The sequence below is a fragment of the Equus caballus genome, chromosome 25, assembly GCF_041296265.1.
Source record: "Equus caballus isolate H_3958 breed thoroughbred chromosome 25, TB-T2T, whole genome shotgun sequence".
In the NCBI taxonomy this organism is placed as follows: Eukaryota; Metazoa; Chordata; class Mammalia; order Perissodactyla; family Equidae; genus Equus; species Equus caballus.
Genome location: NC_091708.1, coordinates 14,413,004 through 14,485,092, shown reverse-complemented (window position 1 = coordinate 14,485,092; position 72,089 = coordinate 14,413,004). Strand labels below are relative to the sequence as shown.

General features: G+C 43.3%; 1 long non-coding RNA gene across 1 annotated transcript; it reads left to right on the top strand.

Moving 5' to 3' along the window:
* The first annotated feature begins 29,332 nt into the window (after positions 1-29,332).
* Positions 29,333-56,729, top strand: LOC111770693 (uncharacterized). Its single transcript, XR_002804088.2, has 4 exons — positions 29,333-30,235; positions 31,557-31,677; positions 34,664-34,986; positions 50,146-56,729. It is a non-coding gene; the product is annotated as an uncharacterized lncRNA (long non-coding RNA).
* The last annotated feature ends 15,360 nt before the right edge of the window (positions 56,730-72,089 follow it).

Below are 72,089 nucleotides of genomic sequence, written 5' to 3'. Positions count from 1 at the left end.
ATTCAATTTAGCACTTTATTTTAAACTGCTCTGTTGGCCAACAGTTTCACATGTGCCTCTCATTTTCCCAGTTAGATTTTTGAGCTCATCATGGACAGGGTCCACATTTTCTATATCTTTTTCACACCACTCCCTCCCCAGTGGTGTGTGCCCACGACTAGGCACATGTAGACATTGTCTTGTTCAGACTGCTATAACACAAATACCATAGACTGGGTGACCTAAACAACGGAATTTACTTCTCACAGTTCTAGAGCCTGGGAAGTCCAAGATCAAGATGTCGGCCAATTCAGTTCCACATAAGGGCCTGCTTCCTTGTTTGCAGATGCTCTCCTTTTTGCTGTATCTTCACATGTTAGAGAGCAGAGAGAGGAAGCAAGTTTTCTCCTGTCTCTTCTTACAAGGGCACTAATCCATCGTGAGGGCTCCACCCTCATGACCTAATTACCTCCCACAGGCCTCATCCCCAAATACCATCACATTGGGGTTTAGAATTTCAATATATGAATGTGGGGGGAACGCAAACCTTCAGTCCGTAGCAAGGTGTTTAAGGCATGATTGATTGCTTTGCTCCCTCCCCACCATGGTTTATAAAGACTTCTATTTGCAAAATCAATTGAAGGAGCAGCAAGGATCATTTGATTATAAACTCCATGAAGGCAAGAACTGTGTATGCTCTATTTATCGCCACGTCTCCTGGGCATATCTCCAACAACTTGAATAGTTGCTGAATTGATTTGTTGGGTGACTTCTTTTGTCCAAACCTGATCTCACCTGAATATATCTCACATGAATCTTATGTGTAGAAAAGGAAAGCAAGGTATTTGTTGCTGGCAAGGTAGAGGCTTCTGGAGTTTGAGATGAGCCTGTTCTTTTCTTACCACTTCCTAAGCTTATCCCTCCTTGTCTCATCCCCAAATGAACAAAACAAAAGAGGCAAAGGGGAAGCCCTGGTTCTATGGCATTGTGGCAGAGTGTCGTCTTCCTTGAAGAAACCCCCAATGAAGTCATTTGGTCTTTTAGATATCTCTAATCGTTCGGAGTTTCCTATACCCCCTAAGAATTTTAAATCCTCTTATATCCTCCCAGTTTCCAGGGTCTAACATGAAAAATTCCAATGTATGTAAGTTTCATTTACCAGACAAGGTGAGATCAAATCCCTGTTAAGAATGTCCTAAATCTGGAGGAAGGATTCTAAAGCAATGAGAACAAAGAAAAGTCTTTATGTAAACATCTTGCCCTTCAACTCCAGGGGGAAAAAAGCAGGAACAGACTTTATAACCTTCCACTCTTGAGTTTTCATATTAGACACGCAGGTTTATTACAGGGAAATACGGGAATGTCCCTTTATCAACCACTCAGTCACCCAGGCTTCCATTTCTTCAGTAACCATTTCCCATCCAGTCTCAAGCAGTTCAAGAGAACTGCGAAGGTCTGGTGGCAGCTTCTCTCTCTGTTTATTTGGCTCAGTTTGCTTCCTAACAAGATTTTGTTGGGTCAGCTTGCCAAGCCTCCTTCAGCAAGGAGTACCTTATGGGTAGTTGGTCTTTTTAGGTCCTGCTCATGTAAGACTCAGCATGGGCACTGAGCTTTATTCTGAACAACTGTGATGAGGGTAGTGGTATTGGTTTCACTTCTGTAATAGGTACACTGAGAGGGGAATAGCAAGAGAAAGCAGGAAAATTGGTTGGGGTTGCTTCCCTTGGAAGGAGTTTGGCAGATGCTTGAGGCTTCATGGATTGTCTTTCCATCCATCCAGTCCAAGACCAACTGGAGGTTTGGGAGCAAAAGTGACAAGGCTGAGGATGGCAGGGGGCAGGAGGAGGGGCCAGGGAAGACTTTAGGCAGGGCTTCTTGAAATAGGCCTAGGAGTTATTCAGGGAAAGAGAGGGTTTCAGACAGGAAAACTAGAAACTGGAAGGGGCTATTCTTCTCTTTATTGGTAAGCAATCCCATTCCACTTTTTCTACTCGTTTAGGGGTGATTCATAGATAATTTCATTCCAGATCAAGGGACAAGGGCTCATTTATTAAAATGTTATATTTCTATCTGTTGATGTGTCACTGACTAGTCCTATGAGGATTTAAGGCAGCTGGTTTAAGTATCAAGGATGAGTAGAGAGCTCAAAAGCATGACCTCTGAGATACTTTTTGTCTTCAAATATCTGAAGGCCATAATGGAGAGGAGGAGTTAGCTTGACTCCCTGATACTTCAGAAGGCATCATGAGAACCAATAAGTGGAAGATGAATAGAGACAGATTTGGGCTCAATCAAAGAAACTATCTATAAATGAATCCATTCAAAGATGGCCTCACTGCCTCAGAGAACAGTGAGTTCCCCATCCTAGAAATGTTTGAGCAGAGTCTAGTGGCCGCTCACTAGGAATGTGGGGAGGGAATTCTCTGTAAAAAGTAACAATGTGTTCAACTCTGTCTCTGATCTCTAAGACAAAGTCTTAAGAAACGACGATGACAAGAGCAGGGGTAGATCTTCCACCTTTTAGAGCCTCAGTTTCCTTCCTTTCAAAATGAGAAGGCTGGGCCAGGTACCCTCGAATTTTGGGTGGACTCTGGCATTCTCTGCTAATGCTAACAATCCGTGTAATTTATCATTCAGTTTTGAGGTCACATTGCTAAGAGCACATCTAGGTGGTGTGTCAAGTTCTTTGAGTACCTTCATTCTTGTCCTTGGGAAGAAGGGAGGGAGAAAGTTCAATCTTGGTTCCTGTGACCTCATACACCATGAACCAAAGACCTGGGAGATTTTCTTGGCTTTCCATCCCAGCCTTGTTTATGTGCCCCACGCGGCCTCAGCGAAGCCCCGAGAGACACGGCTGCCCAGCGTGAGGGAGCTAAAGCCTCCCAGCAGTGGTTGAGGACTGGCTCCGTTGTAACAGTGCTGGGATTTCGACTCTGATCATTTGACGTGTTCCTGAATTAGGGTTTATAGGAACTCCTTTCCCCAGTCCTAGGATCGAGCGGTAGAAATGGATGAAACAGAAGGCACACCCTCTTATCTTAAAATCTCAGTGCTGGCAGATAACTAGAGCACAAATATGCTTATTAAGCTGATTTTTAAAAGGTCTTCCTATAGGAATCCCCCGAAAATCAACCGCAGGCAGACATGCAGGATGGGGGAACTATACATTCCTCATTTACTCATTCATTAATATTTCGGTGCTGACCGTGGGCCAGGCATTTAGGTAAGCACTGTATGAGTTTGCTCAGGCTGCCACAACAAAACACCACAGCCTGGGGGGCTGAGACCATTGATATTTATTTTTTCACAGTTCTGGAGACCAGAAGTCTGAGATCAAGCTGCCAGCAGAGTTGGCTTCTCCTGAGGCCTCTCTCTTTGGTGTGCAAACAGCCACCTTTTTGCTGTGTCCTCACGTGGTCACCCCTCAGTCTGTGTGCATTGTGTCATAATCTCCTCTTCTTATAAAAATACCAAGCGTATTGGATCAAGGCCCACCCGTATGACCTCATTTTACCTTAGTTACCTCTTTAAAGGCCGTATCTTCAAATATAGTCACATTCTGAGGTACTGGGGGTTAAAACTTCAACATATGAATTTTGGGGGACACAACTGAGCCCATAAGAAGCTCAAAATTGTGACTTAGTGTCAGATATTATATATTATATTATATATTATAATGAAAATGGGATTTCAGCTGACAGGGTGGTCAATATGATTTAACTGGCTGCCTAATGTTACAGCAACCTCAAGCTGTGTGACCAGAAATATGACATGGTATATGTTCTCTTAATCAGTTTCCACTTAATTCACTTATTGGCTTGCTGTGTTCTTTTGCTTGCTTCTGTAAATGACGCTGCTCAGTGCCCACAGCATGCTGCCTGCTGATGGCCAGTGGGCTAGTCCACAGTGTGTGCAGGCACTGGTGCTGCCCCCTCCAGGTGAGTCCATGCATCCTTGGTTTTACTCACAAATATGGCAATGCCAGTTATACTTGGTATTGTAATTACAAAATTTAATTATAAATTGTGTAAATCAATGAAATATGAGTGCAAAAGACAGTCATTTCTATGAGAACTAGGTTGAATGTTCTAGAAACACTCGATGATGGGGAGCCACTTAGAGAACCGGTGTCAGTGTGGATGTAGGACAAACATGGTCCAAATCCTGACTCTGCCCCTTTCTAGCTGGTATTTTGGGGCATCTCACTTTTCCCCTACAGAACAGTAACTTGATGGTTGAGAGCAAAGACCCAATAAAGTCTAAAAGACTAGAAGGATTCTGTACTCAGATGGCTTCACAAGTGTCTTTAAGTTCTTAGCTTAGCTTGGTCCTCAAACTGTAAGCTGTCTGAGGGCATAAAATAGATCCATTTTTCTCACAATACCTAATAAATAGCACAACCTGGCAGATTGTAGGTGCTCAATAAATACTTGCTTAATGAAGGACCTCTGTTAACATTTGGGTACGTTTCCTGCCAATGTTTTTGCTATGTGTAATATATATGTGTATGAATATATACATTATATATTTTTGAGTACATTACATGTATATTTTTGTTCTCTGCTTTTTTCCCACTTAACCTAATTACATACTAAACATTTTCCCAAGTCATTAGAAATTCTTGAGCAAGGAGGTTTTTGTTTTGGGATGACAGCTGGTACTCTGGGAATGGTACACAATGTATCAGCTGTGTCCTTAAGTTGAAGGTTCTAAGGCGTCTGGGGTGTGGCTAAGGGGATGTGGCTGCATCCACGAATGGCCTCCTCCACGGGCCTTGCTGCAGAAAGGAGATTGTAAGTGCTGCTTTATTGGCTGGACCAGCTGACAAAGGGCAGATTGGTTTATTCAGTCCTGAAGGCTCCTTAGAAAGGTCTCTGGCAGAGACCGGAAGACTAAATAATTCTGACTTCCTGAAGTGACTCTCTCCTGGTTACCTTCACAGAGGGGTTTATAGGCACCAGAGACTCAACGTGTCCAAACTCTCTTCTCCCCCCCTGTCACCCAGATCGTTTAAGAGCACCTCCACTCTCTCAGTCATTCCAGCTACACACTTTGGGCTCCTCTTTGACTTGTCCTTCTCTCTCCACATCGGATAAATCCTGCCAATGCCGTTTCTGGAGACTCTCTTGAGTCCTCCCTTCCCCCTTCTGCAATAGCCGTGACCCTGTCCCCCCTCAGACTTTCATCGCTCTCCCTGGGGCCGTTGCAGCCTCCTCCGAATAGGGCTTATTCCTTCCTGCCTCACCCACTTACGATTCATTCGTTACATTCTAGTGAATTTTTTCCTCCTCAGTGCACATTTAATCATATGGCATTTACATTTTTGCTCAAAATCCTTTGAGGGTTTCCTTTGCCGTAGAATAGAGTTCTCACTCTTTACTGTACCATTCAGGACATTTTACTCAACCTTTCTGGTATAAAATATTTTTTAAAAAATATATATTTTTAAAGATTACTGTCCTTATTACTGAAAGACAGCCGTGGGCCAAATCCTGGCCCTGCGCCTTTTGAGGTGGGAACTTTGAGCCCGTTACTTTGTCCCTACGGAGCTGTAAGTGGATAGTTGGGAGGAAGGACTCAGGAGCCCTCCACCTGGCTTCACCTCTTGCCGGTGGTCAGACCTTAGGTAAATGACTCAAACCCTCCAGAACTCAGGTTCTGCATCTCTCGAATGTGCTTTGCCCCTGTGTGGGTGAATTGTTGTGTGGATCAAATGAATCAATACATGGAAACTTCTTAGAACAGCACCCAATACATAGTAAGTGCTAGACAGGTGTTTGCTGCTATAAGACCCGGTTTCCACATCTGTAAAGTGGGGATGGTATTGCCCACTTCTTACCCAGGGGTATTTTGGAATTAAATGATACAGGAGCTCCTGTATGAAGGCACCTGGAATGACCTCTGGCACTGTTCTCTCCGTTCTCCAGACTTCAGTTTAGAATTCATTTCTGCCTCTTGAGAGCTTCTATAGCCCTTTGTTTATATCATTAATACAGCACCAATCACTCTATACTTTTACAATAAAATTACAATTTTGCATATATATTTTATATATATTCTCTCTCTGTATATAACACACATGTATACATACACACATACATACATGGATATATGTATGTATATATGTCTATATTCTAAACTGTTAGCTTCTTCCTGAGGGAGGGGCTGTGTGGTACTGATTTTCCTATTAGTAATCATGACTCAACCCCAGGCACGGGTGGGCGAGGCACGCTAGGTAGTGGTTATGAATGCAGCCTCTTGAGTCAGACAAAAGTGGGTCCAAACTTCAGCCCTGCCTCATGCTGGCTGCAGGGTCTTGGCCAGGCTACTTACCCTCTCTGTTGCCTTCCCTGTGGGGCTGGTTGAGGAATGGATGAAGTAATTGAACAGAAAGCACAGTGACTTGATCATAATACGAGCTCAATAAATGTGGTCTGATAATTTATAGGCATTTGTTAATTGTAGTTATTATCTTAGGAATGCATACGTTTCATTACTCGAATTCTTTTTTAAAAATCTGTGGTCGTTTTATTCCTTTAGGTTACGATATGGGTGGATGTGATCTATGAATTTGCTTTCAGTTACCGGCCTTTACTTTTTCCAGGAAGTTGGAAGGAGAGGTGAGGGCTAACACGAGCATCTCTGCAGTGAAAGGCAGGGCGAGAGGAACCTTCCCTATTCTCACTGATAGACACTGAAGAGAGGCCACCATGTGATAAAGGAACCACCTTTGCCATCATCTCCTTGTTGAAATTGAAGAAATGAAATGAGCGCTGACGGAGGTGGGTGATGTCACGCTGTCATCTGCCATCCCTGAAATACCACTTCCTCTTCGTGGGGGCATGAGGACCCAACGCAGAAACGCAGCTCGGTCATCCCATGAGGGGATGTCAGCTCTTCAGATGCTCCCTTTTAATGGAAGGGTGTCGTTGGCAAACACCCGGCTACCTGCTCTTCGGGGGGAAATGGACCTAAGATGCGGAAATAAATACGTAAGACCAGCATAAGCACTATTAAATTCCAGACAAGTTATCTAAAGGGCCCGACACATTACACGCTTCTTCCATCACCACCACACCCCCATACACTTCAATTCAACTCTACAAAAATAAATTCTGTGTGTCACACTTATGCTGGGCATCGTTCTAGATGCTGTGGGAAGTCACGGTGGGGCAAACGCCAAGATTTGTCTGATATAATAATGCCCTCAAGAAACTTTATGATTTAGTAGGAAGATAGAAGTATTCTAAAGTCATTGATAATCTATAAAATAATGCAAAATTAACTAGTAAAGACTAAGCAGAGAGCTGTGGGACACTGAGGGCAGAATCTCCCAGGTGAAGGGAATTAACAGTTTTTTAAGCAGCCAGCGTGTGGCACATGCTGTACTAAGAATTTTATATACCTTATATTATTTCTTCCGCAGAAAAATTAAATGAGGTATTATTAACTCTTTCACAATTGCTTGAGGTGACTCTCGGGGAGGTTAAGTACCTTGCCCACACCACACAGTTAGCATGAGTCAGAGGCTTGGCAGTTCCTTTTCTGCTACAGATAACAGGACGGGGCTTTTGATTGAGGCTGGAAAAAATTTCAAAAGGTGGCAAAAAGGCGGGTGGAGGGGACCTGAAGAGAAGGCTTTCACCCCAAGGAAAGGATGGCGTGTCGAGAGAGGACCTAATCACCATGTTAGAACCCCACCTGTCTCGGCTGGCCTGTTCACAGCGTCCGTTCCCTCACACAAATCACGCGTACTCTCTGTGAAACAGGCCTGTCTTACTTACAAAGAGATAGAGGGGCCTAAGACACAGACCTCTGACCTCACTCGCGTGGCAGGAGTCCAAATACATCCTGTGAAACGTGCAAATGATACATAGTGCAGCCAATGCCAGAATGTGTGCTGGTGTGTTATGAATCATGGTAATTTTACCTAAAAGAGAGCGATGGAGACTGAGAACCAGTGTCACGAAAAGTCACTGGATTGGAATTTGGAGGATCTGAGTTCTAGTCTTGACTCTGCCACTTCTTGACTTTGTGACTTTGGTCAAGTTGCATTCACTCTCTGAGCCTGAGTTTCTTCGTGGAAGGAGTGAAGGTTGTTTACATGATTCTGAACATCTTTCTTCCAGCTCAAAGCATACGCTGAAGAGCTTTGCTAAATTTACTTTGTTCTAGAAGGTTCTTTCTTCTCTCTCAAGTTTTCTCTTCCACATTTCCCTTAAGATGGCTGATGCTCCATCTTAGGGGCATTTATTGCAAACTCCCAACTTACTTCAGAGTGAGGGAGCAGAAGATGAGGAGTGGGAGGGGAACCGAGTGTAAGCTCTGTCTCTGAGGGGGAAGGTGCAGTTGGACACCAGCTCAAGGCAGTAAAAACGTCTTCCCTGGAGGTCAGCTGACTGTGGCTGGGAAACCCCAGCCTGGAAGATCTCTAAGGCCCCTTCAGCTCTGACCATCTGTGTCTCCTCAGATGGAAATGACACAGCGGGGCCTGCCTTATTCACCCAGCCACCAACTGTGTTTACAAAACACGGTGGATCGATTCTGGATAATTGGCCACTCCTCGTGAAAGAGAAGAGTCACCGTGCCATTGTGCTTCAGCCCAGTGGAGATGACAAAAGGTGGAAAACAGACGCATTTCGGCTCAGTTCAAGCACTTGAGTCATTTATTACCACTGAATTCCTAGTTCTTCCTTTCTGTGTCTATAATAAATGTCACTTTATTCTTGGATTGCTGAATACACAAACTAAATCATCTCTTTCTGGGTGCTGTGTTGGAAGGCTGGAAGCCTCAGGTTTTCACAGAGCATTTAGAAGCCTGGCAGTCTGGTCTGACCCCTAACACGAGCTCTGAGTCATCTTACACAAGCCTTTATCTCTTTTTACCTGTGTTTTCTCATTGGTAAGATGAAGAAGTTGGGTTTCATTCATTAGTTTTGATTAGCTTTTTCTTACCATTGAGCCCATATATTCAAACATTCTCACTCTCAAAAATGTACATTTATTAGGTAATAATTAATCTGTTTTTCCTAGTGCGCTCATTTATCATGGAGGGATATCATTTCTCATCAGAACTGCTGGTCGCAATGAAGTACCCAGTGTGGCCACACTGAGATGACATAATTCCAGATGTCAGAGAAGAAATTTGGCCTTTGACCTCACCTGGGGAGGCTCCCCACAGGAAAATTTGTGACTTATGAAAGGATGTTGAAAGGTTGAAAAGAGCTGGAGGAACCAAATTGCCAAAAGCATAAATAGGCCTGTTATAGATTCTTATTTTACCATTTGGTAGCTGTGTGACTTTAGGAAAATTAGTTAACCTCTCTGAACCTCATTATTCTCATTTATAAGATGGGAATAATCATTGAATTGTATCTTCCCTGCCTACCTCACAAGTTCTTTTCTAGCAGGGCCAGCCCAGTGGCACAGTGGTTAAGAGCGCATGTTCCGCTTTGGCGGCCCAGGGTTCGCTGGTTCGGATGCCGGGTACGGACATGGGACCACTTCGCAAGCCATGCTGTGGTAGGCAACCCACATATAAAGTGGAGGAAGATGAGCACGGATGTTAGCTCAAGGCCAGTCGTCCTCAGCAAAAAGAGGAGGACTGGCAGATGTTAGCTCAGGGATAGTCTTCCTAGGAAAAAAAAAGTTCTTTTCTAGGAGTTAAATTAAGTAACACATTTCAAAATTTGTTCAAAACTGCAAAACCCAGTATTATCGTTATTCCTAGTATTACAAATATGCCAATTCCAAATATTATTAGAGTTTGATTGCAACCAACAACTTTTTTTCCTCCCAAAGCCCCCCGGTACATAGTTGTATATTCTTTGTTGTGGGTCCTTCTAGTTGTGGCATGTGGTACGCTGCCTCAGCGTGGTTTGATGAGCGGTGCCATGTCCGCGCCCAGGATTTGAACCAATGAAACACTGGGCCACCTGCAGCGGAGCGTGCGAACTTAACCACTCAGCCACGGGGCCAGCCCCAACCAACAACTTTTCAGACTTAGATTCCACCATCCATCCTGTTAGATGTGTGACACGGTTGGCTTCATCTTTGTCATCTGTTTCTTTCCCTTGTTCACAATGTGGTTCTTTTTAAAAAATTGTGGTAAAATACACACCACACAAAATTTGCCATTTTAATCATTTTAAAGTGTACAATTCAGTGGCATTTAGTATATTCACAGTGTTGTAAAACCATCAACACTATCTCGTTCTAGAACATTTTCATCATCCGAAAGAAAACTCCATGTCCATTGAGCAGTTTCTCCCCATTCTGCCCTCCCCTCTGCCTCCATCCCTTGGCGACCACTAAACCACTTTCCGTCTGTGTAAGTTTGCCTATTCTGGACGTTTCGTATAAATGGAATCATACAGTGTGGAATCTTTTGTGTCTGGCTTCTTTCACTTAGAGTATTGTTTCTAGGCTCCACCCATGTTGTAGCATATGTCAGTGTCCATTTCTTTTTATAGCTGAATAATATTCCATCGTACGGATATACCACCGAAATAGTTTTTAACCTTTGGGTTATTGCCTTCTTTGAGACTCTGACTACACACACAAACACACTCTTCTCCCCACACAATTGCATATAATTTTGAGGCATAAGCAGATATCCCCAAGCCCATTAATGTACCCCTGATAAACCCCTTCTGCTCAAGTAAGAGTTTGTTCTCTGAATCCTTTTATTCATTCATAATGACTGATTGAGGGTGAGGCATGTTTCTATGCTCTGGGGAAAATAAAAGTGATAAAGGCAGACATGAATTTTCTGCACTCATGAGGAGACTTTCCAGAGGTGAGCGACAAGCACTGAACAAATAAATCTTGTGTGGTACATCAGGGTGTCTGAGAAGGCCATAGGTGCTATGGGAGAAACCAAGCTGGCCCAGAGGGAGACAGGAAGTGCTGAGAAAAAGGCATTGCAATTTTAAATAGAGCAGTCAGGGGAAACTTCACCGAGAAGGTGACCTTTGGACAAACATTTGACGGTGAGAGGAAGGAACCGTGGCTTTAGTCTTAGCTGTCAGACCTGAGCACGGTTGTAGATGACGCCTTAGCAGAGAGGCCGGACAACGTCCCTTTTTCCTGTTACAGGGGCAATTCCATCTTTAAATCATCAAATAAGAATTTATGTGGACATGGATGTTCACAAGTTTTCCTTCCAAAAAGCCTAAAGTTTACTATGTTTCATGGTCATTTAGAGCACAGACTTGAGCGTCAGACTCTATCTTTGCCGCGAATAATCTGCGCGCCTTTCCCCGAAGTCAATTACCTCTCTTCATAGCCTTTTCATTTGTAAAATGGTAATAACAATCCTATATCTCTTATCCTCTTTACAACAACTCTTTTCAATGAAATAAAGTAGCTAAAACACCTGGGACGCTTCCTGAAGTAGGTATTTTGCTCAATAAATGGTGGATAACTTTATTTGTTTACAGAACACTTGCTGATGGCTATTCTCTCCTGCAGTAAAATGCCTTTGCATGTTGCTTAACTGTGGAGAAGGAGGAAGTGTCCTGTGGCATGTGTTGTTTCAGTCAGAAAAAGGAGGAAGTGGGAGGGTGTCTTACGGGGCTTGAAGAGAAAGGCCCAACTATTTCAGCCCCAAGGATGCAAACTGTTCATATCTCCCTGCGCTGTCTCTATTTTAGGAATCTTTCTGGATTTTCCTGGGATGTGAGTTCTTTGTGTCTTGTTTTGGCCATAAAAGCAGAATCTCCCTACCGTGCTCCCTCCCTCAATTCTTCCAGGGTGCTGATTCAGAGAATCCTTCCCCGGACTCCTTTTCACTTCTCCCTCCCCATTCCTCATCCTGCTTCATTTTTCTTCATAGGACTCAATACAATTGTTTTTATCCCCAGTGCTTTGAACAATGCTTAGCACTAGCAGGCACTCAAGACAATATTTATCCAAAAGGCAAATTTATTGAAAGTCTCAGAAGTCATAAATTTTGTATTTCCTGCCCATTTGATGTAGGTGTGACTAGATGACTGACTTTGACCAATGAACTGTGTGAGTGGAAGTGACAATATATCACTCTGGGGCAGAAGCATAAAGAGACAGTGCATGTTCTGTTGCCTTCTCTTTCCATCTGTCAGGCAACTAGCAGTGTTTGAAATAGAGGCTACCTTGTCATCTTGGATCCCAGAGTGATTACAAAGAGTGTAGCCTCTCCTGATATCTTGTAATGGGTATGTAATGTGGACAAGAGACAACTTTTGTTGCTTTAACCCACAGAGCCTTGTGGGCTATTTGTTACTGCAGCATAACCTAGGTTATCCTGACTGATACAAGTACCAACCTTTTAATTTAGTCTTCCTGTTCTCACTCCCTGAGAGAGAGATCTGGGTATCATTTACCTTCAAATAAAAGATCCATGCTTAGAAAAAAATGGACGTGGCATTATAGTATCATGTTCGGTCACATCTGACTTATTCAAAGAAGTCTAGAGGACAACCATTGGCCAGATCCTATGTCACGGGCACTTCAGGCACTGGGGAATGAGATTAAGTTTCAGAAGTCATTTCCTTCAGGGAGCAGAGGTTTGTCCACATGCAACAACCCTCACTTAGCTCCAGACCCCATGCCATTTGCTGCTCCAGCTTCTGCTCCACTGACCAAGTCTATGCTGCCTCTGCTCAATTTACTTCTTTTATGTAATAAGATAGACAATTATCTTAATACTCACTTCCAGATTGTTTAAAGTTTTAGTGTAGTTGTGGGGGGTGAAAAACCCAAAGATTTGGCATCAAGGGATTTTGCTTTAAGTATCTACTTACTAGCTCTATGGTCTTGGGTAAATTGCTTAACTTTCCTGGGCCAAAGAATCCTAGTTATAAAATTGGGATGACAATGTAAGTCCATGATCTTTCCAACTCAAATTCTTGGAGAAGATGTGTTTTGGAATTCAGAACTTTTTGGATATTAGAAAGGTAATATGTTGCATGTGATGTATATAGAGCAAAAGAAAGCAGTAGGACCTGGGCAGCCCTCCAAAAGCAAGCACGTTAACATTTCTGCGGCAACATGTATTGATATTTAAGTAAATAGGATAAAGACTATGAAGAGGCTCATCTCAGCTCAAATCAGGCTTTGTAATCACATGAATTCCCCCCAAACTTTTGGTTTTTAGAGTTAAAAAAAAATTATGAATAATATGTTGTGGACCAGTACCTACTTTTTAGGTTGCCATAAGGAATCAATGAAATAGGGTGTATGAAAAGGATGTTGTATACCATGTCACCATCAAATGAGAATTATTATATCCTCACAGCACAAAGGCTTGGCAGTTCATTCAGCAGCATTCAACATAACATTCAACAATAACAACAACAACAATACTCAATTAGCGTCTACTGTGTGCTACATTGTTCGAGGTGCTGGCACTTAGGTCATTAATGGATCAAGGATGCATCTCTTCCATTTAGCCTCTTTCCCAGAGGATGCATGTGTTTCCAAGCAATGCTTTCCCAAATGTGTGCACACAGAGAGTCAGTCTTTTGATAGTTTCTTAGGCTTGTTAAGATACTTCATTATTTGGGGCTTTAAAAAATATGTCAAATCAATTAGATTTTCTACTTTCTAGAACAAGTTAGCCCTAGAAGGTCTTCTAGTGTGTCGCATTCTGAGCAGGGAAATCTGGCATTGAGGTGTAATTAACATTCTGGGTTGCCCCCAGTTTCTATGGAGATGAGTCTAGCCCCTGGGGGGAGGAGTGACGGATGTGTAATCTCCAAGATAAGTAACTGACAGGAAAGAAATTTTCCTTTCTCAAATGCATTAATTATTCACATTCATTATTCATCAAACACTGTGAGTTTCCATTTAGAAATTGGACCAAATAGAGAAATTCTCGCCTGTCCATCCCCTATAATCAAATTCTTCCAGGGTCTTCTGAGCATCTGAAGAGGTCTGCCGCTTGGTTTAGTTTCATGGCAAGTGTTTGTCTAATGTCACTGGGAGATGGAATGAAGATTAAACACCTTCTTGACTACAGTAGTAAAGACCACCTTTGGGGATTTCAATTTTCCCAGTCTCTGATATTTTACTATCGTATCCTCCTTCCAGAATGTAAGCTGGGTAAGAACCCAGACCGTGCCTGTCTTGTTCACTACCGTATTCCCAGCCCCTTGAACAGGGTATAGACAGTTGATAAGTACTTATTAAATGAGAGAGTGAATGAATGAGGTTTGGGTCTGGGCATGGCAGAACCCATCGGAGTAAATGCATATAGGAACTGTAATACGGGCGATCCAGCCCCAGCTCTCTGAGAGGGATTGCTGTCCACATCTTGCTCTCCCTGGTTAAACGATAATATACAATGAGGCACAGAGAGAAGGCAGTTGGGGCAAGACCCTTAGCCCATTCCAGGATAGGCACCACTTGGCACATCCTTTAAATCTTTTCCTATTGTGTACACTGCCTTTTAATCAATTTATCTGGACCTAGACTTGTTCATGCCCTGAAGCGTATCCCAGAACCACAGTCGGTCAAGAGCTACAGATTGCTTCACTGGGCCAGGCTGGGCAACCCCCACCCAGCGCCTTGTCCCAGTATCTAGCCTTGGCCCCAGGTCAATTCTCCAAGAATTTGTTTGCAAAAATCCAGTTCGCTAAAGGCTGATTTGTCCAATGACTAATTTTCCAAAAACAGGTTTTCTATGATCAGTTTATAAAATGGATAGCCATTGGTGTTCCACGGGATGGTTTCAAAAGCTCTCAGGTTTTTCAAAGGTGTCTTTTTGTTCCATATTACTGTTGGTTTCTTCACAGCGGTTTTGCTACAGCAGGTCAAGGTTTCCTGCTTTGTAGGTTTTCTGTTCTTTGCATCTGTGACTTTTAGGCAGGAGGGTTTTTTTGTGTGTGTATTTCAAATAGCGCATTGTGCATGTCTTAAATGTTAAAGATAGTGTAAAAGATGAAGCAGGCGTCTGCTGTCTGACAAACTCTAAATCTCCCTTACTTCCTAAAGACTTGTTGAGTGGTTCAAACAAATGAATATTTTGTTTGGGTTTTGAGCATTGGAGAAGTGCTTCAGGATCTGAGTCATCAAAACATAAAGCAATTCATAAAACGTAAGAAATTGAAAGGGCCAAGTGACTGAGGAGAAACAGTTGTAGGAAAGCTAAAAACTAACTGTGCTTCTTATCAGCACAGTCTCTCATTAACTAATTAATACAACATGTATCGAGTCCCATTTTAGGGCCAGGCTTTATTCTGGGTACTTGGAATAAAAGTGAAACGAAACAAAGGTCCTCCTTTAGAGACAGTCTGTTTCTGGGATCTCCTGGTAACATGTAGGACCCATACTGTTGACTCACTTGACTTTTTTTTTTTTTTAATTTGCCGTCATTCTTTTAGCCCATTCTACCTTCCACTTTAACAGGTATAACTTATGTGTCTTAACCATACTGGATTTGATCTTCATGGCCTATCTTAATTCTCATGAGAATGCCCTTTCTCATCCTATAAATGCCGACTACATTGTTAGACTTCAGTTTTAGTCCCTTGGCCTCTTCTGCCCTCTCTTGCCCTGGCAGCCCTGTCCCTTTGGGGGCTGCATGAATCTGAAAACCAGTGTTCAAGTCCTGCTCTTTCCCTTAACAACTGTGAATGCAGCAAGTCCTGTGGAAACTCAGAGTTTGCATCTGTTGAGTGAACTAATGAAGACAAACTCACAGTGTTATTGCAAGTATGATGGAGCCAAGAGGACTTTGTAAGCAATAAAGCATTAATGTGAGAGATTATCATAGATTAGTGCAAGTCAGTTCTAATGCACTCGATAAGGAAAACACCACAGGAACACAGAGGAGAAAGCTCTTGGGGAGACCAGCAAGGTTTTGCGAAGCAGATATGGCGAACTTGGCCTTGAGATTAGGGACTCTCTAGGTGAAGAAAAACATTCCAGGCAGAAGAAAAGGTGGACAAAGTCTCAAAGGCACCAAAAAGTTCTGTGTGTTCCGTGAATAATCAACAAGAGTGATTGGAGACTAGGTGGAAGTCATAGGTGTCCTTGAAGAGCTCTGTATGCCATATTAAAGAGTTCAAGCTTTATTTACAGAGCCACTGGAAAGTTTCATTCTACAAATCATTTCTTGTGTGAGCCAATATGTGCCCAGCACTGTTGTAAGCACTTGTGATAAATCGGAAGAATAATGAAAAGAACACACATATACCCAGTTTAAGAAATAGTTGAAGAAATGATCAATCTTTATGAAACTCTGCGTTCTCCTCCCCAGAGGAATCCTTCGACGTCCCCGAGAGTAACTCAAACTCTAAACTTTGTTTTTGTCATTCCCTTGTTTTCCATTACAGTTTTATTTATATGTGAGGAAACAGGCTCAATACATATTTCTTGGCTAGAAAAATGAAAACACGTGTCCCTGTGTGGGTGGTCTCTGGTGTCCTTTCTTTCAGATCTGCAGATTTGTCACTATCATTCCAATGCTCCTAACCAGTCTGTCATCCTCAGCTTTCTTGATTTACATACTGGTGTGAGCCTTTATCAAATAGTTGTATTTATTATCGAAACAACTTTATACGAATCACTCTCAGATCCGCTTTTCGTTAACATAGCAACTATTTATAATTTCTATCTCTTCTTCCCATCTTTACCCACATGTAAGTGGAGTTATTGTAATTGTAGACGTGTTGTGTTTTGTGCTTGAGATTTTTACTTCCTATTATTCTATAGTTTCTGTATTTCTAGATAGTCTTTGTGTTAATTATTTTTACAACTTCCCAATAGTCTATCAAGCAAATATATTTACAATTTGCTTTATCATAATTAAATTGCTGGATATTCAGGTTGCTTCCAATTTTAAACTATTGTAACATTGTTATAAAAGCCTTTTTACTTATAAGTTTTTTTCTTGTTTTGAATTATTTCCTTAGGATATATTTTCATGAATGAGATTACTCAGTCAAGGCATAATTAATTTTGTGGTTCTTGTTACCTGAGGGGCTTACTTTATATAAAAAAATTGTTTATTTTTCTCATTATAAAAGTGATTCACAGTCATTATAGAACATCTAGAAGATACAGAAACGTATAAAGAGAAAATCAAAAATCTCCTCTAGTCTTTTCTCACAAAGATAATCATCATTAACATTAAAAAAAATTTTTAATCCATCATTAACATTTTGGTACGTTTATTTCAATTTTCACAAAATTGAGATCACGTATCGTTTAGTGTCTAGCTCTTTAAATGTCATCATTGTTTTTTCCCATGTCACTATTTTTCCAGGTGATAATTTTTAGTGGTGTTGTGTGGATGGCTATCAATCCCTTCTTACTGGACTTTTTACTAGAATAAATAATGCTGTAAATGAATATCTTCATATAAACTTTCATGAGAATTCTGATTCTTTTCTTAGGACAAATGTTTGGAGGTAAAATGCTGGATGAAGGATACCGATATTGTCAGGTTTTGATCCATGCAGGAATCATGCATCTTGATCTATAACATTCCTTTTCCCCTCCATATTAGTTTCCTATTGCTTCTGTAACAAATTACCACAAATTTAGTGCCTTAAACAAATGCAAATTTAGTATCTCACAGTTCTAGAGATCAGAAGTCCAAAATGGGTTTCTCTGGGTTAAAATCAAAGTGTCAGCAGGGCTGCATTCCTTCCAGAAGTCCTGGAAAGAATCCATTTCCTTGCCTTTTCCAGCTTCTAGAATCTGCCTGCGTTCCTTGGCTCATGACCCCCTTCCTCCATTTTCAAAGCCAGCAACGTTGAGCGGAGTCCTCACACTGCCATCTCTCTGCCTTTCCCTTCCACTTTTAAAGACGCTTGTGATTACGTTGGGCCCACCTGGATAATCCCGGCTACTCTTCCCCATCTTAAAGTCAGCTGATTAGCAACCTTCATTCCACCTGCAACCTTAATGCCTCTCTGCCGTGTAACCTGATATATTCACAGGTTCTGGGGATGAGGACATGAGCATCGTCGGGACACCATTATCCGCCCACCACACATTCCTGTCTTTGGGTATTGGGATTCTACCTCCCGTTGCTTTGTTTTAGTCAGAACTCAGTTCACCAGGATTCAACAGAAAGCTCAAAGTTTTTTGGTCCTTAATTATGTGGAAGACACTTTATTGAATACAAAAGCCCTAAAAAACTTGCTCTCTGATGGAGGAAACAGATATGAACACAAGAACATTAGTACAAGGTAAAGACAAAAGAGTAATTCCAAGTAGCTCAAAGGAACACAGAGGAGAGCCGATTAGCTTTTACTCAGGAAGGCTTCCTGGAGGAAGAAGAGGCATTTGAACTGAAAATTTAATGATGGCTAGAATTTTTATAATTAGAGGTGGGGAATGGCACTTTAGACAGAAGGACCAGAACGACTAAAGGCACAGAGGTGAGAAATCAAAGAATGTGTTCAGGGATTGGTGATTAGTCTAAGAGAGTGTTGTCTGAAGGAACTGTCTGTGATGATGGAAATGTGCTGTTCAATATGGTAGCCTCCAGTCACATGTGGCCCTTGAGGACTTTAAATGTGGCTAGTGCAACTGAGGAATTGAATCTTTGATTTAATTTTGATCAGTTTAAATATAAAAAGTCACATGCGGCTAGAGGTTGTCATGTTGGACAATGAAGATCTAGAGTAGCCGGAGCACAGGATCTTTTGGGGATACGGTTTTTTGAAGACTGCCTCGGAAGATTTATTGAGGCCACATAATAGATAGCCTTGAAAACCATGTACTAGGTAATGGAGTCACTAAATATTTTGAGCTGGAGAGTGATGTGATCACAAGTATGTTGGCGTTAAGAGACTATTCTGATGGCCTTTTGGAGGATGGGAAGGATGGGAGGAAGTTTAAAGCCAGTTGATGCCAGGACTGATACATGGGTCCTACTAAGTTGTACGTAATACCTAGTCAGCGCTAACATTTTAGGGTGACTTTGTTTATCCCCATATTCTGGGCCTTGGTATGTAGATATCCAAGGGTATATGGAGAGGCTTTCCTGTTGGATTCTCTGCACTATTGGATACTTCCTATATCTTCTGTATGAAACTCCGTTATGATCTGGTTTAGAATTTTCCTGACATTTTCCTTCCTTTGCCTTCAAATTTTCACTTAAAGCAAGTGATTGTAAAGGCTGTGAGGGCACAGATCATGTTATTCACTGCTCTATTTCCAGCTCCTTGAAGAATACTGGGCACAGCTGAACTGCTCAGTAAGTATTGTGTAAAATAATGTCTTCTCAGGTTGATGAAGAATCTCGTGATTCTGATAGGACTCCCTTGTACCTTTCCAAAAGCCCGTGTCAACCACAGTCCCGAACACCGAATTCTCACAGCCTCTTATGTAGCCAAATGCTCACCTCCTGTAGCTGCTTGTCTTTCAAGGTCACACCTTTCAATTGGAAGAAGTGGGCCTTCTAGTCTTTCCGTTTTTATCCAGTGCTTCAAAGCGTCAAGAGACATGTCTTTTGGGTGCGTTGTGGATCCATGGATCTGTATGTGTAGGAGTTGGTGAGTTCAGGAGGCTGGTCATCTCTGTGATGTCTTGTGACGTCTTTGTGTTCCTCACATCCTGTCCATCCAAACTGCATCTTCGCTCCTCGACAGGGACAAGTCGACCTCGGTAACGGGACGCTTCCTCCAGGCAGCTACAAGTGATTTCTTTGCACTGCTGGTACCTGAGAATCCATATTTTTTCAGGCCGTTGACCACTCATTTTAGCATTGTTTTATGCAGTAGTCCCCCCTTTCTGTTTCCATGGTTTCAGTTACTCATGGTGAACCGCAGTCCGAAAATATTAAATGGAAAATTCCAAAATTAAACAATTCAAATCTTTTAAATTGCCAGCTACTTCAGTAGCGTTATGAAATCTCACATTGTCCCACTCCATCCAGCCCAGGATGTGAATCATCCCTTTGTCCAGCATATCCCTGCTGTATACACCACTCACAGGTTAGTCACTTAGCCATCTCAGTTACCAGATTGACTTGTGTTCGAGTAACTCTTATTTTACTTAATAATGGCCCCAAAGTGCAAGAGTAGTGATACTGGCCATTTGGATATGCCAGAGAGAAGCTATGAAGTGCTTCCTTTAAGTGAAAAGGTAAAAGTTGTCAACTTAATAAGGAAAGAAAAAGAATCCTATGCTGAGGTTGCTAAGACCTATGATAACTTTAATGACAGTATACTGTTACAATTGTTCTATTTTATTATTAGTTATTGTTGCTAATCTCTTACTGTGCCTAACTTATAAATTAACCTTTAACATAGGTATGTAGAAAAAAACAGTATATAAATAGGGTTCCGTACTGTCCCTGGTTTCAGGCATCCACTGGGGGGTCTTGGAACATATTCCCCATGGGTATAGTATACTGTATCCTAATACACTGTATTGCCATTTGATTGTTGCCTATCTATATACTTTGTTCTTGCTTCTCTCCTAACTGTAGTATAAGTTGCTTAAACACAGGTGTAGAAATAAGCAAAGACCACCCAAAGGAGAATAAGCAAAGTCTATTTATGCCGAGTTTTCTGGAGCAAGGGAGTCAGCCACCATCACTTGGGTTTGGAAGAGATTCAAAGGTAGGCAGGAGAGTGCGAAAGCTTTATAGTGGGAAAAAGGAAAGACTTCAAGTATGCCCTTTTGGAGCCTCTGGGCCTGGGGAAGCTGGAGGCAGGCTAACTAGAAGCCGGGCATTCTATGTGATTGATTAGGAGGACATATTTGGCTTTCTCTGGTTGGTCCTAAGTTGGAAGCCAGAACAACAATCAGGGAAGCCATCAGTTATAAATCACTTCCCAGCATTTGGGGCTGATTGCTACAGGAGTTGTTGTTTGGCTTCCTTGACCAGTTGCTGCTGTTAGTGTTGGCTTCCTGGACTGATGGCTGCAGGTTGGGGGTCGGAGCCCGATTTTCATATGCGGTCTGGCATCATTCGTTTGTGTATGCGGTCTCTCGCAGAGATCATGTCTTATGCCTCTATCACATCTGGACTTCCCTCATGCTTTTCTGGTCCTCCAGTGTTTATCACATGCACAGACACAAAACAGGTGCTTGGTAAACGTTTGGCCGAAGGATGTGGCAGTACATCAGGTAGAAATGAACACGGAGCTGTGAATGCCCGTTGCTGTTACTTTCTGGCTTGGGCAAGTCACTCAGTTCTATTCCAATATATTCCATTCCATTCACAGTTATAGTATCCTCGTGATACATCAGGCCCTAGGAAACACGCTGATGGAACAAAGAAGAGTGATACAAAATCTCTGCTCCCAAATAAACCTCAAAATATACCTCTCGAAACTAGGTTTTCATCTGTAAAACAGCAACAATATTTGCATCACATCGTGGTGAGGACAGGACCAGATAAAGTACACGAAAGCATGGAGTCAATTGTAAAGAACTATGAAATATGAGGAATTTTTGGTATTTTAAAGGGTTTAACAATTGAAAAGACAGGTAGCCCCAGGAGACGATGCATCTTGATAAATTTTCCTCCATTTTCTGTAAGTATAATTTATGATACGATAACCGCACCATTTACAGAGAACCTCCGCGTTTCTTTCTCTAGATGTTCACTGAGGGATCTGGGGTATAATTATACCTCTTTCTTTTTAGGGGGTGATACAGTTTCAAAATCCTGTTTAAAGGATTTCTAGTTGCCAAGCTGTCCTGTGAACTGGCCAATACGATTCCTTGAATCATCGCCCAGTGCGGACCCAATTTATATTTGGAATTTCATGCCATCTTGAAGGAACACCATCCAGTGCCAGGGTCTTCTCTGAGCTAATTGGGCTTTGGCAGTGATGTCATTCCATGGTGGGCGTTTGTCGAGACTATGGCAGTGATAACTCAAATCTCGTTTTCGGCAGCGGGTGCCCATGTGTGCAAAGAGGCTGCTCCCCTCCCTCACATGCAATTACTCCTCTTGCTGAAGTTTCACTTCTGATCCCTTTCTGAAGATGGGAGATCAGTAGGCTATTTATACTCCATGGCTAGAGCATTCCTCTCCTTCTAGCCTATGTACAACTATTTCTCCTCTTATTATGTGGCTTAAAATTAGGGAGAGCAATAATCAAACTTAAAGTTACAATAAGCAGGAAATAGTCATAGAATTATAGAGGGAAGTATCTCCTGAGGTTACAATTATAGGCACTGGAATCAAGCAGATCTGTTTGGAATGGCTGCCTAGCCACTTTTAGCTGTGTATGTTGGACAAGTGTTTTAACCTATATGAGCCTCAGTTTCCTCATCTGTAAAATGAGGGTAATACTGTCTTACCTAATGGAATTGTAGATTGGATGTAACCCAGATTATGGCTGTTCCTCTCTGTCTGCTGACTTTGTTGACTTTAGATTTTCTTTCTATCCTGCCAAATAATCTTCACGTCCCAGGAGCACTGGGGAATAAGGAAGAATTTTCTGGTGGTTTCCCAGGGGAGATGGAGAAGAAGGATTCATCGCACGTCCCACAGTGGGATTGTCACAGTCGCCAAGATCCCTCCTGAACACTGAGCTCAGCCCGTCTATTATTTCTGAACAATTCAGTTCTGCCCCAAACTTGCACACCATTGCCCAGTCCACAGTCATCTTGCTACTCAGCAGCTCCAAAGTCCAGCCATTAAGTGAACATCCGCCTGTCTGTCAGAAGGAATTTTAGCACCATCTGTTACTTCAGCATGCCTTTTGGGGTCTCCTCTTTCACTCCGTTGGTCTATCATAATGTGGCTTACAATCATATTCAAGTTTTCTCCCTAAGAGGTGTTCTAAGGAGGAATATAAAAACAACGTCCCCCATTTTTCTACATTAGTTTTGTATTATATAATACATATAAAACACGTAGCACAATGCCTGCACAGAGTGTATTCAGCAATCAGAAGTTCATTTTTTAGGCAAAGTGAAAGTAACGTAGTGAGACACAGCTCTGATAAATCTGGAACAATTGCTCTTGAGAATTTATGTCTTGTACTTGTCCTTTAATTATTAACATTCTGCTAGAAAAGATATTAGCAAGCCCTGAGCCAGAGACGCCCAGGGCATGAAAGACATCAAGGGTGTGTCACTTCAGGCTCAAACTCCCATCTGGAGACCTGGGCACATCCCTCACAGATGGCTCTGTAAGCCACCATTGTCTTTTCCTCCTTATACAGAGAAGTTAAATGTCTTCTCCGTGTTTACATCAGCTTCTAAATTCCACAGGTAGGGGCTGTAATGTAATTTTATTAAAGGAAATGAATACTTGACCGCCATTCTCTCTTCTCCAACGGGCAAGTTGCATCGACCCCCATCCCCCGCGATGTCCCACGGCCTCTCAGTGCCCCTCAGTGAGTAGTTCCTGACGTTCCTAGCTGGTTTAGTTGAGAAATCTCTGCTTTCTGGGTCATAGCAAGTCCATTTAGACTTCCTCTTACCACTGCGTGGTTTGTCAGCTGTTCTGCTGGCCTGGTGACTTTTTATCCATTTAACCACAGAGAATGTGCTCTGGGTCAGCCGCTCAGGCAAAGGCTGGGGAAAGAAAGGGGAGAAAACATTCTCAGATGAACCCAGCTCTAAGTCACAGGGAGTGCTGAGCTGTGGAACACGGCAGGAGCTGAGTGTTCAAAGAGGGGCAAGACGGGAGGTGTTCATTTTGCCTGGGGAGTGAGGAGCCAGGGAAAGGTGTCAAGTGCCCTGATGTTTGATGTGGGCCCAGGAAACATGCTGATGGCACAAAGAAGAGGGATAGGACTGGAATTTTCTAGGCCTCGAAGCAGATGATGACAGCCTTTCCAGACTTTTTGGGGGTGCCAGCCAGAATCAAAGTGAGAACTCCCGGAGGGAAAGGAAAGTCAAGGGGACAGAATTAAGGCCTTTCTTTACATGACTGTTCCCTCAAGTACTGCAGAGCTTTACACTTCCTTTAACAGTGAGGACCACTCCCTTATACATGATGGCTCTTTTCCTCTGTATACACAGGGGTTAAATGACTTGTCCAAGTAGGTAACGAACCCAGTGCCTATCACAAGGCCTAGCTCCTAGTTTGTGGCCGATAATCAATATTTATTGCACGAACCATGAATGAAGGAATAAGTGAATGAACAAACCCAGTTCTCCTGACTCCCACATGGAATGATTTCAGCGGCTTGGTACCATTATTGTTGTCTTTTGGTCGTACTTCTAGCTTATTCTTATCACCATCCACAGCAGCATCCCAACGGATGTACCCTGAGGCCTCTGTGAATCTTCAAATTCAGGAAAGCATCTATAACATAGAAACTTGTCTTAATACGAAAATTGTACACAGGGCAGGGAGTCCACCTAACAGTTTTTAAAATTGCTTTCTATTATTTCTGCCTCCAGCTCCAACACCTTTCAGTCTCTCGTGCCCGCAGTCACCACGAGCTTGTCCTGTGTCCTGAATCGCACTCCTCATATGCTTTCCGTGTGACCTTTCTTTGGTTCACAGGCCCAAAGTGCTTCCCCAGCCCAGGGTGGAGGTGTCAAGCTGCCTTCTGGTCCTTGCGTCTCACTTCATTTATTCTCGCATTCATTCAGCAAGTATTGATTGCGTACTTCTTAAGAATCGGATCCTGTGCTGAGATACAGGGGGGACAGGGAAACACACACAGTGTCACCTCATGGAGCTCACTGTCTAGTGGAAGAAACAATAAAAAATGAAAGTTACGTTACGCAATGGTTTGTATTACGTAATGGTAGTTTTGATAAGTGCCCCAAAGGGGAAGCATAGGGTGGGGAGGTTGTTGAGCAGCGGCATCTAATTTGTTTAGGAGAGTCAGGACCAGCTTCCCCGAGGGACTGCACTCAGGGGACTATGACATAGCTCAACAAAAAGATGGGGGAGGGCATCTGTGGCCGAGGGCACCGTGTGGGTAAAGGCCCTGAGGCAGGATAGAAATTGGCTTTCCCAAGGAGACTCAGAAAGGCCCATGTGGCTCTAGTGCTTGGCTCACAACAGCCCTGTGGTGGCTTCCTATTGCATTGAGAGCTCAATCCACGGTCCTTACTCTAGCAAACAAGACCCGCCGTGGTCAAGAACGTACTGCAGCTCAGATCCCATTTCCTCACCTTCCCGCCTCCCGCCAGCCTCACTTTGCTATTCCTCAAAGGTGGCAAACCCAGGTCCTTCTCTGGGCACCTGCATTTTTCCTCCCTTCTCCCTATGTCCCCCTCATACCAGATAGCTTCCCAGCTCACTCCCTCACTCCATTTGGGTTTGTGCTAAAATGATAATTTATCAAACGGGCCTTCTCTGATGGCTCTTCCTATAATGGTGAACCTCTCCTACTCTCTGTCCCGTCACTTTGCATATTCTTCGTCACCCCCTGGCATATCATTTTTGCTTGTTAGTGAACTGTGTTTCTCTGTTACCTTGTAAGGGTCATGAATAAAGGTACCATCTTGATTGCTGTATCCTCAGCGTCTAGTACGGTGTCTGACTCATGAACAAACATGGATTAGTAACAGCTGAAGGGGAGGAGTGCTACAAGCCCAGACCTGAGAGAAAGACAAGAGCCAGACCCTGTGATACATACATGCCCTTTCGTGACTGGGCATTGCTCATGCGTTTCCCTCTGCCTACAATGCTCTTCCCGCCCCCCCCCCCCCCCCCACCATCACCATCTCCACCACTGAAGACCCACTGACACAGCCCATTGCTTGAACTTCCTCATAGCATTTAGTTTCTTTCTCTTTGGATTCTGGTGCGTGGGGTATATGTTTTACTCCTGTCCTCAAATAGACAGCTCCTGAGGGGTAAGACCCTATTAGATGCATGCCTGTCCCCAGTCCCAGCACAGACCTTGACTCAGAGTAGGAAAGTCTTTGTCTCATTGCATGGCAGTGCAGCAATAATCCAGGAGAGCTAGTAATCCAGGTGAGGGATTATAGTAAGGTCAGGGAGCTGAGCCAAAGTCATGGTCGGATTTGGAGGAACACACACGAGGAGCATGAACTCAGAGCCTGGTGGCCTGGGCTTTGAATCTGGCTCTGTCAGTGGCTCATGCTCAACTTAACCCCTAAAAACCTCGGTTTTCTTACCTGTAAGTGGGGATAATAGGAATAGCTCTCTCAGGAACCGTTATGAGATTTACATTAATCGCTATATGGAAGTATTCCGAACAGTGCAAGGAGCACGTGGATACTATATACATGTGTTGTTTAAATACATAAATATGAAGCCCAGGATGTCGTCTTCAGGCAGGAGACCTGAAGTCCAGGGGTGGCCTGAGCTTGGCAGAGGGGCAGCATCTGGAGATGCGCTTGGGAATCTGGGCAGGACCTTCGGAGACGAGGAGCTCTTGGGAGCCAGAGCCCAGTCGCAGCCAGCGCTCCAGCCAGTCGTTGCACAGAAAGGGAGACTGAGTCCAGGAATCATCTCCCTCAAGCTCCCACCATGACAGAGGAATGCCGACAACTCAAGTGGCCCCCAGCCTAATGCTCCCCGTGCCATGTCCTCACAATTTATCAGTGGGAGCTGATAACTGGCTTCCAGATGCTGGTTTATTGTTTACTTTCTTGTTTATTTTCCTCCTTGTTTCTCAGAGCTGTTGAAGTAGCTTACAGGAAGCAATAGAAGGTAAACTGTGGATGAAAATCAAAATTAGGACTAGGAAACATAACCATTAAAATAAGAGGCCAGAATGGTGGTGAGGTAGGATAGGAAAGAGCGTTGAAGACAAACATAATATAAGGGTCTGCACAGTTGTTATTTTCATGGGCAAATTAAGTTTTGAGCTTCCTAATGGCCAAAGTGAAAAGAGGTACATGGTCAGTTATATAGAAGAGAAGATCAAAGTGTTTTCCTAGTTCTTAGCCTTAAAGAAGTTTCTCATTTGTGCCAGGCTCTTCATGATGACATTGAAAGCAAACTTTTTCTTCTAATGATCTCCATTCTTATACCCTGGAGTGGTCTTGGCTGATGAGCTGTCCAGATTGTTTCCCTGAGGTGGTTATAACTTCTGAATTTGCTTGCAAAATCTTAGATCCTCATTCTGACTCTGCTATGATTATGGGGTTCCCCTGATCAGCCAAGAACTAAATTTGTGATTCAGCCTTTCAGAATTTCATGGTTCTTAAAGACCATAAAGGTCATCAAGTCTAACATCCCCATCCCACTCACCTTCTGATGTTTGAACCTTCTCTGCAACAACTCCATCAAGTGGTCATCCAGATTTTCCTTGTATGCCTCCAGGGACAGAGAGCTCACTAGCTTTAAAGACATTTCATCCGTCCATTTTTTAATTCTATTGAGTTGACATCTGAATCCTGGCCATACTGATTGAAAGAGACATTTTGTCACTGAGGAAAGAAATCAAGTCAAATTGGCCAGCAGGAAGAAACTCTGGGAGTCCTGAGCTTCATTAAAAGTAGACTTTTGTTCGAATAAAGTGTTAAAATTAAAGCAGTATATCTCCGAGTGGGGCCAATTGGCATTAACTCACCATGGCATATGGTGTGCTTCCTTTTATATGCATGTTTAGCAGCTAGTGGGTACCAAACCTCACACAGCTCTCAATTGCTAGCACTAATGAAGGATCTGTTTGCTTTGGGGAATAAAGATGGTCTCACTGATTCACAGTTGTTTTTCCAGGAGTGATGAGCAGACCTCACTTCCTCATCCGCACTCTCTCGCTTGGTCCTTTCTCATCCCCACTACTCCCGCCCTTTTTCAGACCTCATTGTCTCTTGCCAGGACTGTTCATTTGCCTCTAACTAGCCTCGCTGCCTCAGTTCTGGCTTTCTCTCTGGTCCGAGAGCACACGGCCAGAGGGATCTTCATCAAGCACAGATCTGCCATATTACTCCCAGCTTGAAATCCTTCAGTGACTCCTGTTAGCCCCAGTGTGGAATCCAAGCTTCTTAGCATATAAGGTAGGCAGGGCAGCCTCGGAGTCACTTGTCACCATGGAGTGGGACAGAGCTAACTGTCCCTCATTCAGGGACAGTTGAGCCCCAAGGTAGTATAAAGCCTCTGGAACAACAGCTCACATTTGTATAACTTTGCAACACTCCCAGTCTATTCACTGGGAATTAATTTCAAAAATTAATTTCATCTCCAGTGAGCAGCAGAAGAAACAGAGAATCTCTCCATACTTTGGCTAGTAGGAGTACTCCTACTACGGATAGTAACCACAGTGAGGATTTTTATAGTACTTGTGCACCAGGTTCTGTTTCTCAGCACTTTATTACTTCACTTAATCCTCACGAGAAGATGATGGTACTTGCGTGACCCCGAGGGTGAGCATCTCCCTCACCTCACCCTAGTCCCGGCCCTGGCTGGACTCCTGTGACAATGACTGGAGCAGGCTTTGGGGGCACCTCATTGTGGGGAAACCTCAGATGGACAGAGTGGTCCGAGCAGAGGTCCGGCCTCAGCCTCGCTGCTGGCGGAAGGATCGGAAGGACCAGCCAGAGTTTTGTAGTCGGGGTCAGAGAGCCAGGAGGCCATCCCACAGCAGGCAGCGCGGCGGAGAGAAGGCCACAGGGCTGGCGTGTGTTTCCCAGCTGTACGCGCCCCTGGTGGGAGACCACACGCGGGTTTCTGGACCTCACTTTCCTCCTCTGCGCAATCAGAGTGTTAACAATCCCTCCGTCTCCTTCCAGGTTCAGTGTGACGATGGCAGCGAAGGTGTCAGATGGACAGTGAAGCGAAGTGCCTGCGCAGCACGAGGTGGGGAGAAGGTATCCGAGTGGGTACGGGAGCCTGGGGTCAGGCCTGTCCCGACCACTGACGCGCTCAGGAAGCATAGCACACAACTTCCCCTTTCTGGGGCAGACTTCATATCTCATTAAAGCGGATGAAACAGCTCAGCTTGACAGAGGCAGCTGGGCTTCATGTCACACTGAGAACAGCTCGCATCCCACCGCCAAGCCCGTGGGCAGCCCGCAGCCAACAGCTGCACAGCCTTCCAGTTGGGCCCCGGCTCTGCCCTTTGGGTCACTTTTTCCAGCTCAGTCACAATGAAATGTCTCCTTCTTCCATATAAACCTGGGGCTGTGCCCCCGCCCGCCTCTCCCATCACCCACACTTCCCCCAGGTCCTAAAACAAGCCACTTCCTCAAGACTGGAGGCCCACCTTAGCAAGTGTGAGAGCTACGCTGATAACTAACTAGGAGGCTAATTGAAAATATTTTGGAGTTTGCCTGCTAGATCTGTCAAATCAAGTAAAAAATCATTCTTATCTACCCTAACCAGCAGTTATGCAAATCTGCCAATGGCATTAATTAAAGGACTTCCTTACTTCTCAGAGCATTTATCATAAATGAGGAACAGGAACTTTCAGGGGCCTATTTCCTTCTCTCCAGCAGCCATAGCCCCATCTGGATTAATGCTACATGGGCAGAGTCTTACCCTGCAAGGCGGGGGATTTGACTCCTTGTGAGCAGACATTTGAGTTCTGTATTTGTGGGGCACTGTGTGTTTACCAGGTGTCAGGTCAGATGGGCTAGGCTGTCCTCCACGTGAACCTTCAGATTTCTCACATCATTCCTTGAGCTTTCAACCTTGACCCTTTGTGGTGGGCAGAGTGGATGCGCACGGAGCAATTTTACATCCATTATCCTTTTTGACTTTCAGAACAGCTCTGTGATGTTGGTCTTTATCCCTGCGCTGCAGATGAGAAAGTTTGGACTGCCTTGCTGTAAAACAGAGTTGACCAAAATTTTTGTAAATATTTTTTACAGTAAATATTTTAGGCTTTGTGGGCTGTAAGGTCTCTGTCACAACTCTCCACTCTGCCATTGTAGCAAGAAAGCAGATATAGACACTGAATAAACAAATAGACATGACTGTGTTCCCATAAAACTTTCTTTACAAAAACGGGTGGTGGGCCATAGTTTTCTGACCGCTGCTGTAAAGCACTGAGATTGTTGGGGGAAAAAGATATGTTTGATAAATAGAAAACTTTAATGAGGGGATTCGTTATAAGCTCAATAAATATTACTGAGCATTCACTCTGTGTCCGGCACTGAAAGGAAAACAGATAAATCCAAGAGCTCATAGTATGTTGGGGGAAATATCTACATGAATTCACATCACTGTCGTGTAAGGCCCAGAGTGCTCAGGGCCATTAGAGGAGGCAAATGGGACTCAGAATCCAGAACATCTGGAACATGAAGGAGCTATCCGGAGGAGGTTACGTGTTAGCTGGACTTTGAAGAACAACTACGATGGAACACGAAGCCTTGACCGTGGGGCCGGGGAAGACGTACTTGTTGGAAGGTCAGCATGATCCATCGTGTTTCCCCTCCTCATCCTGCTCCTCCAATCAATAGAGACCAGGTATGTTCGCAGTTAGTGCCCAGGCGAGAGCCCTTGTAGGACAGATGTGGTGGTGCAGCGCCACTGAGGGCCCGGGCTCAGGATGGTGCTCAAGGCCTGTGGAAAGAGCAAGCCCAAATTAGGGCATGTGAGGGCCCGTTGGAGTCAGACAGGTAGTTATGGGCAGCAGAGAAAGAGAAGTTGGGGTGAAGGGCATCCCACGGCACTGAGTCACGGGGAGAGGCTGCAGCTGCGTAGAACATTAGATTGTAAGTCATAATGTTGTGGCTGCACCCCCTGACTCTGGGTCTGGGCCAGGAGGAGTTCCCCACACTGGTTACAATAGGGATGACGTCACTTTGGGCTAGTGCCTGTGATGTTTTGAGATCACGAGGCACGTTCACAACTATTATCTGTTCATCTTCACAACGAATCCTGTGAGGTTAGTCCCATCATCCCCATCTTACAGGTGGAAAGACTGACCCTCAGCATAACGCACTGCTGTGCCAAGAATTTGAAGCTAGATCTGTGGGACCTTGAAGCCAGCGCTTTTCTCACTGTTGTGTACTGCCCCGTAGCACATGTGGCAGTTGTTAGAGATGGAGAGTAAGAGAATAAGAAGATATAGGTCACAATCCTAATCAGGAAAAGCCACTATGGTGGACTTAGGGCTCAGAAGAGAGCTTTCAGAGGGGATCAGATTCCACCTGATGAAACTCTGGGTTCCCATGAAACATGTTCTTGTTCTTGCTGAGTTGACCGAGGGACTAAGTCATTCAACTCCAGGACATCTCCTTAAACTCTCAGAGCATGTCCCCACACATGTGACTGCCAGCTGGCGGGCTTGGGAATGCTTCTGGGCTCTGCCCCTTTGGCTTCTAGCTTTTGCTCTTGGCCTGGTCTCTCTGCTTCTGGCTCTTTCCAGCCAGCACCTTTGGATTATTTCTTTGAACGGTTTCTCAGGGTTCAACTCTCAGAGCATACCCAGCCAGGCCTGAGTGTTTATCCAGAGGACCTCACGCCCAGACCTCACATTCGTGACGAGCCCCAATGTCTGCTTTTAAATCTCATCTCCAGTCGGGGTTGTGCACAGTCTCAGCCAGGCCCTGCCAAGCCTGGGAGAAGACTCATCCTGCAGCTGAAAATTGTGTCTCCTTATGAGACGAGAGCCCTGATAGTATAATAAATAAGTTGATAATTTCTATGATTGTCTTTGAAGAGTAAACAAATATACATTGCATTGTGCGTGTGGTTTAAAAGCGAAAAATTTTAAAAAGCAAATATTTCAGAGCTACTACAGTTTATTTGGCCCTGTTTTTGCGTTTCTTTCTTTTTCTGTAAGGTACTGACAGCCTCAAATGTGGAAATGTCCGGGATTTCTCCTGAGCCCTGAAGAGCCCTGGTGTCCCAACACCCCAGGAATTGGACAGAGAATTCTACAGTTGCCTTCGGTCTAGATCGTGGTGAGCCGAACAGCTCTCTGGTCAGTCTCCCGAGTTAGAACCCTCCTCAGTCAGTGCTTCTGCCCACACTGCCGCTGCCTTCATCTGGTCTTCTCCATCTTTCTCTTGGACTGTTATTTAAACATTCTGGAACGTGCTCCTTCTGTTACCAGTTTCTTCCCATGCACTCCATTTTCCATACTGCTCTTAGAGTGAGCTCTATAAAAAGCAGGTCTAATCATGCCCTCCTTGGCTAAAAAACTTTGGTACCTTGGGTTTACTCCCAGCTTAGTTGGGGTGAGGGTCTTTGTGGCTCTCATCGCCCATGGTGACTTCTCTTACATTGGAATGCCCATGGAGGACAGCCCTGCCGTCCCAGAGAATAGAGGCAACTAAGGCCAATCCCTTCCCAGTGTTCCCCTCCCCACCCTGCCCTGCCAGCCTTCACCAGATCCATCAGCGGGACAATGGTGTCATTATATGAAGTTCTTTCCTAGATCTAGGAACGGATGCACCGTATCAAAATACAAAATCCGGATGCTTACCTGTTGTTCTTTTCGGCCGCGCAAGGAAGGGCCTTGGGTCCTCCTAAAGCTGTCAGCCCTGCTGCCGGTGGGTTCCTCTCTCTGAGCCCCCTTTCCTCACACAGTTGCCTCCTCAGTTCCTCAGTGTGGTGTCCTCACTGCCCATCTTTGCCCAAGATCTCTCTGCTTTTACAAACTTCAGTGTCACTCAGGTTTCAGCGGGCCCCAAAGTGACAGGTGCGGGTGGCTCTTGTCCCCTGGGTGATTATGAGTCCACAGTTCCAGTTCAGATTCCCTCCATGGAGGGTGGTGGCTGATTTCTTTACGTGGTCACCTCACAGGCAGATGCGCCTCACCCAGGCTGCAGGGAGCTTTTCGATTTGTCTTTAAAATGAGTCGACCCCATTTTGAGTCCTATAGGGGAAAGGATTTTCCCTCCCATTAGCATATTTTGGCCTTGCCCCTTTTAGAAACCCAGGTGTCCTCACAATTGTGTCTGGCTTTCCTCGTGAAGAAGCCAGGCTAGCTGTAAGGGGCTGCTTTCTCCGCTGCCCAGGATGAAGAGTGTGGCTGAGAGCCACATCTGCTCGAAAGGGGAATGGAGGGTTCAGGGGTGCACCCAGCAAAACATCGTGAACGCCTGCCAGGATGAGCTGCTGGCCATCTGTATTAGTTTCCTGGGGCTGCTGTGACAAATGACCACAAACTTCGTGGCTTGAAAGAACAGAAATATGTTCTGTCACAGTCTTGGAGGCCAGAAGTCTGAAATCAAGGTCGGCAGGGCCCTGCTCCCTCTGAAGGCTCTCGAGGAGAATCCTTCCTTGCCCCTTCTAGCTTCCGGTGGCTCCAGGTGTTCCTCGGCTGTGTAGGCATCCGCTCCAGTCTCTGCCTCCGTCTGCACGTGGCTTTCTCCTTTGTGTCTTTCCCTTCTCTCCCGTCTCGAATCTCCGTCTGCCTTTCTCTCACAAGGATGCCTGCCACAGTAATCCAGGATGAACTCATCTCAAGATCCCTGACTTAATTACATCAGCAAAGACCCCTTTTCCAAACAAGGTACAGTCACAGGTTCTAGGTGTTAGAACATGGACATGTCATTTGGGAGGCCACCACTCACCCGCTGACCATCCCAATTCTTTTCACAGTTGTGCCTCTGCGTAGTTCTCTTCCCTCTGCCTTTGGTATCCTTCACCATCTTCCCACGTGTCCACCATCCTCACGTTTTCCTTGTTCTGCAAACTCTTTTTATCCTTAAATACGAGCTCAAACATCCCCTTGTGCGTAAAGCCTTCCCTGACTCCAAGAGGCACTGTCACACGTTCCTTCCCCTGCGACCCGCACCACAGGGCTCACCTGCCTGAAAGCACTTGCCAGCCTGCGTCTGGGAAACGAAGCTGGACAGGCGAATACTGAGCCAGGCAGGGGAGAGCCGTCCCACCGAAGTCGCTCCTCTCAAGGTGATCAGTGACTTCCATTTTGCCGAATCCACCGGTCGCTTCTTTTTTTTTTTACTAAACTGCCTAGCAACATTTGATACTATTAATTGCTCCCTCCTTCTCGATCACTTTCTTCTCCTGGCTCATTATGTGGCACTGTCCTTGTTCTCTTCCCACGTCACTGCCCACGCTTTCACTGTCGTTAGCTGGTCTCTCCTCTACTGCTAAGCCTCTGGACATCAGGTGCCCGAGGGCTCTGCTCTTTCCCCCAGGAGTTCCATGGCTTCAAGCAGCAGGCATGTATTCCCATGACACTTAAGTTTATATGTTTAGCCCACTTTCTGTTTACCTCTGGATTTGTGTATCCAGCTACTGACCTGGTGTTTTCACTTAAATGTCTAGTAGGCACTTTACCTGTAACATATTCAAAGCAGAACACTTGTTTTTTTCCCCAGCTTTGTTCCCTTCATTGCCCTCACTCCAGTGGCACCTCCATCCACTCAGTTGCTCAAGCCCAAAACCCGGCATCACCCTTGATTATGTTTTCCTATTTCCGCACGTCAAATCCGGCAGAAAGGACTGCGAGCTCTACCTCCTAAACAGGTCTTGAGCCTACAGATTTATTTCCTTTTCTCCCCCTACCATCCCAGCTTCTGCCTCACTCCTCTTGCCTCAGCTCCCCTCACTTTCCCTCTACCTGCTATCTTCCTGCCTCCTGGAATGTAGAAACTACTCAAAGGCAACAGCACAGGCAAAGAAGCCCACCTGTCGGAATCAGGGAAGAAGGCTTCCAGCTCACTGCTAGGCTCTAACTCACCACACGTCCTGCAAGACCTCCTTCCTTTGTCTGGAATGATCGCTTAGATCTTGGCACAGCCAATTTCCTTCTTGTCTCTAAGGCCTTGGTTCCAATGTGACTCGTCATCTAAAGTATCCCCCTACCCAAGTCACTTTCTATCCTAAGACCCATTTTCCTATCTTTCTGTTAATCAGTTATCTGAAATAATCCTGTTTGTTTATGTGATTAATAATATTGTCTCCTCTCTCTAGACAGACGCAGATACTCACCTGCTTTGATCACTGACTGTGCCCAGAAAAGCGCCTGGCTCCTAATGCAACTGAATATGTATTTGTGGAATAAATGAGTGTATATTTTAGAAAAATCACTCTGGTAACAATTTGGAAAATAGACTTGAAGGGAAGAAATCCGTGCTTTTAGAAAGTTCTCTCTGGCTAGATGGTGCAGTGTGGATTGGACACAGAAACCCCACAGTCTCTTGGAACACCAAACCCTGCAGGCTGTTCGATGAGGTGAATTCCACATGATTATAGCCTAGAAGTGGCTTGGAAGCTTTCTTCACTGAGTCCGACAGGTGAGTTTCTTTTTTGGTGCTGTTGCCTTTAAGTTGAGAAGTTAAAATGTGGCCAAAATAGATTTCTGTATTTGGGTTGCTGACACCCCAAGTGTGTGAAAGTGGAATTAGATACTTTTCTTGTGGCAGCTGCTGACCCAAAAATCATGGACAATTGCTACAGGGACAGTCATTCTCTGAGAGTGTCATCTGGCAGCAAAGAAGCAGGGGACTGAGCCTGCCGTGGGGCACACTCCGCTCCTCGAGTCAGAGGTCCTTTTGGCTGGCCTAGTGGTGGACAATGTGGGGACAATTCTTTTCTTTCCACCTCTTCATTGTTGTACAAAAGAACACACAGATCTTCCCAGAAAAGGGGTTAGCCAGGCTCCGTAACTCTAGGATTCTTCTTTCTCTCTTTGTCCCAGAGCCTGAGTTCTCTTGCATTCTTTTCAAAGCACAGTGCAAATAGAAAGGATGCTTAGAAAAGTGGATAAAGAGAAAACAGAATAGAAATCTCCCAAACCTGCCAAATTCTTCCCCTGAATCCCATGGTATACAGAATTTATATTGAGTAAAAATATATCTTTTTCAGGACAAATAAAAACCATCCTGCAGGCAATTATCCTCTCTCCTCCTTCTTCTTTTTTTGGGGGTAGATTTTATGGAGTGATTTGAATTCTTAGGACCTCTCTTTCATTGTGCAGACTGAGAAATTGTTACCCTCACAATCAGGAGAGCTGAGTGATCTGAGTGGGCAAACCAGACTCAAGGAGCTGCCACAGTCCACATGGAAGCTGAGCTTCACCAGTCTGCGTGGACAGTCTCCTTTCTAAAAGGCATATGATGTTCTATGTGGCAGCATGACATGGTAGAAAAGCGTGGAATTAGAAGGCAGGAAATCTGGACTCCTTGGGTGACCTTGGGCAAGTTATTTAGATTTTCTGAGTCTGGGCCTACCTATTATGAAATGGGAGTCATAATACATCCCTCCCCTATGTACAATGCTATTTTAAAAAAATAAATGTATATGTGAGCAGGCCTAGGAAACTGGGAAGACCCCTGTGCATCGTAGTCATTATTTTCTAGTTTGTCAAATCAAAATCTTAATCTAGAATGGATAAATCTATTCACAGCGAATGTTCATTCATTAGACAGACTGATTGATGATGAGTTGGGATTCTGGATTCAGACCAGGAGACAGAAATAAACTTACTCTTGATATTTTAGAGCCTCTCCAATTTAATATGGTTTACTTGGCACATTCAGCATAGAACTTGAGTATAAGGGCTAAAATTCCGGCTATTGAGATTTAGTGAGAAAAGATGGTTTTATCCATTCAACATTTACTCAATAAATATTTCTCGGTGTAGGTAAAGTGTTTAAAACAGTGCTTGGCATCTGTCAAGTGCTCAAAAAATTCCCACTGGTATTGTCGTCGTTGCTATTTGCTGGGTCCTGGGCTGGCCTTTGGGTTTGAAAATATGCAAAGCCATAGTTTCTGCCCTTTGGAGCTCTGAGTCTAGCGGGGGAGATATTTGTGAGTTGACAGTTACAAGAATGAAGCAATTGGGGAACAGTCAGAGACTGACTTGAGTCAGTCTGTCTGTATTTGAAATGCTGCTCCATTATTTATTAGCCGAGTGAACTTGGGCAAGTGACTTAAGCTTTCAGACTTTATTTTCCTCATCTGTAAAATGGGAGCATAATAGCACTGATTTTAAGGGATTGCTGAATGAGTAAATTAGATAATTATTCATTCATTTGTTTATTAAATACTTATTGAGTATTGTGACTGGCAGCATAAGGGCCGCCCAGAGGCATCCATAGCCTAATCCCCAGAACATTTGAATATGTTAGGTTACAAGGCAAAGGGAATTAAGGTTGCAGATGCAATTAAGTTTGCTAATCAGCTGACCTTAAAATAGGAAGATTATCCCAGAGTAATGGGATGGGCCCACTGTGATCGCAAGGGTTCTTAGTAGTAGAAGGGTGCGAGTCACAGCTTTGAAGATAGTCTGCTGCTGACGTTGAAGATGGAGAAACGAGGTCATTTGCAAGATGCCTCTAAAAACTGGAAAAAATGGGCAAATGTATTTTCCCCTACAGCCTCCAGAAGGAATATAGCTGATTTTAGCCTTGATTTTAGCCCAGTGAGATCCATTTCAAACTTCTGACCTCCAGAGCTGCAGGATAATAAATTTGTGTTGTTTAAGCCACTAAGTCTGTGGTAATTTATCACAGCCACAACAGGAAATGGATACAAATGTATACCCTGTGCCGCCGGCCTCTGTTCTGGGTGCTGGGGCTGAGCAGTTGGACACACATGCAGACATACATTCTCTGTTCTTTTGGAGCTTACATGCTAGAACAATAAATAAATGGACAAATAAATATGTGTCAGAGGCTGGTATGTGCTATGAAGAAAAATGAAAGCAGGGTGAGGGAGCTGGAGAATAAAGGTGGGATTATTTTGCAGGGGAGTGATCAGAGGGCCCTTGGAATGAGATGGTATTCGAACAGAAACCTGGATTAAATGAAGATGACCCATGTGGACATCTAAGGGGAAGACCAGCCTTGGGTGAGGCAGCTCCTTTTCGAAGCCCTTTCCCAAAGATGGGTGCAACTATGAGCCTCCAGCAGCCAGAAGTCCCAGCAGCTGGGGGAACGAATGCCTCAGACCTGAAGGGATCTGGTTAATGCGTCAATCATCCACTCCAGGGGGCTGTGACAATAGTCCGGCCAACAGGTGATGATAATTTGTACAGGGCTGGTTGCAGGGGAGAAGGTGAGAAATAATCATTTTAAAGTAGGGCTAACAGGATCTGCGAATGGATTTGCCAGAATGAAAAGAGAGATGTCAAGGCTGACTCCAAGCAAGCGGAATGAGGTTGCCACTTACTGAAATGGGGAAGACTGGACAAGGGGCCAATTTGGGGGAGAGCAATCAAGAGTTTAGCTTTAGATAGACTAAATCTGAGATGCTTTAACTTCTCCAAGCAAGGAGATGTTGAGTTCAGAGGAGCGATCAGGCTGGAGCTGTAACTTTGGGAGAAAGCTGTGGAACTGACCTCAGTCCATTTAGGGAGTGGATCTGGGCGAGGAAGAGGTCCAAGACTGAGTTCTGGGACAGTCCATCGGTGAAGGATTGGAAAGATGAGAGAACGCTCCCACAAAAGCATGGAGCCTGGCATGTGGTAAGTGCCTCGTATAGGGTAGCTACTGCTGTGGTCTGAATTGTGTCTCCCCCCAAATTCCTATGTTGAAGCCCTAACAACCAACGTGACTGCATTTGGAGATGGGGCTTCTGGGAGGTAATTGAGGTTAAATGAAGTCAAGGGTAGGGCCCTGATCTGATAGTATTTGTGGCCTTATAAGAAGAGGAAGAGATCTCTCTCTCTCCATCATGTAAGGACACAGTGAGAAGGCAGCCATCAGCAAGCCAGGAAAAGGGTTCTCACCAGGAACTGTGGGAAAATACATTTCTGTTGGTTAAGCCAGCCAGGCTGCGGTATCATGTTATGGCAGCCTGAGCTGACTAAGACACGAGCCATGGAAGTTTGGCAAAAGGCGGAGGTGAGTAAGCAGAATAAGAGCCTCCTAAAGATGTCTACATCCGAATTCCCAGAACCTTTGATTGTGTTGTTTGTATACTGAGTGAAGATTAAGGTAGCAGATGGAGTCAGATGGCTAAACTGCTTGGCTTAAGATAAGAAGACTGGCCATAATCATGCGGGTGGTGCTAACGAAGTCACCACGTTCCTCCGAGTGTGGAAGAGGAAGACAGAATAGCTGGAATCAGAGTGAGATTTGAAGATGGTGGAATGGCCACGAGCCAAGGAAGAATCGTGGTCACTAGAAACTGCAATAGGAGAGGAATGAATTCTTTCCTGGAACCTACAGAAGGAATCCAGCCCCACAGACATCTCGATTTTGACACATTGAGATTCCTTTCAGGCTTCTAACATCCTGAACCCTAGGATCACAATTTTGTTTCTTCTAAACCCTTAGCGTGGTAATTTGTTACAGCAGCGATAGGAACGCGGTACAGACATTTATCTAAGAAAATTTTTTTGGAGGAAACTGAGAAAAAAAGGCAGAAGTGACTTAAGCTAGAAAGCACTCGGAGAGCTGGGGGGACACACTCTGTCCCCAGCTTTCTCATTGACCCACGTTCATCCAGGTCTCTCTTTGGGCCTCAGTTTCCTCTTCTGTAAACTGAGGGCTCCTTTCGTTTCTAACACTCTACACACTAGGATTTAGAAATATAATTGTTAAAAATATGTATCACTGCATTCATGTGAATCAAAAAATATTTTTTAATTTTATTTTTTATTGTGGTGAAGTATACATACCCTAAAATTTACCACTTTAAACACCATCCATCTCCAGACTCATTCATCTTCCCAGCCGAAACCCATTAAACAATAATTTAATCCTCGCAGCCCCTGGCAACCACCATCCTACTGTCTGTGTCTATGAATCTGACCACTCCAGGTAACTCATAAGTGGAACCATACAGTATTTGTCCTTTTGTGGCTGGCTTCTTTCACTTCGCATAATGTCTTCGAGGTTCATCCACGTTGTAGCCCGTGTCAGGATTTCATTCCTTTTTAAGGCTGAATAATTTAGTCATGTGGATTTGGAATCACAAGACCTGTGTCCCAGTTCCAACTCTTCTACATGTGAGCTCATATGACCTCTAGTGTGCCCTCTGCTTCTCATTTCCTCATCCTTAAATAGTGAAAATAGTACCTACCTTATAGACACATTGGGCGGAGAATTTGATGTAATGGATGTGAAACCTCTTTGGAAAGCCTGTGATGCCATGGCTAATTTTAGCTGTGAGAGGCCAATAGGTTGGCTGCCGGGGGTTGATTCTTTTCTCTTGGCCACTCTAATGACATCTTTCCAAGCAATTCCTTGGCCCAGCTGCAGAGCTGATCCAATTCACTTATCATGGCAGTCAAATAAATGGACTCGGTTGTTTTCCTGTCAGCTTCTTGATGTGTCGGATCAGCGCAGCTGAAGATAAGGAGCCTGTGTCTCTGACCCAGACACTTTGGACCCAGGAGGCTCCATTGTATGCCAGGGAAAGTACAACCCTGAGGGCTGGAGAAAACCCTGCTCCCCTTGGCTTTTCAGTACGTTCTAAAGCAACATCAGGCTCCCTGTTTCTAGGCCTGACTCGGTAAGGTCATTCTACCCTGGAGGGGGTGGAAGGATGGATTAGTGGGAAGTGATGTGAGGCAGCGTGGCTTGGGAGTCTGGAGACCTGAGGGCCAGACCGAATCTCCTTATGGACTTGCTGTGTGACCTTGAGCAAGGCGCTTCCCCTCTCTGGGTTGTTTGATTACCCTCCTCTGTGTGCTAAGGGGTGGGACTTGACCTCCAAGGCAGTTTCTGGCTCTGGCCTTCTGTGAATTATGAATTATTTATGAGTTACCATCCCACATTCTGTAAATGACTCTGGATCTTTCCTTCATCCCGCTCTTCATATGCTTTACTTGTCCCCAAGAGCTAGCTGCTCGCTTCAAGTTCAGACTTCACCCGATCCTTTCGCCCAGCACTGGACCTACCTGTCCGCTCCTCCCTCTTCACTTTGATTCCTTTCTGGTCCAATGTTCCGCCATCTAGAGGAGCTGGCTCTGGAGACAGCTGCTTTCCTAAGGCACGTTCAAAGATGCGGGCAGATCGGGGCTTCAGCTCTCACTTCACTGGCCTTTTAGGAGAGGAGCAACGATGCAACCTTAGAAGAACGGCCCTCTCCCAATAGGGTCTAGACTCAGAGGGGAGATCGGCTCAAAAAGTGGATGGGGGCCCAGATTATGTAGGTTTCCAAAGAGAAGCTAAGAGGTTGGATTCTCTCCAATGGCCGCAGGGAGCCGCTGAGGGATTCTGAGCTGTCTCTTCAAGAGATCAGGCAGGCAGCTTTTGGAAGACTGGATTCAAGTGGGGAGAAAGCAGAGGCAGGCAGGAGAGTGAATCTAGGGTCCAGGTGAGAGAGATCAAGAAGAGTGGCAGTAGAGATGGACAGGAAGAGACTGGTCTGAGAGGTTCTAGAAGAATCAGCTGGACTTGGGCCCCAGGGCATCATGGATGGGACAGAGGGAGGAGCTGAGAAGGACACTGACATTTCTAGCTTGAAAGGTTGAGGCACAGTTTTGTCTGCCATTCTCCTCCAGCTCACTCTGTGGCAGCCATGCCCAGATCTGCTCCTGCCTCATGGCTTTGGCATTGTGCGTGTCTGCGCCCAATTTCAGCTCAGATGTCACCTCTTTCAGGAGGCTTCTTTGAGCACCCAGTCTAACGTGGTCTCTCCGTCCTGCTCATCTCCACCTCAGGGCTTTATTCACCTCATTCTTTCTCTCTGGCCAAAATGAGCTCATTCCTCTATTTGCTTACTTCCGCTAGAATTGAAGTTCCACGCGGGTAGGGGTCTTATCTGTCTCATTCGTGAGAGTGTCCCTGGCACCTAGAACAGGGCTTGGCTCATAGCAGGTGCTTAGTAATTATAAATTTAATGAACTGGAAGGAAGGAAGGAGAAAGACTGAAGTCGGAAGTGGCAGATTATTTCCACCGATGGCTGCAGCAAGATCTCCCATCCTTCGTGCCTTTTGCCACGAGTCTCCTCTCAGCAGGCGGAGTCGGCTTCCTCTCTCTCGAACCTGTGCTGGCCCTGTGACTTGCTTTGACCTGCAGAATGCAGCTGAAGTGACACCCCATGGCTTCCGAGTCTAGGCTTTAAGAAGCTTTGTGGCTTCCGTTTCACACTCTTGCAATCCTTCTTCTCAGAAGAGTGTCTTGAGACCCTCACGCCACGAGAAAGCCCGAGGCCCTGTGGGGGGAAGCAGCATACTCCAGTTCCCAGCCCCGTTGGAGCCAAGCCCCCAGCAGATCCACCAGCTGAACACAGCCGCACGAGTGATCCCAGGCGACAGGAGCCACCCAGCCAAGCCACAGAGTTGTGAGAAACAACAAATTGTTGTTTTAAACCACTAAGTTTCTTTCTCCACTTTAGGCTTTGAGTTTAAGGAACTGGTGGGCATCCAGATGGAGATAGACAGCAGGAATTGAATATAATTTAATTAAATACAAGGAATCGAATATATTCACATAAATATACACACATATACATATATGTATATATGTATATGTATTTACGTATGTATGTGTGCATATATACACGTATATGTATGTATGCACGTATTCTGACACAAATGGGTTTGATGACCTGTGAATTATATGTCTTTATATGATTAAGGAAAATATATAATTATATGATTAAGGAAAAAAGTTCTCTCATTCCTTGATTGGATTGTAAAGAAAATTTTGACAACGGTGTGTTTTCTTAGTCTTACTCTGAAAATTTTTCAAATGTGTGAATGGGGGCAGTTATAGTTGGATAAAGGAAGGGTTCCCCATCCAGCACAGTCTGAGAAGCATTCAGGACCCTCCTTGCCCGAAGTTTCTGCCCCACTGGGTTCTGCCCCCTGACGCCACACTTCTGCCCTTACTGTTACTCCTTCGGCTGAGAGTTAGCCGACGCAGAAGCGTCAATCCAGGCCACCCGAGGAGCGACAAACACGCATCTTGTGCTTTTCACCGTACAAAGCAATGGTCCATCATCGTCTCATTTATTCCTCACAGCAGCTCTGTGGCTTAGGTTTTCATTGTTTTGAAAATGGGGAACCAGGATCAAACTGAAAGTTATGCAATGTGTAGGAGCAGAGCGAGGACGAAGCCGGCAGACTCTGAACTCCTGGGTCAGCCTGCTTTCAGCACCCACACTCATTCCAGTACAACAGTCTATGAACTTCTTAGAAACTCTTTCCCTAACAAAGAGAACAACCTTGGTCTTGAAAGCCATTCATTGTCTCTCACAAGAGACACAGAGATATCATCTTTGGGCAAGGTCTTCACCTATCTTGTAATTTTTTTTTTTTTTAAGATTGTGTTCTTTTCCTTTTTCTCCCCAAAGCCCCCTGGTACATAGTTGTATATTCTTTGTTGTGAGTCCTTCTAGTTGTGGCATGTGGGACGCCGCCTCAGCGTGGTTTGATGAGCAGCGCCATGTCCGCGCCCAGGATTCGAACCAACGAAACACCGGGCCGCCTGCAGCGGAGCGCGCGAACTTAACCACTCGGCCACGGGGCCAGCCCCTATCTTGTAATTTAAGAAAAACTTTCATGCTAATTTCCTCCCCCTCTTAGTGTTAGCCCTGGCTCCTGGGGAAGGAAAGGAAGTGCTTTCACACTTTATAGACAACCTTGGCTTCGATCACATCATTTGCTCCATTTTTTTCTCCTATGAAATATGAAAAAACAGATGTAAAGTCTTCTCTGTTTCTCTTTAGAGGAAGAAGATAATAGTTGTTTTGCACATTTTAATTTAGCATATTTAAAAAGATTGAGTTGATTTTTTTAAATTGCAAGATTTATCTTGGATAAAAAATTAATGTGGGATGAGCTAAGAATACTTCTTTTGAGTATTGGGAGACAAGGGCAAGGCTCTGGAGATCTGTTTGCAAACCTGCAGCAGCACCCGTGGTCTCCCGACACCAGGCAGACGCTGCCTGAGACCCTGGCCCATTCTGGCCTCACAAGCACATGGGCCACAGCTAGAACATTTGGGGGAGGGGGGTGGGCTGTAGGGGGGCATCTTCTAACCAGGCCTCTCAGCAATTGTCTATTACAGAATGAAAAGCCACACCTGACCCTCCTTTACTCCCATTGGTCTCCCACTCATTTCTTGATTAATCTAAGCTTCTTCACACTATTGGCTTCCCCACCCCTCCCACTGTTCCCCTTGGTGCCTGCTTCATGGTGACCACTCCCCATTCACTTTCCTCATTTGCTGAGATCTGGATTGCCCAGCGTGGACTTCCCCAGTGGGTGCTACTCATCCTTCCACTTTCTAAGCACCGTGGAGCTGGGAAAGAGATTTATATTCTCCTGGATCTTCTCTCATGTTTACAGACATTACTCTTTCACCCTAGCTAAAATTACAATTTATTTGGAGTTTCATTCTATTTGGCTATATAACCCGTTATCTCTTTTGTCTCACTGCCATCTACCAGGCTCCCAGTTGTTCATTTATTAAAGACTTTGGCACCAGATTCATGATCTTTCTCTCCATCTCAACTCTTGACATCATCATCCTAGGAGATTTCAATGACAAGAATTTAATCATCTGACCTCCTGGTCTCATAATTCTGGAACTCCTTATTTCTGAAGACCATCACTTTGCCTCAATTTCAGTCACATACTCAAGGGCCATCTCCTGGAAGAGCTTCCCCTTGAAGTCTTCAACTCCTCTCTAGTGGCTTCCTCTAGGCTTGTGGTCCCTCCATTTTCTCTCCATCAGTTGGCCTACTCCTGGCCTTTATTTCTTCTTTTCTCTCTTTGGAGACCATGATTGGTCACTTTTTCCTTCTCAGCAACTCTCTGAACATTTACCACTCTCCCCGAGTTCCATATACAACTCCCACCACCTTACATTCCTAGAAGAAGATCATGTCTCTTACTTCCCTGAGAAAATTGATCCCTGTGGTATGACGTCTCTCAACTTTCAGCAGCTTACCATCCATTGTCTCCTATTTCCTCAGCCTCAGAGGACATGTATCCTTGATTCTCCTTTCTCCTCCTGACCTTGTTCTATGAGTCATCGCCTTTCTTTCCGTCTATGAAATTCTTCCTCAGGATATAAAAATGGTCAAGTTTTTCCCATCCTAAAAAAGCAAGACAAAATGTAACTGCCTTTACCCCACGTTCACCTCTAACTAGGCAGTAGCTTATCCAGACACCGCAAAGGAGTTGCCTATAGTCACTGCCTCCAGTATTTGATATTAACTATTCTTTTCCTTCTTGAAACTCTGGATTTTCTTGCATCCGAGATACTCATCCTTCTGATTTTCATAGTAGCTGGAAATTCTATCCCTGGTCTTTGTAAGCTTCTCTCCCTCTTATATATTGGAAGTCACAGGAGTTGCCCACTATTTCACACTCTCCCTAAGTGAGCTCTTCCACCGCCACGATGTCTAGTAACACCTATAAGTCATTAACCCCAAATTATCTCTCTTTCAGCCATACTTCCCCTGAGTTAGGAATTCAACTACCTTCTAGACAGCTCTAGCTGACCCCTCAAACATAATATGTCCCCAAACCAGCTCATCTTTCTCCAAGAACAGCTCCTGATGAATTCTGCAATGCAATCATCCTTGCTTAGGCACCAGGCTGAATCTTGGAAGTCATCCTCAACTTCCCTTTCTCCTTTGCAAGCCACATCATATCAACGGTCAAGTCCTGCCAAGTTAAGTCAAGCTTCGCCTCTCTCTTTCTCCTGGATTGCTGCCGTGCCTTCATGCAGAGCTCCCTGCTTCCATTCCTATTCACTTCTGGTCTATCCTCATACCATACTCAGCACAATCTAATGAAATATAATTCTGACCAGGCCAAGCCCATGCTTAAAGCATTAGAATAATTCTCTGGTATCTCTAGGAACATCTCAGGCCTCTTCCCAGAAAAGAGCTTCCATGATCTAACATCTACAGATATCTTCAGCCTCATCGATTAGCCCTCCCTGCCTGATCCTTTCTTCTTCAGTAACACTTAACTGCACAGAGTCCACAGCTGACACCACCCAACCCTGCAGGCCTCGGTGCCTTTGCTCACATTCTTCCTTTGCCTGGAATTCCTCACCATTTTCTACCTATCATTTGCCTGGCTGAATCCCGCTCATTCTTTAAGACTCAGCTCTCCAGTCCTCCCCGAGTCCCTTGTCTGATGTATGAACCTTTCTTCAGAGCTTCCATAACACCCTGTGGTTACCTCCATCAAATCGCTTTATGCTGTCTTCTCTGTCCTTCCACTACATTGTAAGCTTCCTGAGGTCTCATTCAACATTCTGTCCCTCTTGCCCAGACCAGTGCCAGCTATCTAGAAGGTGCTTAGAAAAGCTTTAGATTTGGAATTAAGAACCAGGGTTCAAGTCCTTTCTCTTCCAGGCGTTATCCCTGTGACATAACAAAGTCAACTGCCCCATCTGAGCCATGCTTCCTCATCTATAATGATTCTATTTACCTTTCAAGGAAAGATTGAAGATCAAACGAAGTAACCTAAATAATCTTTGTAAGCTGCAAAGGAATATGAAAATGTTTTATTACATAGGATATGCAGAAAGACGTAGAGGAAAAGAGATCTATCACAACATTATGGATCCTGTACAAATTTAGTGAGACTTCATATTCATTCAAAAATCTACATAAGCATTTTTATACCAGTGTAGTAGTCTGCAAGTTCAGTGAGAGAATTATCTCTGTTTTAAAAACCTAGTCAATGTGCCCAGAGGCAGTAGAATTGGACTTGTGAAAATAATCAGCTGATATTACTTAATAGCTGTGACAAGAGCACTAATTTAGCTTCTGCATTAGCAGCACATGAATCTCCAGAGAAATTTAAAGAATTTAAAACATTGCATCTTCTTTCCTCTGTTCCTTCAGACTACCCCTTCTCCCCAGCTCTTCCAACTGGCACATTTTACACACTTCTCAATTATGTGTAAAAATCAGGCCATGGAGCATAGTGGTTAAGTTTGGTGTGCTCCACTGTGGTGGCCCGGGTCACAGGTTCGGATCCTGGGCATGGACCTATACCACTCGTCAGTCATGTTGTGGTGGCAACCCACAAATAAATGGAGGAAGATTGGCACAGATGTTAGCACAGGGCAAATCTTCCTCACCAAAATAAAAACTCAGGCCATGGAGAAGGGACAATTCAGATTAGATTTCACAAGCCATCCTGATTTACCTTAAGTGAATACATGTCACTTATCCAATTCTTTTTCTATTGCTTGGCAAGAGAGGAGGAAAAACACTTCCACTCTGCAAGAGCAACTCGCAATTCAAATAAATGGGAATTAGAAATAAATGACCAAGTAATCACTGAATGTGATCTGCTCTAACAAGGCAAATCTGTATGCAAAATTAGAGCGGGAAGACTCCTAGTTCAGGGTTGTACAACAAAAATATTCAAGGAACTAGAAAAGCATAAGGCAGGAGGAACATAAACATTTCCCCTCGATGGGGAAGACGGGGGTGTGCCAGTGCTCCCAGAACAGGGGAAGTCACATGGAGGACAGGCAGAAGCCAGCACCTGGGATCTGGGGCAGTGACCTGGCTCTGCCACCTACTGATCAGATGACCTTTGGCGGGTTATTGTATCTGTTCAGACTTCAGTTTCATCATATGTCACGTGGGGTCAATCACAAGACATATCTCATAGAGAGGTGGGGCCGGGGGAGAACCTGGCCTATATCCAATGAATAGTAGAAATTGTTTATTTAAAGTTAAATTTGTTTAAAGAAAAGTGAAAATGCAGGAGAATAAGGAAAGATTGGAAAGATATGTTGGGGCCAGATTTTGCAGCTCTTGAATTCCAGGCTACAAAGTTTAGATTTTGTTTAGATAATGGGGAACGTACGAAGGTTTTGAGCAGGAGTGTGACACAAAGATGTGATTTTGGGAGATGGACCTGGAAGCAGTGTATGGAGAGAGCATGAAGGGAAATATCAGGGGGCAGAAGAACCAGTTAGGAAGTTGCCGTCTTCATCCAGTGAGACCTGACCCAGGGCAGCGGTCACGGGGCTGAAGAAGAAGGCTGCTATGGGATAGAACTGGCAAGCGGGAGTTGTCAGAGGGCTCCTGTGTGTCACGCCTTTGGACTGGGAGACAGTGGTGTTCTTTATTTCAGAAACAGGAAGCATAAGTAGGTAAGTGGGTTTGAGAGGGTCTATAATTTAGTGTTGGCTCCAGGTGTTTCAGGTGCTGGTAAGCTACCAAGGTAGAAAGAGCCAATAGTCATTCAGATCTAGCACCCTGCCTATGATCAATATTTTGATATAATTTGTTGGACTATAGGTTCCTATTTCAAAAGAATCTATGTCTGAGTTTTTAAAGATGCGATCAGTTGGGATGTAGGATTCACCAACAGAAACACCCTCCATAGCAAACCTGGCTGGCATGCATCTCTGCCATTAAGTGACTCCTTAGGAATTCCCAGTCCATGGCGTTCTGCTCAGGTTAATTACATTTGCTTGCTGCTGGAAAGATGTTTGAATCCAGGCAAGATCCCATGCAAACTCCCCTATTTTTTCTTCCTAGATAGTCTGTGTTTTACTCCCCACCCAAACTGGCTGAAAACATGAGCAAATTTGACCCTAGTACAACCATGTTGAACAGTCTGTTCCTTGACTCTGCTTATCAAAGAGCTCAGCCTGGCTGCAGAGGCTCAGCCTCCCCAGGGAAAGCCAAGCTGAGACCTCGTGTCGCATCCACCTTATCTGTGTTGTACTATTCTGTCCTTCTTTAAACTCTCCATCTGTTGTCCTGATACTGAGATGAGGCTTAATGGTCTGTAGTCCCCAAGTTCCCAGTGGTGCCTCTGAGAAAGATTGGGCCCGCATTAGCAACTTTCCAATTTTTGGCAACAGTGCCTTTTGTAACCCCACTTCTCTGTTGACCATTTCGCATTTCACATCCATCCAAACTCCAGACAAGGGAGTAAGAGCCCACTGCCCTTACTGGTCATATCCAGCTCCCAAGGATATATTTTTGTGAAAGTGGCTTTACTGTATTCATCAATTTATTTTACTATTATTATTTTTTACAGGGAAAGAGTTACCCCGAGCTAACATCTGTTGCCAGTCTTCGTCTTTTTTATCCCTCCCCAAAGCCCCAGTGCATGGATGTATATCCTTGTTGTAAGTCCTTCTGGTTCTCCTATGTGAGCTACCACCACAGCATGGCAACTGACAGACGGGTGGTGTGGCTCCAAGACCAGGAAACGAACCCGGGCCCCAAGTGAGAGTGCTGAGCTTTAACCACTGGGTCATCAGGGCTGGCTCCATCAATTTATTTTAAAATGTGTATTTGGATTTATTGTGTGCAAAGCTTTGAACTAGACAGCGCTGGAAGTCTCCTCAAGATGAAAGAGACATACAGTTTTCCAATGAGGCTAGGAGCCGGTGGGAAGATTGACATGTACACAAATGAGACAAGGGAGGTCGGGGGAGGGGCATGAGGAGGAGGACGGTAGAAAGCTAAGCATGAGTTAAAGCTGCAACTTACCAGCTACAGGACTTAGATTTTGTATTGAAGATGGGGTGCTTATAAATCCTTTCTCTGTGGAATTGCTGATGGTACAGCCCAACAAGGCTCTGGGAACAGGTGGAGGGCCCGTTTGAATGCCATCTCTGAGGCCTGTTAAGTAGAGAGTCCTTTTTGGCTGGAAGAGTGGCCCAGAGGTCTGGATGAAGGGGTTATTTTGTTTAAGTGAAAACTGAGCAACCACATAGAAAAGTAGCTGCAGTACCGTAATCTTTGATGACACACCGTCATCCCTCATTATCTGCCGTTTTGCTTCCCACGGTTTCAGTTACCCTTGTCAACAGCAGTCTGAAAATATTAAATGAAAAATTCCAGAAATAAGCAATTTATAAGTTTTAAATTGTTTGCTGTTCCAAGCAGAGTGATGGAATCTTGAGTGGTCCTGCTCCGTCCCACCTGGGACGCGAATCATCCCTTTGTCGAGCAGATAAAGGCTGTAGACACTACCTGCCCGTTAGTCACTTAGCAGCCGTCTCAGTTATCAGATCCACTGTCGTGGTATCTCAGTGCTTGTGTTCCAGTCACCCTTAGTTTACTTAATAATGGCCCCAAGGCGCAAGAGGAGTGATGCTGGAAATTCGGATACGCCAAAGAGAAGCCGTGAAGTGCTTCCTTTAAGTGGAAAGGTAAAAGTTCTCCACTAATAAGGCAAGAAAAAAAATCATATGCTGAGGTTGCTAAGATCTACAGTAACGTTTATGACAGTTGTTGCAATTATTCTATTTTATTATTAGTTATTGTTGTTAATCTCTTACTGTACCTAATTTATAAATTCAACTTTATCATAAGTATGTATACAGAGGGGAAAAACATAGCATATACAGGGTTCGGTTCTGTCGTGGTTTCAGGCGTCCACTAGGGGTCTTGGAATTTATCCCCCGGGTAACAGGGACTACCGTATAAAGAAGATCAAAATAGTGTGCTGCTTAAGTAATTATGTTTTTGGTTTAAATCTAGAACTCAAGTAAGGTTTCTGCTAATTCGTTAGTTAATTAATTGTTTTGTACTTTGTTTTCAGACTCAGGATCTCATGAATGCAGCCTCTACTGGAAGACGTTGCACAAACGCAATGTTCCTTGGGTGCTGAATGTATGTGAATTTATGGCGCATGTAGTTTGCATTTTCCTATTAAACGGGGAACATGTAAACAGGGCAGGTCTTCACTCAAAACATTATGAGACTTGCTCCAGTTTCTCCCTAACCAGAGGGTAATTTTCTGGAAGTCAGGGCCACCTTGTGTCTCCAGAGACCAGAGGAGAGCTGAACTGAAGAGTCTGAGACAGAGCTGCAGCAAAGCCTCAGGAGCTTCCTCAGTTCTGTGCTTTTATTAGAGAGCGGAACAGCGACCACCGTGTGGGCGGAGCAGGTCAGCTGGGACTACATCCAAAGGAACGGCTCTGCTGCTCAAGACGTTACCAGAATCCTAAGGTGCTGAGGGGAGGTTTCAGCGTGGCTAAAATTCGGAAATTGCTGAGTTCATGCAGAAGAATGAAGACTCAAGTCCACAGGTCCAGGGCTAGCAAGAGACGAAACCAGGGGTAGGGTCAATGGCTTCATAGCTGTGAGACCACTGATACGTGCTCTTCCTTTGAAGGACGTCTTCAGCCTCAGCTGCTTTTATCTTTTAGGTTTCTATGGCGCATCTCATTGTCCTGATCCTGAAAACGGGGATTTGGGCACTTAATGGGAGTTTCATGCAGTGAAAACATTTCTGAGTCCTCTAAGCAGAGGCACACCTTTGTTAATGTCCATGTCCTCAGTTAAGCCAGGGCCGGTTCCTCTAGTGGGACTGGAGGTTCAGTAATGGGGACAATATCCACAGCAACCCTGGAATACTGTATTCCACAGGTGGCAGTGGGGGTTATGGGAGAAATGTCTTCTTAGGAAGAGTTTTTCCTCTCCAGGACAGGGCCAGAAAATGAGGCCTCCAATTAATTAAGTTTAAGGATTCTAATTTAACATTTGGGGGACACTGGTTCTTAAACATGGAATGGGACAAAGCACCGCAACAGTACAAGAAGCCTGTGCTCATCATGGAGCGTTGACAGCATTAGATATTACTTTGGTCCAGGACCCAGGAAAACATAAATTCTGTCATGCTCAGTCTCTTCTTTTCCTTATTATGTATTTACAAAGATATATGTTTACACAGAACAAAGGCAAATTCACATTTTATTGTTAGCTGGGGTTGAGACCCAATCCAATGCAGAGAACGTTGGCTGCCGGGCTGGAGCACTTTCCTCCCCGTTTAGAACGCAAGAGCTTCAGTCAAGGGTCAATCCAACATGCTGGTTAACCCAAGGGCAAAGATAAGCAGAGAGAAAGAGACTCTTCCACGTGCCACGCTGGCCTAAACGCCTGGACTGTTGCTGTTAAATTGATCCGTTTTTTATTTTATGTTTCACACCTTTTGTGTCCTGAGTAAAAAATCTTTGCCTACTTTAAGGTCTCTAAGATTTTCTCTTATGTTTTCCTCCAGGAGTTTGGTAGTTTCGGTTTTATGTTTTGTCCTAGGATCTATTTCAGGTTAGTTTTTGGTATGAGGTGAGGTAAGGGTTGAGGTCCATCTTTTCCCATTTGATATCCAGTCTTTCCTGCAACATGTGTTGAGGACTGTCCTTTCCTCACTGGATTACCTTGGCACCTTTGTTGAAAATCTGTGTGTGAACTATCTAATCTGTTCCATTGATCCGTTTGTCTATCCTTACACCAATATCACACTGTCTGAATTACTATAGTTTTGAGTCTTGAAGTCAGGTAAGGTAAATCCTCTAGCTTTGTGCTTCTTTTTCAAAATTGTTTTGGATAATCTAGATCATTTGCAGTTCTATATACATTTTAGAATCAGTGTGTCAATTTCTCCAAAAAAATGACTGCTAAGGTTTTGATGGGGGGACACTGAATCTATAAATCAATCTGGAGAGAACTGATACCTTGCAATTCATGAACATACATTTCTCTCTCAATTTGTTTAGGTCTTCTCAATTTGTTACAGCAACATTTTGTAGTTTTCACTGTACAGGTTTTGCATATATGTGTTAAATGTATTTAAGGGTCTCTTTTCTTCAGTTACTGTAATTGGTATTGTTTGAGTTCTAGTTTTTCACTGATATCTATAAAAATACAATTGAATTTATATGTTTATTTTGTACCCTGTCACCTTGCTAAATTCACTTACTAATTCTAGAAGTTTTTTGTAGATTTCTTAGGATTTTCTGCATACATAATTATGTTTACTTCGCATCACTTTTAAAAGCAGTGATATTGCCTTCTTGAAAGAGTGGCCCAATTCCTGTCTTGGGAACTGACCAGTACAATGACTGTTTCTTGATCTTTGGGAAACTCATGGAAGGTACCCACCATGGATGAGGGCATGTTGGTTATGCAGTGAATCAGTAACCAGTGGTCACTGAAATCTGTTAAGATTTCCCTGATTGAGGAGAATATGAAAGTGCTTGATGAATGCCTCTTGGTACTCCTCCTTAAGAAAGAGGTTGATGGGGTAGAGAAGAAAGGCAAAGAGAAAAATCAAGGAGTAAAGCATCTGAAGGGACTGTGGGTTGGGCTAGTCATCCAATCAGGACTGACTTCCTGAAGCACGTGTCTGGGCCCTGGCAGTCTGCTAAGATAGTCTGCTCTTACTGAATCAGTTGTGTAGGCAAATGTTATCAGTATCTCCAGTGATTTTTCTGTGCTGAGTAGGACGCTGTAGCACTTATGGGTGCCGGGATGGCTTCTTTCTCCGCTTCCTTAGCTCATTATTTGGAAGAACAGTTTGGAATAAACAGGGCTATCTGGGAAGTGAGTGACTGCCTAAGACATGTGTCTGAGAATGGAATTTGGATTTGGAGATCAAGGTGTTAGAAACTGAAATTACGAGCTCTCAGTTTGAGATAAAGGTATCATAGCATTTTGAAAACAGCAAGGGCTTTGTCAGACAAACCAGGGTTCAAATCTCAGCTCTGACGGATGTTCTCCATTTCCCTCCAGACCCACTTTCCACCCTTCTTCATCTTGTTCTGAGTGCTGGGGGTTGACCTAAGATTTGCTCTCTTGCCTCCTGTTGGCTTTAGCCCATGGGAGGTACTGGCAGGTAATCAGAGCGTGGGAAGCGAGGCCAGGATAGTTATTTTCCCAGCTCCCTCTCTGCTGCGCCGCAGTTGGGCCACAGCTGTTCCTGACAGGTGGCCCTCTCCTACAGCTTTCTCTCCAGGTTCTAGGCCCTTCTTGCCCCTTCATGCCCAAGGATAGCAAAAACTTTCTGCTATTTCTGTCCATAGGTTACTTTATCATCCCTTGCAGGTTTTCTATAACTCTGCCCACACCTTAAAATAATCCTTTCATTAAACTTTCTTCAGTCATCTCTTTTGAGGATGTCATCTGGACTCTGTTAAGCCCATCCACTTGACAACTTTGGAACTTTGAGCAAGTTATTTAGGCTCCAGAGTCTCCATTTTTTAAATCTATAAAGTGGAGATGAAAATATCCTGTGCAAAAATAAGAGATCATATGTATAAACAGCACATACTAGCTACCTAGGAAGTGGTAACTGACGTCACCATTATTAGTAACAATCATCACATGAGGACTGGCAAGCTCAGGGTGTCCTCAGTGACTGTTCAGATAAAATTGTAGATACTATGGTTTCTGGATACTGCTCACCCAGAAGCATAAGACTGAAGGGAAGAGGTGCAGGAAATGAGAGGTGAAAACTGGGCAAGGGGTTGGAAAGATTTATTAGTACTGTGAAATGGAATACTTTTGATATTTTAATACAAGAAGGGATGTATAGCTTTAGGGGTCTCAAGACTTGGTGGGAGCAGCCTCATACCTAAATATGTCAATGGAGGTGTTCACCTTATTAGAAAGGAGCACGTTTTCAGAGGAAGAGGTATGGTAGTGACACATATCACAGGACAAATACTTGAATAGAGACATGTTGAGCCAGAAGTCTAATCTTGAGAAAAGCAGAAGTGTAAAAGGAAAGAAGTTATTATTGACGTAAGGGCCTCCTGAAGAACATGCAGCCAGATGGAAGAAATAGGTCCCTGACGCAGGTTGTAGGTCTGGTAAGAAGCAAGGCATTTAGCTCTTGTATCTTGATGGTCCCCATCTTGCGTTTATACCATCACTTGATGCCCACTGCTATTCTGGCTGACTGGTCCTTTCCTCCTCCATGACCCATCTCTTAGAGGAGCCCATAACCAATTTTGGCAGAAAGCTCTTTTCGTTCGCTCACTGCTCCCTTCTTTCCAGGCCACCCATGTCTGCCCAGATAGAGAGGTCAGAGTAAGTTCAAGTAAAAGTTCCCCATCTCGGTCCTTGGAACCTCTCTCTACAGACCCTCAGCCTTCATCACTGTCTGACTAATCATGCAAGGCTTCTCTTCTTTTGTAGTCAATTATCTCCAAGAGATCCTGCAAGTCCTCTTGCAATTTACTTTCCGAGCCCCTACCTCACCAGTTGCTCCGACATGCCACAAATATCTGTTTAAGTTCTTTCCCCTGGAGGCTTCTCAACTCCCATATAATTCAAAGGATAAAGCTAAAAACCAGAGGGTGTCAGACCTAAGCAATCTCCGATTCTGCCCAGCTTCTAATAAATCTTTCCTTGGCCCCGTAGTTTTTTTCTCCCAGCAGGTGGGTGAAGTGATGAGACCCTCTCCTGTAACTGTGATCAGAAAAGACAAACCTGAGAGAAAGCGCTTGTGTTAGCCAGGAGGAGAAACAAACCAGAGAAAACATTCAGCTAGCTTGAAATTCTGAAGTGGTAGATGTCTTACGATGGTTAGGAAGGTCCCTGTGTGGACATTTTGTCCACGAAATTGCATACAATCCTGATGAGGAAGCAGCAGAAGGGTCTCTAAATGGAAGGAATTCTCTGGCTTCACAGGGAACTCTATGTGAGCCCAGATCTTCAAAGGACATGACCAGAAAAACCAAAGAATGAATATCAAGGATGATGAAGCTTTGTGCAAATGACGTCAGAAAAGCAAAAAGATTTGTGCAAATGACTGTGACTTGGGGACAATGCCCAGGACATCATAAAAGACACAAAGTCTGTTTGGAGCAAGCTGAAGTGTAAAAAAGGCAAAAGCAAATGCCTTGGAGAAATGCTTTCAAAGCCGTTCAAAAACTCCTGGCCTTCGTCTGCTTTGCCAAGGAGAATGACCTTATGAATGGAAAGGGGAGAACAAACAACCATCGAAGGTCAAACTGCCGAAGAGGCTGTGAGTGGGCACAGAGTTCAAGCCTCCTGCCCAGGAACACCGTATGCTGGGGAACTGCGAGACCTCGCAAATGAGATTACTCGGCCACTTTGCTTATCTCGGAGGAGCTGTGAAAAATGGGGGATGTGTCAGAAGACTGGAATCGGCTAAGCGTAGTCATGATTTTCTAAAAGGGGAAAAGTGGGTTATGTGGAGGGATTGTCAACTTAAATGTTTATGGAGACCAGAAAATAAGTAAGAGTCAAGCAGGGTGGCTGGAGAGCCTACTGAGCTGGAAAGGGCCGGCTCTCTCTTAAAGACACAGGTGTTACTGAGCTCCAGCTGGTTGTCGCCATGCCCAGAATTGCTAGAGCTTCAACATCTTTAAGTTAAATTTTTTAAATTTTCAAATAGCGATAACTATTTAAACACAAAAAGATATTGTACAGGCTGAATTGAAGAGGTCTGTAGATGGATAGGGCCAACAGGCCACCAGTTTGTGACTTCTGCCCATAGATTTGCCATCTTGCAGCTAAGAAGCTAGGACAGTCTATTAAAAGATCCCCTGGTAAGCACTCTAAAGGAACTTACGGTCCTCAGAAGCTACACGAGTTTGCTAAGGACCAATATGACACACAGTCACCTCTCTTACTTCTTTGATTGGCAGAGGGCTGTGGTAGGCTTGGGTGGTCTGATTCCAGCAAGGCTCTGACGAGGACAGCCATGCTCTCCTTGGGGCCCAGATGGAGAAGTTCAAGTAGAATGTCAGTGGTGCTTCTAGGTAGATTCTTAGCTGACTTGAAAAACTGTGCTTGGGAATGATGGATTAATAAACCAATACCGACCAATAGACTGATGGATTAAGAAACCAATATTGACCAATAGGAATGTCTCTATTCTTTTGTCTCTGACCAATTAAACTTTTAGAGCCCAGAGATAAACTCAAGAGTGGGCTTGATGCCTGCAGGGTGCAGTGAGAATAACAACTCCCTGATCTTGGCTCTGTATTTTGTAGCAGACTGACCCGGTTTGTGTAACTAAAGTTTTATGAGTACATGGCCACACCCATTCTTTGACACATTGTCTCTGGCTGTTTTTGAGAGACGAGGACAGAGCTGAGTAACTGCGAGACTGTATGGCCTGCAAAGTCTAAAAGGCTTACTCTTCGTCCCTTCACTAAAAAAGTTTGAAGACTTTCTGATGTAGCCAAACATAACATTGGTAATCTGAGTGACCTTATTACACTGTTGGTTAATATTGACAGTTAATATTGTCAGAAATGGTCAATAAAAGCCTGAAGTCTATATCATATGAACTGCCGTCAAGCCACATCTTCTTGAATTGTAGATTGAAACAATCAATTTAGTGAATAAAAGAGCAAAGTTTTAAAGTTATTCTTGATAAAATGTAGCTTGCTGCTTTATAATTTTGTGTCCAGTGTATTGATAATGCCTTTGGCTTCATGTGTAATACATCCCACTTCTGAAGTGGGCTAGGGTGGGCCCTCATGGTGGGGTAGGATTCAGAGGCCTGGGCCCGCATGGCAGCTCAGAGTGGTCAGAAGTCTATCTAACCTGAGGGCAAGTTCAACATGAGGACCCAGAGAAGAGTTAAGGGTAAAGTTCAACGAAGTCATGTCTATTATCACTGTGATGGGTAAGGCAGAGCGAGAGGGCAGGCAGTGAGGCAGAAGCAGGACTGGAAGTGAGGGCGACATGAGAGCCAAGAAAGAGAGTCCTGGGTTTTGTCTGTTAAGGGGATGAGGGTGCCCAGAGCTCTCTCTTCCTCGATGCCAACTACAAGAGGCAACTAGATTTAGTGAGTTCAAGAGAGTGGGGCCCCTGTGATGGGATTAGTATCCTTCTAAGAAGAGGAAGAGACCAGAGCTCGCTCTCTCTGCCTTGTGAGGACACAGCCAGAAGATGGCCACCCGCCAGCCAGGAAGACGGGTCCCTCAGGAAGGGATTTTTCCCAGCACCTGATCTTGGAATCCCTAGCTTTCAGGACTATGAGAAAGAAATGCCTGCTGCTGAAGCCCCCAGTCTGTGGTATTTTGTTACAAAAGCCTGAACTAACTAAGACAGATGTCATCAGTTTTACCTTTTTTAAAAAAAACTGTGGTAAAAAACACGTAAGATAAATTTTACTGCCTTAGCCATTTGGAAGTGTACATTTCAGTAGTGTCAAGTTCATTCACATTATTGTGCAACAGATCTCCAGATCTTTTTCATCTTTCAAAACTGAAACTCTGTACCCATTAAACAACTCCTCATATCCTCTCAATTTTACTTCTTAAAACAAACAATTATCAAAGCAGCCAAAGAGAAACGCTACCAGATATTTAACTGTACTTCAAAAGCAAAATAATAAAGAAAAGTAGATGCAATTTGGTATATTTTCATTGCTTGCTAATTCGTATCCTCTTTTCCACTCATGTCTTTGAAGAGAAAAAAATGTAATTCCTTCTCCCATTTACCCACACGAGCGTTGAGAGCTTCAGGGGCTGGCACCTAGATTTTTGGCTCTTGGCAGAAGGAGCCCAGTTACTGTCCTTCACAGCTATGGTTGGCATGTGGAAGAAACCTCGAAGGAGGGCACATCTCTTCTCTGGTGGCATGCCCCAAAGGCTTATTTTGTGTGTGTGTGAGGAGGATTGTCCCTGAGCTAACATCTGTGCCAAACTTCCTCTATTTTATATGTAGGATGCCACCACAGCACGGCTTGATAAGCAGTGTGTAGGTCTGTGCCCAGGATCTGAACCTGTGAATTCCAGGCCGCCAAGACAGAGCGCACGACTTTAACCACTATGCCACCAGGCTGGTCCCCCCAAAGGCTTATTTTTAAAGAACCAATTCCTAATGTTGGCTTCCTTCTTGCTACTAAAGAAATCCCCTAGGGTTTTCAGAATTCCTTCTCTCCAGAGTTCCCTTTTTTAATATTTCTTCCTTACAGTTTGACCAAAGCCCAAAGAGGAGATTTCTACAACCACATGCGTTTCACATTTTCTAGAATGAAACCTGGTAATTTACTTTGCCCCAATGAGAAAGGGTTTTCCAGTGCCTAAAATTACCTGCCATTTTTCAGTTTATTTACTAAACAATTTCTCCCTATATGCAACTTTCCTATAAATTTTAGTGGTTGGCTTTTTTTACACAGATTGCTGTTTGAAAGTGCCAGGAGTTATTAATCTTTACACAATGCAACTTTTTAAGAGAGTTTTTTGTTGTTGTTGACGTTGTGTGGTTAAGGGCCAAGACTCCAGAGTCAGAGAGCCCTGGGCTTGACTGCTGTCCCCACCACGTCCTAGCTGTGCACCCTGGAGCAACTTACTGTATTTCTCTCAGCCTCAGTTTCCTCATCTGCAATGTGGGGATAATAATAATCTTCAGTGTAGGAATAATTACTCAGAGACCTGTGGGATGATGGGACATAGGACCTCGGAAGTGCCTGAGATACAGAAGATGCTCAATAATGGTAGTATTATAATTATAACCGTATTAGTTTTTAAAACTTTGAATTGTGGTAAAATACATATAACATAAAATTTAGCATCGTAACAGTTTGTAAGTGTGCAGCTCAGTAATATTAAGAACATTCACATTGTTGTGTAACCATCACACCACCCATCACTGTATTAATTATTAATATGGCTTTATAAAATGCCCTGTCCTGGAAAAAAAAAAGCATAGACCTCTCCTGTGTGAGGCTTTGTCACAACAGACTTTTTCTTAGTCTCTCAAAATCTTTTGAAATTGTCATAGCTTTTGAAATGAGTGGCTAGATTGTGAAACCCCCTTCGTGTGAAGCGTTCAAGGCGTCGGACCGCTTCGAGTGTGATCTAGTCTTCATAGCAGCAGAGGTGGGGCTAAACAGACCTGCAGCTACTCTAGGCTGAAATTAATTCCCCGACGCCCTTGCTGACGCTTTGCCGTGTCTTCCTCAGCGGACGTTTCTGACTGCTGCCAGCCTAGGCGCTGCTAATGGAGGTTTAGAAAGGCCTTCGCCATTCCTATGGTAACCCAGGAGAAAGGCTGTTGCCATGGGGACTAGTCAAGCCTATATAAACCTTCCATCTCCATCGGACAGATGAGAACCATGTGCGAATGAATCCTTTCCTAGTTCACCTTCTGAAATTGCTAACAATTATCTCTGTCTTTGGAAAAGGAGTCATCATTTCTTTCAGGTGGAAACTCACATTTTCAGCTTTAAAGAAATGTTATTAAAAGCTTGCCTGATGATCTTGGTGTCGAGCAAAGTCAACCAGACAATGAAATGGCTGGTGACGGAACCAGTTCCAAATTTCTACAGCGTTACCAGCCACTAAATAACATTTATCACAAGCACGAGAACTTCATATTGTTTTAAAAGAATATGTTTCTTTGAAATGTGTTATTCTAAGCATATGTCTATTAATGTACCTTTGCATTGTTTTACAATTGACTCCAGGAGAATCTGAGCTCCTTGAAGGCAGGGTCTATGTTTTACTTACTTCAAATCCCCAGCATCTAGCCCACTGTGTTGCAATATTAAGGATTCAGAAATGAATGAATCAGTGAATCAGTGTATACCCTCACGTGGATGACGGCAGAAATAGTGGGTATTGGTGTTCAAGCGTGTAACAAATAGAAGCTACCTCTAAAACATTTATAAGTTTATTAAAAGATAATTTGTTAATACCTACGAGCTTCATTCATTCAGTGATGGCACAGTTCCTGCTTTTAATTCACGGAGCTAGTCTTTAGGTATATAAAACAGAAAGGACAAGGTCCCCATCTTCTTGGAGCTCCTGATCTGAGGCAGAGACAGACATATGCAAACGTCAGAGTAAAATGAGATTGGTGTTAGAGTAGAAGTATAACCAGCAAAACCACGTTTAATTCTGACTGGGGCTCAGGGAGAGAGAAGATGAAGTCTGAGCTGGGCCTTGATGGATGAATAGGAGTTCCACAGGCAGATGAGGCAGATGAAAGGTGGCTGCGTGTGGGGAGGAGGAGATGAGCCATTTAAGGCAACAGGAAGAGCATATGTTAAAGCATATGTGAATGTAACACATTGAGGAAGTGGTAAATATTCTCAGGTGGCTGAAATATAGGTTTTCTGAGGTCACAGGCAGGAGGCTAAACTGTGACTAGATTATTGTGAGTCTAACATGCTATTCTTACCACATTGTCCTGCTGGGCAAGTGGGCATCTAGAGCCTGGGCCTGGTGCGGAGCTGTGGCAGTCAGAGCCCACCCCCAGATGTGGGGCGGAGATGGAGAGCATCCATAGAGTGCTTCCAGGATGTGAAGGCAGGCCCAGGCCCAGAGCCACAGCACAAGGAGGCCCACCATTCAAAGCAGCAGGCAGTGAGGCAGGACCAGACCTGCCTTTGGGACAGGCAAAGGGAGTGGCAGGTTGGGTAAGGCGGCCAGGAGGTCAGGGCTGAAGTGCACAGCCAGATCTCTTGTAGAGGGTGCTTGTGCCACCGCCAAGGGGGGTGTGGCCTGGACTGGGACAACGCTAATGACATTCACAGAACTCAAATCTGTGTTTTACAGACATCCTTTTAGGGCAGGCAATAGTATGATGGGAGGAGGGGAAAGCCTGGAGGCAATGGCAGGGGTCCAGGAAGAGATGGTCAGTAAGTAGCTCTGGCATGGAGAAGGGAGCGGAGTTCACTCCTTTCCCTTCAGATATTTACTGATGGCTGGTTATGTGCTGTGGGTTGTGCTAGGTTCCGGGCAAGCAGAGATGTATAAGATATGTGTCTTCCCAGGAGTGTCTTTGAGTCTACCGAGAGAGATGCACAAGTACAAATTATTATGCAATGTGGTATGTCAAGAAGGATATCAGGCGGGCTTGGCACATGGCTGGCTCTTAAACCTTTATTGGTTGAATGAATGACTTAATTAGAATTGATAATTGTTGAATGTTTAGTGTAAAGGGTGAGGGAGAGAAAGTGGTTGAAGAAAATCTAATCTAGTTTCTGTGACTAAGTAGAGGATGATCCAAGAAGGCAGAACTGTAGAAGGAATATTAGCCGGCAAGGAAGATGATGCTCTTCAATGCCATCATGCTAAGGGAACACATTTCAGGCCACTGGGAAAGATGTCTTGGAGGCTAAGGGTCCTTATGTGCTTTCTCTTTGATGTATAAGGTAGCCTGTGTCTTGCCTACATGAAGGACACATGCAGAAAGTGGCTATTATCCATGCTGTCAGCAAGAGAGAATAATTTTTCTTTGCCTTCTCTCAAGCTAGCCCTCTTTAACCTTTATCTTTCCAGATTGAATAACGCTGGATAGTTAAAGCATCCCCAAATGCATTACTTTCATTACTGAAGCATTTGAGGGCTATGTGCTATAGTGGATAGGTTTAGTGGATAGGATTAGGGGTCAAAAGGCATTAGGTTTAAAACCCACCTTATCACTCATTACTTATGTGACTTCGGGCCAATATCCTGGGTTCAATTTCTTTCCATGTAAAACTAAGAATAATAAGTGCCCTGCTTCTGTCACAGGATTCTTATAAATAACAAAGGAGACATCAAAACACTTTGTAAAGTATAAAATACAACACAGCCAGGAGTCTCCATCATTATTTGGAAAGCTCTTTCTTTACCTTCTTTGTTCCACTGCATCTTTCTCAAGGAAAGTGTAAAACAGACACACTGTGAGCCTTTCTCTTACCTTACCTTGACACTCTAGGAGTTGGGGGTTGGTGGTGATGTAAAGTCTGGAGAAGGAGTAAGGATGTCTGTAGTCTGTTTTGCACGTTACTTGATCCTCCTCCCCCCAAAGGGCAGATAATTCATTTTTTTTAACTGCGTTAAAATGTGCCCAATTTAAACCACCTCATCCAAATGTCACACATTTAGGATAGAAACAGAACTGATGGAAGGAAGCTACTCAAAGGAAAATTTTATTCAATATGAATAAAAGTGTCCTAACTATTAGGGTAGCAAAAAAGACGGGCAGTGCCTCCTGAAGTGGCACTGAGTGGTTCCTGGCATATTATAGTGAGTTCTTAATAAATTATTAACTATCATACATCCAACAGTTATTACATAGATCTTCAGAGTAAGAAGGTATCGAGGATATGCTGTTCTCACAAAAATGATTTAGAAAGTATTACCTCTTTTTCTATACTCTGGAAGAGATTGTATAAAATCTCTTCATTTCTTTCTTAAATGTTTCATTTCTTTCTTAAATGTTTGGGGTAATTTACCTGTGAGGCCATCTGGACCTGGAGTTTTCTCTGTGGGATGTTTTTTTAATAGCAGATTCAGTTTATTGAATAGAAATAGGCATATTTACATTTTTAATTTTTTGTGGGTGTCTGTCTGAGAAAGCTGTGCTCTAGGAATTTGTTTCGTCAAAGTTGTCAGATTTAGTGGCACAAAATTTTTCATAATATCCTATTCCTAGCTTTTGAATTTCTGTAGGTCCTGTAGTGATGTTCTCTTTTTCACGCCTGATACTGCAAATTTGTCCATCTCTCTTTTTTCTTGATAAGTTTTGCCAAGAGTTTATCAATTTTGTCAGTCTTTTGAAGGAAACAACCTTTGGTTTGGTTGATTCTGTTATTTGTATATTTGTTTTCTATTCATTAATTTATCCTCTTCATTATTTTCTTCCTTTCACTTTTTTAGAGTTTATTTTGCCATTCTTTTTTCTAAGGACTTGAGATAGATATGTAGGTCATTGATTCTTAGCCCTTATTATTTTCTAATATAAGCTTTTACATCTATTTTACTCTCAGTACAGTTTTAACTTAACCTCTCAAGGTTTCATAAGCTCTATAATTATCATTCAATTCAAAATATGTTTTAATTTTCATTATCATTACTTCTTTGACCCATGGGTTATTTAGGATCATATAGCTTAATTTCCAAAAATACAGGAATTGGAATTTTTGAGTCACCTTTTTGTAACTGATATCTAACTTATTTCCACCGTGGTGAGAAAACATACTTTAAGTGATTTTAAGTCTTGAAATTTGTTAAGGCTTGCTTTATGGTCTAGTATATGCCAATTTTAGTAAGTGTTCCTCATATTTGAAAAAAACGTATTCCATCTTTGTCTGCAATGTTCTAAATTTGTCAATTTGGTTAAATTTGTTAATTGCATTATTTAGGTCTTACTGATTTTTTCCCTGCTTATTCTATTGTTATTATGAGAAGTATGTTAAAGTTATCCACAATGATGCACTTTTAACTATTTCTTTTCTGTTAAATTTTGCCTTATATATTTTGAAATTATATTATTGGAAGCATACAAACTCAGAAATTGTTATCTCTTTCTAGTGAATTGAATCTTTTATTACCATCAAGAGTATGTATTTCTGGCAATGATTTTTATCTTAAAATTTACTTTGCTGCTTATATAGTGCTATCAACTTTCTTTTGGTTAGTGTTTATATGATACATCTTTTCTATCCTTTTACTTTCAATCTTTCTGTGTCTCTATATTTAAGACTCTTATAAGCGCCTATGACTAGGTTTTATATTTTGTTTTTATTCAATTTGACAATCTTTGTTTTTTACTAGGAGTATTTAATATTTATATTTATGTAAATGATATATTTATAAGTATTTTAGCTTATGCATATAATTGAATTTTTTTTCTATCTGTTCCGCCTGTTTTGTATGTGTTTTCTTCTTCTTTCTTTCCTTCTTTTGGACTAATAAAGTTCTTTTATTGCTACGACTTCACTTTCCGTCTCAATCAGCTTGTAAGTTGCATATATATATATATATATATATTTTTTTTCACTGTGTCTTTAATGGCTAGCCCAACAATTAGAACATGCAAACTTGACTTATTACAGTTTAATATAAATTAGTACTTTTATCACTTCACTGACAGTGCTAGGGCCTCAGAACATTTTGATTCCATTTACCCACTCCCATATTTTGTATTATTCTACACATCTTTTAGATCACACAAGATAGCATCAATGTTGCACTCAATATTCCTGTACCTTTACCCACATATTTACTCTTTCCATTGTTCTTCATTTTTTTCTTGTATTTCCATGTTTGGGAGGAATCATGTTTCTTCTTTCTGAGAAGCTTCCTTTAGTATTCCTTTCAGTGCAGGTTTGCGTGTGATGAATTCTTTCAGGGTCTTTTTGGTCTAACGTTTTTTTCACTTTGCCTTCACATTTTAGAAAGAAACTTTTTAATTTGCAAGATTTTTGAACTAATGGATATTTTCAACAATAGAACAAAGAGATCCCATGTAGCTTCATCCAGATCCGCAACTCTTAATATTTTACCACATTTGCGTCTCTCTCCATTAATGTGTTCTTCTGACCCATTTGAGAATAAATTGTGGACAAGGTGCTGAAATTCTCCTTAATATTTCAGTGTATATTTTCTAAAAACAAGGATATTCTCCTACACACCCACAAAACAAGCATCAAAATCCACAGACTCCATTACAATTTTCGAATTGTCCTAACAATGTATTTTACAGACTCATAGGCCACAATCCGGGGTCATGTGTTGCATTTGATCATCGTGTCACTTTAGTCTGGAATAGTTCTTTGCTTTTTCCTTATCTTTCACAATATTGACATTTTTGAAAAGCATAGCTCTGCAACTTTGTGGAACGTCTCTCAGTTTGGATTTGTCTAATGTTTCCTAGTGATCGCATTCAGGCTCTGGATGTTTGTCAGGAAAACCACAGGAGTGAGGACATGTTGTTCTCAACGTACCACATCCAGTAGCACATAATGTTGATTTGTTTCATTACTTCTGATGTTAAGTTTTGTCACCTGGTTAAGATGGTGTCTGCTAGGTTACCCACTCTAAAATTAATTAATAACTACTTTGTACTTAGCAATGAATAAGTATTTTGTGTTTACTAATTAATAAGTATTTTATGAGTGATACTTTGGGATATAAATATCCTGTTCCCCATCAAATTTTCACCCGTTAATTTGAGCATCCATTTGATGATTTTGCCTAAATCACTTATTGCTGTGATGGTTACCAAATGATAACTTCTTTAATTTTATCATTCATTGTATATTTACTAGTTGGTATTCTATTTTATTTTATTTTATTTATTTTTTTAATAATTGCACATACACACATTTATATATTATGGTAGTTTACATTTATTTCTTTTTTCCCCCAAAGCCCCCCTGGTACGTAGTTGCATATTCTTAGTTGTGGGTCCTTCTAGTTGCGGCATGTGAGACGCCACCTCAGCATGGCTTGATGAGCGGTGCCATGTCCGCACCCAGGATTTGAACCAATGAAACCCTGGGCCGCCTGCAGCGGAGCGCACAAACTTAACCACTCAGCCAGGGGGCCGACCCCGGTATTCTATTTTAAAGTACAGCTTTTCCTTCTCTTCCTTTTATCTTTTTAATTCCTTATTCATTTGTGTCAGTATGGATTCATAGATTATAACTTTATCTAATGGGTTATAATCTATGATTATCATTACTTGTTTTGATGCTCAGACTTTCCCTGATTTGGCCAAGCATGAGCCTGAGTGTTTCAGAGACCAGAGACAGGTGGAAGGAGGGAGCCCTTTCAAGCTGACCTTGTGTACTTTTGACATGTTCCCCCAATTTTTGAACACTTCCTTGCTTTTTGGAGCCACAAGATGCTCCTGGCTCATCTCATACTTTCACTGTACTATCCTTGGAATCCTCCACCTTTCCACGGGCTCTGGTTCCTTTTAGTGGAGAACAGTATTTTAGAAACCAAAATCTGGGCTACTAGGCTTACTCATTGCTGCTGGTGTATCACGGATTCCAGGCCCTTTTGGTAGAAAGAGGTAGGAAATATATCCACGTGCACACCTCCACACACCCACATAAATTACATCTCTCTATAATAAAACCATAAGTTCACATTGATACGTCCAACTCCAACCCCACACCCTTCCCATATTTGAAACTCCTTTCTCTGACAATGAGAAATCTGGGTCCCGTTATCCTCAATATATTCACCTATTTATTCAACTCCCCTGTATGTAACCACCACTAGTCCATACGGTGTCTTTGTATGGAATAGAAAAAGATATCCCTTCTGAGTAAATCCTACTCTGTCCCAGGTTACACAGCTTTCGGAGTGAGAGGCTGGATTTCAGGCCCCACTAAGCCCTCAGCTGGTTGTCTTTGTGTGGTGAGCAACATTCATCACCCACAGCAGTCCTGTCAACTTCAGTCTGTCTTCCCGACACTTATTCCATAATTATTCTCTTAGTATAATTAAAATTTATGTGTAACACTGATGGAAATGGCACAAATAAAAAGCAATTTGGGTCCAAAAGTCATTTCATTTTATTTTTGCCTAACTAAAGTCTTGTGTGTGGTTTCTTCAAAGTTAATCATATTCTTAAGAACAGAGAGCTCAAGGAAAATTTCCATGTGTTACTCTGCTCTGCTAAGCCCTGGTGTTACTGCAGCTGGCACATGGCATGCCTCCGGGCTCAGAAAGTTCAGAAAAGATAAAGTCAGGGAGAAAGCTCTGAAGAATAAAAGACATAATAACAGGTTGGGAAGGTGTGACACATAGGGGGAGAGAGAGGGAGAGAGAGAGAGCTAAAGGTATCAATCTGAGAATACATAAAAGGATGTTGAGGGGACCCTGATTGGCCTATAAAGAATCTTAAGGGGATTATCAAATTATTTAATTTCCTCCTTTTCTAATTTTTTAATAAATGCTTAAATGGGGAGGCAGAATTTTTATCGTCCAACTTTAATGTCATTGCCTTCATGAAAACTTCCCTAATGTCAACTACTGTATTTCCATAGCTCCAGCCCCAAATGATGGCAGAAATTTGAGTGTGAGATGACACCAGAGTGGAGAGGAAGGAAAGAGTCATCTAGGATTAGAGAGGGCGCAGTGACAACAATAATAATAACCAACATGTATTGAGCACTTACCATATGCCAAGTACTGCTCTACGTGTTTGCCATGTGTTCACTCATTTTAGTTCACAACTGCACGATGAGTAAGGTATTACTGCTGTTATCCCTGTGGTATAGATGAAGTAAAAGACTCAGAGAAATTGAGTAACTTGCCCAGGGTCAGATGGTTATTGAGTGGTCACATGGTCATTCTACAACCAGGAAGCAAACCCCAGTAGCTTGACCCTGGGGCCTTAATCAGTGTACTGTGCTGCCTCTGGCAGTGGGAAGGGGAATTGAGGCCTCCTAATATCACCTTTCCTCCAGGAATTCCTGAATATCTAGAAGAAAAGCTGGCTTTCAGACGCTGACCAAACACGGGTATGGGTGCTTGGGGGACGAGACGCAGGCAGAGGGAGGGTGTTTACAATGACAGGACGAGGGCTAGACTAAGACATGTGGGCCCCTTTGAAAAGGAGAATCGGTAAATATTTCTTCAATATTTTAGTAGGTTCAGGGAGAAACTGATTTTTTAGTAATAAAAATAATGTGCCTCTTTCTTTATGCTAAAAAGTAAAGGACTTATTGTGTCTACTCAGTGTATTGTAATATTTCAATTTATTTAGAATTGTCTAGGAATTGTGATTTTTCACAATCATATAGTTTTTGAGAAAGTATGTTAAAGGGTTTAAAATTTAAATAATAAAATGAATCACTCACTCGCAGTGAACAGCACTACACTGCACTATTTGGTTTTAGAATATTAGCTAGCTGTTCTCAGAGTGGATGCTGCATCCAGTAATTACATGGTACACTTTGCATATGCAAAGAACTAAAATACTTGCCTTGGATTGGTTAGTGCCTGCTAAGAATATTCGTAAAATGTCTATTCCAATGTGCTATGTCAGTTTCAGCAGGTCCAATTTATATTTTGCCACTTATTTAAAGGAGTCATGTGGAAACCTGAGTTAGCAGGCACCGTATTCCTATTTATTCCAATAATGTTTTATCATCCCTTGTACATTGGTATCCCAACCAGCTACAGCTAGAACAGGTTTTGGCAGGTTATGACGAGCCTCAACGTTAACCGTTCTAACAGACTCATGAGAGCTTGAGTCCTTTCCTTAGAAATGATCATAACCTTAGTGGCTATGATGAGCAGTGAAGTGAAACACTGGGTGGGAGTTTGAACTTGTTGACATGTTAGGTCTCTCTTAAACATTAGAGTCTACGAGCCTAAGGCTTTATGTATGGATGCCCCAGGCCCAGAAGAAAGTGCTTCAGGGAAATTTCTAAGCTTAGTTCATTTTATGAAGAGCAATGATCCTGTGATGAAACTGAACAATTGAGATAAAGAGATAAGCTAGGTAGCTCCACCTTCACGGCGGTCACAGTCTATTTGGTAAATATGTGGGTGTCACAGGCAAAAGTAGGCAAAGGAAAGACTTCTCAAGGAGTTAGTCTAGAAAGACTGTGCCCTGTAATTCTTCTTGAGACATCTTCATCCAACCACCATCTTCATCATCATCGTCATCTCCATCACCAGCACCACCATCATTACAAGAATTGGCAATCTTTTAGACTTTTAATGTGCCAGCTTCTGCTTAAACTTCTGTTTGTGATTTCTTTCTCTGATTTTTTAGTACCTGGGGATCTGTCTTTATTTCGAGCCCAGATATGTATTTTTAAAATATTTATTTATACATTTTCCAACATATATGTGTTGAAAGTAGGGAGAAGAATCTGTTAATTCTAGCTCAGTCTGCTGGCAATCTCCCACAGAAATTCATTTATTCATTCAACAAATAGTTAATGATTGCCTACTCTGTGGCAGGTACCACTCTGGCTATTGAGGACAAAACAGACAAAAATTTTGGACTTCGTGAAGCTTAGATTCCTGTGGAAATCTACTCAGGACTTACTATGTGCTAGGAGACCGTTCACTGAATTGTAACTCATTGAATTGTCACAATCATTCTGTGAGGGAGGACGTGCCACTATTATCTCTATTTTACAGGTGAAAAAACTGAGGCATACAGAGGTGAAGTCACTTGCCCAAGGTCACTTTGGTAGTGAGTAGAGGAGCTGGGATGCAAACCCAGGCAGCACAGGTCCCACGTCCATGGTTTGACCACTCATTGTGCAGCCTTTCTGTGTGTGAACCTATGTCTAGAACATGGTGGGCTCCTAATAATTATTTCTTTTTTTTTTTTTTTAAGATTTTATTTTTTCCGTTTTCTCCCCAAAGCCCCCCGGTACATAGTTGTATATTCTTCATTGTGGGTCCTTCTAGTTGTGGCATGTGGGACGCCACCCCAGCGTGGCCCGACGAGCAGTGTCATGTCCGCGCCCAGGATTCGAACCAACGAAACACTGGGCCGCCTGCAGCGGAGCGAGCGAACCCAACGCTCGGCCACGGGGCCAGCCCCGACCTAATAATTATTTCTTAAATTACTGAATGAAATGAATGAATGATCACACTGTACTATATCGTCTGCTGTTTGTCTACCCTCTAGCAGATTCTGAGCTCCTCGAGGATAAGGACAATGTCTTCTTTGACTTTATATCTGGTGCCAAGGACACGGCTTGCAGGGGGTACCTGCTCAGTAAGCTGTTGAACACTGGAATGAATGAACTGCCTGTGGTTCCTAGAATGACAATGCTGCTCAATTCTGCCACGCGTAAGAGTTGCCTGGGGGTCTGGGGAAACGGAGACTGCAGGATTGCACCCCAAGGCCTTGGAATCTTCCTTTTTAACAGGCCCCACAGGTGGTCTGCACATCTCCTCTGGCCACCCTCTGTAGGGGCTGTCAGTGCATAACTGAGAGCCACGGGGCACCACAGGTTGCTAGTAGGTCACTGAGGTCTTGACAGTTTAGGAGCTTTGAAGCCTAATTTTAGAGAAAACCCTTGAAAATCAGCAAGAAGTAATTTACTCCCCAGGGAACCCCAGGAAATTGCCTTCGATACATAAAGTGACTCAGACCTGTGGAGTATCAAGGTCATTGTCTCAGATTTGATGTTCTACAGATTGTCATAAAGAGCTACACTCTGCCATCTAACATCACCGAGCGAGGCACCTGCAGGCTTATCTGAACGCATCCCAAATCCTGTCATAAGTGATGGTTTGAAGGGCAGCATTGATTTTTGGAAGTCTTAGTGTAGGCATTTACACGAAAACACTTCAGACTCCACAAGTTCAGAAAGTGGAAGGCTGTGATATGATAAAATGAACACTGGGCAAAGAATGCTTCCTCGTAGCTGGTCCCCAGTGTTCTCATCTGCTAAATGAGAAGATTGGACTAGATGATCTCTGAAGGTCTTTCCATGATATTAGTAATAATATCTATCATTTATTGCGTGCCTACTGTGTGCCAAGCACTATTTTGGGATTTTACTTTTATTGTTTCTAGTAGCCAATTTTCAGAATAATGTGACAATATAGTCATTATGGTCCCAGAGAAATGTGTTACTTATTTATTTGTCTAAAAGCTTTTGATAGCTTACTGTGTTCCAGGCATCGGGCTGGACACTGAGTACTTTGCCAGGCACCCAGGCGTAAGTTGCCCAATGTCACAAGGCTAGGAAGCAGAAGGATGAGCAACAATTTCAGGTATGTTAAACTGAAGTCTGAGCTCTTTCTTCTCCCTCTGACACATTTCTTCTAAGATTCTACGTCCATAAAATATGTATGAGGTCACTGACATTTTCCCCTAATTCTTATACTACTGATTTCCCCGCTTACACATTAGAATCATCCAAGACGCTACTTCAAACCAATTAGATAACTATCTCTCAGGGAGGAGAAAGAGAAGGGGGAGGGAGGAATCAACGTTTTGTTTGAATAACTCCCCAGATGATTCAAATGTGTGGCCAGAATTGAACACCAAATCCTATATATTGTAACTTGAAAAAATTTTATTTCTAATTGCGGTAAAACACACATAACATAAAATTTACCATCTTAACCATTTTTAAATGTAAAGTTTAGTAATGTTAAGTACATTCACATTGTTGTGCCACCAATCTCCGAACTTTTTTCATCTTCCCAAACAGAAGCTCTGAACCCTTTAATCAATAACTCCTCCTTCCCCCTCTCCTGCGTCCCTAGCAACCACCATCCTACTCTCTGTCTCTGTGGAATTTGCCTATTCTAGGTACCCGATGTAAGTGGAATCATGCAGTATTCGTCTTTTTCTGTCTGGCTTATTTCACTTAGCGTGATATCCTCAAGATTCACCGATGTTGTAGCCTATGCCAAATTTTCTTCCTTTTTAAGACTGAATAAGAGTCCATTGAACGTATATTCCACATTTTCTTTATTCTTTCATCCATCAATGGACACTTCCAACTTTCGGCTATTGTGAATAATGCTACCATGAACATAGGTGTACAAATATCTGTTCAATACCCTGCTTTCAATGCTTTTGAGTACATACTCAGAAGTGGAATTGCTGGATCCTATGGTAATTCTATTTTTAATTTTTTTGAGGAACTGCCAGACTTTTGTCCACAGCGGCTGCACCATTTTCCATTCCCAGCAGTGCACAAGGCTTCCAATTTCTCCACATCCTCACCAACACTTGTTATTTTCTGTTTTTTGATAGTAACCATCCTAATGGGTTCAAAGTTCTAATTTTTAAATCCAATTATATTTGTGTGTTAGAGTCTATTTTATCACATAGTTTTATTTGTCTGTGAATCTTCAAATAATTTCACTTTCATTTTGCATTATTTTTCTTCCCTCATTTGGAGAATCTCTCCAGATTCAGGATGGATCACTCTTCTCAGAACTATGGGGAGAGGGTAGGCGTTGAAGAGGTGCTGGATGGAATCTCGGCTTTCAAGTTGCTTACGGTCTCTGGCTGGGAGCTCGCTTACAGCCTTGTTGGATTTTTGTC